Source organism: Conger conger, chromosome 10 (genome assembly GCF_963514075.1).
Source record: "Conger conger chromosome 10, fConCon1.1, whole genome shotgun sequence".
In the NCBI taxonomy this organism is placed as follows: Eukaryota; Metazoa; Chordata; class Actinopteri; order Anguilliformes; family Congridae; genus Conger; species Conger conger.
Genome location: NC_083769.1, coordinates 25,595,955 through 25,668,043, shown reverse-complemented (window position 1 = coordinate 25,668,043; position 72,089 = coordinate 25,595,955). Strand labels below are relative to the sequence as shown.

Sequence of the window (72,089 nt, the reverse complement as noted above, 5' to 3'; positions counted from 1 at the left end):
TGTAATAGTAGTAATAGTAATAGAAGAAGTAGTAATAGTAATAGTAGTTGTGGTAGTACTAGTAATAGCTGTAGTAGTAAGTAGTAGTAGTAGCTGTAATAGTAGTAATAGTAATAGAAGTAGTAATAGTAGTTGTAGTAGTAATAGTAATAGCTGTAGTAGTAAGTAGTAGTAGCTGCAGTAGTAATAGTTGTAGTAGTAACAGCAGTAGTAGTAGTAGTAGTAGTAGTAGTTGTACTTGTAGTAGTAACAGTAATAGTAGTTGTAGTAGTAGTGGTAGTAGTAAGAAGTCGTAGTAGTACCAGTAGTAATAGCAATAGTAATAGTCTGATAGGTAAGTAGTAGTAGTAGTAGTAGTATTTTATCTTTAATATACAGTATTTTCAGGCTTCCCCTTTCCCCTAGTCTTACTAGGGCTATGGCCACACTGGGGTATGAGACACACTGACAGCCCACAGAGGCCTGAGGCCAAAGCGTTGGGTGAAGATTGAAGAGAGCAGTCAAACAGCCATCAGCTCATCACATTGTGCAGAACAGTCAATACCAATTATAAGTCAAAGTTACACCAATCTCTCCATCAGCCATCGTAAATATTAGCACATGGCTGAGTATTCATTTCTGCAAATAGCTGGATATACTCCAATATGATCGGTAATCTTATTCTAATTGCCTACTAAGCCATTAATGTCTCTCTTTAGCACATTTCTTGAGAACAAGCTCTGTCCCCATGTTTTTGTCATTTAAAAAAATCTATTAGTCAATCATTCAAAAGACCTGTTAGCAATCCTGGCTGAAGCAAGCCGTCGATAAACCCGATACACAGGTTTGTAAAGTGGGAAATAATTTTCCAGAAATGCATCCCAAGACACACTTCAAATCAAATGAACAATATGTCATCATGTGCACATTAACATGATGAAAAATGTGTACTTTGCACTTGACATTGTCAATTTGGATATGATTTGGAATAATTTCACATTGAAAACTTTGAAGACAACTGAACAAAGCAGCCACACATTAGAATAAATTGTACTTTTTACCGTATCACATTAGTCATAAGGATGACATTGAATATAGCACTAGCAATTTTTTTAAAGTGTTAAACAAAATTAATTTTAAAAAATCTATAGACATAAAATATGGTGAGAAACTTTGCAAACACAGGCTTAGTTAGAAATGTATGTGTGAAAGAAACAAGTTATTTTTACACAGTAATGAGCCATGAGACTCCATTCCAGACTCTCTGTGCTGGTGGGGGACTGATGCTGCTGGAGTGGATGGTGGGTCCCTCTCTTATGGCTTGACCAGTTGTTTTTCGAATTTCTGAACATGACAAGTGTCCTCAAACTGTTTATTTTAGTAAGTTCATTCTCTTCTTGTCATGCCAATACTTGTTTACTTTGTATTAAATAAAATACTTGCTATGACGACAAACTCTGTAACATTTGGGTGGTCTTTGCATGATGCATCTTTGGTTTTGATTTATTATAAAAAGGCTAACCGGATAGTGTGAGACATAACATTCACCAACTCTGCTTACAGTAAAGTGATAAAAATGTCCTTCATGAATTCTTCAAGACTGCTGATATCAATAGTAGTACAGTAGGCCTATTGAGTAGCTATGGGACACACGCGCGCACACACACACACACACACACACACACACACACACACACACAGTTCAAGCTCGATGGTCAGAAGCCTCCTGCCTGTCTGCTGACCTCTGCTCCCTTTCAACGTTGTCTCACTGGAGCAGTTGTCGAGTTAGGAGCAGTTCCTAGCTTTGCTTCAGATGCTTGTATCCTTTCACTTTGTGGTCAATAATTCAGTCTGTCTGAGACTCAAGACTTTTTTTTACACAGATTGGCGACATTCTTTATGATAATAAATAAAGGTTTGGCCTTGCGATTGTGTGCTGTAGAAAGGTTATGTTACATCTGATTTCAAAGCCGACATAGAAAAAGCTTTATGAAGAAAATAAAATGCTACGCTTTTTTACAAGATTATGCTTAGAGCTTTTGAGCTTTAGAGAGAATTTTCTAACCTCAGATGTTAGTAGGAGGGTTTTTCGCAATGTGTCATACATCCTACCAGAATCTGACTTCAGGAGAAACCATCAGGAACATTCTGCAAATGAGTTCTGAGGGTAAGGAAACGCTCCAAAAAGCTCAGTGTATCGCCAGAATTCATTCATTAAAACAGCAATGAACAACAACCTAACACTTACAGTATCATTAAGAACACAGTCATCAAAAGAGAACATAATGAACCATATGCCCCCATGCACGACTCCAACTTTTCATAAATGCTGATAGGACAGGAAAAGACATGAAAAAGCACTCTGTGATTAACAAATGATTGCACTGTCTAAGGAATAAAAATGGCAATATGGAATATTATACAAAAACATTACAGGAGGTAACCAAATGCAAAACCTCAAGTGTGCCTATAGGTACAGTAAGCCTACAGGCTATCATTTAGCACTTGAATTGAGAGAGCAATACAATGTTGTAGTTTTAGAATGCTGACTACCGGCTGACCTCAAAACCTATTCATCAGTGAATTTGAGGCCAATTTTAATTTATGAAATTAATTTGTTAGAAATTAGGGAAGGCTTAGCCTCCCCACGCCTGTTACATATGCCGCCTATGGGTGTTGCGCTACCAAGTGCTGTAAGAGCTGCTCAAATCTACCACTGTGTAGGATCAACTGTACCAGCCCCTGGAATTCTGCAGCACAGACCTGTTTTCTAAGGGGATGAGTGTACCCAGACCATGACCAGAAAATGCATTGCACATGTAATATCTCTGCACTGCACTGTAGTCTATTGCCTGTGCTCTTTGTAATCCTGTATTTACAAACGTGTATTACCAGGTACATTACAATGAGCAGTTTATAACTGCACCCCAACTACGGCATCCTCCTCTGTAGAATTCCTGACAGACCGTACAAGATGAAAGTGACTGCTCTCGTGACAGGTTTACATTTGGAGTCATTTGATTCTGAGTTGTTCATCTGTTTGCATTGCACCTCAAAATAATGCACAGAAACCACAGTCCAGGAGTAAGCAGTTCGTACTTCAGCATATCTATGCTGATTATATCTTTCCCTCAGAGTTATATGCAGACCTCACCTTGGATACAACAGAAAATAAACCTGTTCAGCTATTTTCTTCACTGAAACTCGTGCCAGATATTCCCCAACAATCGCCCTCTTAAAAATACTTTAAGTCTTGTCTTTTAGGCAGGCTAGCCATAATTCTAGAGAACTGAGCCTGTCCAGTGTTTTTTTTTTTATACAACCTAGAGCGTGCTCAGATGTAATCTGAAGTATCTTACTGTAAGTGACTCATGAACACCTGTACAGAAGCACCAGCATTGAGTATATTAATATATTTTGTGTACCTCATTTACCAAAGTGCTTAAATATTTTTGGCCACTAGTTTACAGCTCTTTAAATTATATGTGCAATATTTTACCCAATGTTGCCATTATGTTCAATCACATGTTAATATGAGGTTAGGCTGAGAATGTATGCTTATCTTGTATTAGGTTGAGAATGTATTGTATGTTGATCTTCTGTTTGCATGGGTACTAGTATATTACCCTAAAGAGTAGCCAGGATACAGGTATTTCATTGCATTGAAATGCACTGCCTTTTTTAATACATATGACAATAAAATTTACTTCTACACTATGTTTATGTACTGTATATTCATACACGCATACATGAAGACACTGAAAGAAAATAAATGGTGGAACAAACATGGATAGATTGCCCATCGAGCTATAATTCTATACCTGAGGGGCAAACGGAGATGAGAGAACCCTTCTTTTCTTATTTCACCTTCTCATCCCTGTGGTAACACCTATCCCCGGTAGAATACCAGAACTTCTGCTTCCTCAGCTGACTAAAAATAAAAAGCACTTTGAAAATATTTGTTTTCACCCAAACCCCTGTGATGCACATTTCTTGTATTTTAATTAATTTATCATTCCTTTGAATAGGGAAAGGGGGTTGAATCATGTGTTGTGTTTGCCTGCTATTTGATGCGGTCACTTTGCTGCTTTTCAAAAACTTCCTAGAAGTGGCAAAAAAGCTGGTGCTGGACTATTTAATTCCCCAGAGCACCATGGCTGCTGGGTGGACCAGTGGAGGGAAACGGCCCTCCGGTTTTGCACAAAACAGTACCACTGTCTCCAAATCCTTCTCATTCAACTTATCTCCACTAATCTTTTGCTCTCATTTCCTCACAAAACAGGACTGAAAACAAAGAATCTGTTCACTTGGAATTGATTTTGATGAATGTGTTGCCCTTGTCTCAAAAGTTGACTGAGTTGGACTTTTGACTGCTGTGCATAAATTATGCATATGTGCTGTGTATGTGATGCTGATTAGCATTTAAACCTGTTTATGGTAACATCTGTGAGACTTCATTCACACCTCAAAATAAAAAGCAAAAATCCTTTAAAGTCACTTTGAAGCGTATATAAAAGGAGTATCTTCAAACAATAGAAAGTTCTGTCAGGAAACACACAGCACATCTGACAACAATGCATGAAAATCTAATTTTGCCTAAGAGAAACACTCTAAATACAGTGTTACAAATACATTGCAAACAAAAATTAACCTCAGAGCAATGAACCTTTCCCCACACCACATACATTTTTTAATTGTGCCTCATTTATGTTCCATAGCTCAAAAATAAAGATGAAATACTTTAAATTGAGTGCATTGTTTTTCCACAAAGAAAGCTGTGAAATTGGGAATTTCACAGGAAGTGTGACAAACCACATTATACATCATTCTATCACATGCTAATTTTGAGTGCCAACTCATGAGTTCTGGATAGTTTTTAAATTACAACACCCTTCAGGAGACTGAATCTGTCCTTGTGTGCTTGCATTGAGAAGTCAACAGTCATAGCAGACAAACTGATTACAGAGAAACAGCATAGCATAGTAGTGAAACGTAGAATCAGAAAATATGATGGAGTATATGCAGGACAGCAATATGCAAAGCATGTTCATCCACTTACAGAAATCTCTTTGCGTGGTCAACCAGTAATTACAACAGCACCTGGCTTTTGTCAACAAAATAACAAAAATATATCCATTAATATGAATATGATCTTAAAGATCAACAGAGCCACAGAGTCCGCTGGTTTCTGTATTCACCATAAAGGGCATACTATGCAGGATTTCTTTCCTTGATTTGTTTTTGGGTTTACCATCAGAAAAATTCCTCCTGCATTCCCAACCCTGTCTATACCCCCAAGATGAGGAAGCTCACTCATCAATGAAACAACTAGATGTTTTGCTCTTGGTAGCTTTGAAACTCCAGGGCACAAGTACCCATTGTTCTATGACTTAGCTCATATGGGAATCTTGAGACTGAATAACTATCTTCACAAATCAAGGAGGGCTACCCTCAATAGTGAGCCCTTTTCAGGCTGAAAGGACTGGATAAACCAAAGAGCCAGAACCACTCCCAGAACTTGGTTCAAGGCTCCAAGTTGTCCTCTGGAAGTTGTCTTGAAGGAAAAAGTCATGTTTTTTGGCCTCACATACAAATTTAAGGTGGTATTACCTTAATAGAGATGTGAGCTGCTCATGCTACAATTTATTACAAAGAAATCACTATCTGAATTTTTTTTTACTTTTGACCATTTGTGTTGGTTCTTGTACTTTTTTAGGGTTACTTACTGTAAATAAACACCTGCCATCCCACCATATTTTTGGGCTCCGTGTGACACAGCCCAACCATGCTTGTGTTCTCACAGGTATACTTTTTTGCAGTTCTAAAACAAAATGTTCACTGGGGGTGTTAAAGAAACTCTGACTTTAAGGAATGTAACATAATGAGCATTTTTTTTAATCCTCCAGAACTACCCATTTTTCTGTATTCAGTTGGGCAGTGTCATGTGGTGGCTGTGTGAATTTAACAACAGAACATGAGATTAATGAAGAAAATGTTAAAAAATAGAAATTGAGATTGCCTTTCCCCAAACAGAAGAAGCAGAGGTGCTAACCATGACACTAAATCAGAGGAGTGGCTAGGCCTGTCTCTCGAGCAAACCAGCCTCTTCTACCGTCAATTCAAGTTTAAGCTTCTCTTTGGCACCCCGAGTGGACATTTTATTTCAAAAGTGAAGTTGTGAGAATGTAACTGTGCTTTTGCAAATAAGTGTTCAGAGGTAAGTATATCCCAGAAGACTGGGTAGTTTAATTGCCTAAATAAATGCTGAATAAGAACAAAATCCAGAAGGCTCTGCAAGTACAGTATATTAACTTTTGACTTAATAAATTCCACCCATGTCATGTTGCACTAGGACTGTGACTTAATTTAACCTGCCATGAGGTCACTAAAGGACGTTCCGAAAACAACTAAGAAATCAGCACTTTGAGGTACCTTATTAATTTAATTACTACAGGGGTGTCCAATCTTATCTAAGAAGGCCTGGTGTGGCTACAAGCTTTTGTTCTATCCCAGCACTATAAAACCTGATTAAACTAATGAAATAATCATGATATTCAATCAAGACCTTGATTGTTAGTTCAATCAGGAGTTTTTGTACTAGGCTGGAACAAGGATACTCCTGGTTTAATGACTTTCATCGCTGTGCCAGGACCATTTTCCTTAACCCCTTCCCGCAAGCCCGCTAGTGGCCATGGCGCTGGCACCATGAGACTGCTTAACTTTGACATTCAGCGCTCCTGCAACCAAACTGTGAGAGGAAGCAACAATGTCTGCATCCCAGTTTCATTAGCAAGCAAAACATTACAAATTAATAGAGTTTCAGAGGGCCATCATTGTCGCATAGTTCGCCCAGTCAACCCCCTGGCCAGACTCATCTGCAACTAGAGTTACATGTTGGACAATAGCGTCTATCTGGGAGCATGAATTCAATTCATATGAACATTTCACCACCAAAAATCATATAACAGCAAAAATAGCCCAAAGGTTATTTTAAACATATGGGCAAACTATATAATATACTCCATATTATAAATATGAATTTTGTTTTTTTCAATTTAGTAATAGGTAATATGGTAGAGTAAACTGCATAATTGGAATTGCTATTTTAATTCACAGATTATTTATTGTAACTGTAGTGCCTACACTAGAGGCCTAAAGGATAAAGATTGAACTCCAGGTTATAGGATTCCTGGGTCAAATGTTCTGCAAAAACTCATGACTCTGCTCATAAGGAGGAGTTAACACTTCCTTCGACTCACTTAGCCTTCTCGAGCCAATTTTCTAACCTCGGTGCCACTGCCTAAGGGAGAGGAGGCTGGTGAAACAGCAAAGGCACAAAGCGTTTTTTCCAGAAGGAGGTGTAAAGAAGGTGAACTATGTGACCTTAATAAGCGTCAAACATCGCTGGAGGTGACCCTGCGATAACCCAGGGGATCAGCATGGATCCCCAGCATCCAGCCAAAGCTCTCCCTCATAGCTGCGGCTGCTCCCTCTGGGAGCCTCGGCTCAATGGCTCACACACAAACCCCCTCTAGGTTATTACACTGTAAAGCTGTGTGAATTGGCTTATACCCCAGAGCCTGATTATATGATCAAATGCAAGATTGCATAAAACTCGCTTATATATAAACATAGAGGTGGCCATAATCCTCTGTGTATCCTGCGGCAAATCGAATTGTAGCACCGCACAGATGCAGGCAACTCGCTCCCAAATTTGGTTGAGGTCCACAGTGGATGGGAGTCGATGTGATGTGATATTGTTAGAAGAGGGTTCTTTATTCGTTTATTTTCTGCAATTTTGAGGTAGTCCTTTTATTCAGTGAAGAGTCACGGATCCCAAGGAACATGTGAAAATGGACAGACCTTTCTGATTATACAGCGTGTGATTATTGACACCCGCACACAAGCGCACTCCCACAGATTTTTTTTGTGTGAGCAAGACAACGGAAAGGGAGAGGAAAACAGCTTGAAAGACACACAAACAACTCAGCTCAATCTAACAGTTGACATTATTCACCTTACAGTGAAAAAATAAGGATCAGGGAGAAATAGTCTCTGCACAACTCGAGACAGCGTCTGTGTGTGGATGAGGGTACACTAATTTGATTTCACGGCATGACGTTGAGAAGCATTAATCTTTCCCAGACCATCGCACACCCCTGAGCAGCCAGAGAGCAAGCGAGAGGGAGACAGGAGGGAGGGGGGGCTGTTCAAGGAGACGTGCCTTCAATACTAATAACATTGCCCCAGCAACATCCCAGCATCCCTCTAGGCTGACCGTGTAAACATAGCACAGCATCGCTAAATCACATTCACACCCCGGCCACTTCTGCAGCACTCCAGCGGCGAGGGAAAAGCTCTGAAAAATTCTGCTTAATTCTGAGACGTTTGTGCTGTTCCGTTGTGTGCGAAAGCCTTGCTTTTTCCCCTCCATTTTAATGATCTCCCTTGTGGGGGATTTTTTTTGTTTGTTTTTCCTTTAGTTTTCTCGTCGAATGACGCGTATATTATTTCCCCACTTATGTCAGTTACTATGATGAACACACTTGCTCAGAGGCCTGTCCGCTCTCCTCCCTCCAGTCGTCTTTCACAGGCCTGAGGGATGTGTCAGGATCCGGAGGGCTGGGATTTCAGACCCATTCAGAGCCATTTTCATGGACTTTTCCTGAAAATACCTTTTTTCTCTCGCTTTAATTTAAATTTCACACCCTTCATCACGCAATCTAATTGGGAGTTGTTAATATATTCACATTGTCATGATTATGCATATTAATGTAATTCACAAGATATGGTGATTAGACAAATAAAAAATGTCACATAAGTTCTTTATCACCAAATGATTTGATTCCCCATATTATGCCTAAATTTAATTTCAGTATTAAAAATGACTTCATCAGCATTAATGTTGTTAGTTTTTGGGCAGAAATGGTTTGGTGATAAATAATCCATTACCACATGTCAAACATCGCAAAACAGATTTCTGTCAAAATTTGTCATCCATAAGTATACACTCAGAGAGCACTTTCATGTGTTTATTAGGCTTATTGGTCTTCTGCTGCTGTAGCCTATCCACTTAAGAGGTTTGATGAGCTGTGTGTTCAGAGGTGCTCTTCTGCATACCACTGTTGTAATGTGTTTTTTGTAATGGTTATTTGCATTACTGTCACCTTCCTGTCAGCTTTGACCAGTCTGGTCCTTCTCCACAGGACCTTGCTCATTAACAAGGTGTTTTTGCCCACCGAACTGCAGCTCACTGGATGTTTTTTTGTTTTTTGCACCATTCTGTGCAAGCTCCAGAGACTGAGCATGAAAATCCCAGGAGATCAGCAGTTTCTGAGATATTCAAACTACCCTCTCCGGCACCAACAATCATTCCACGGTCAAAGTGACTTAGATTACATTTCTTCCCCAGTTATTTTGGTCTGATAAATAACTGGGGACCATGTCTGCATGTTTTTATGCATTTAGTTGCTGCCACAAGATAGGCTGATTAAACATATAGTGCACATTTGATTTAAATTTAAACAATGAATATGAGGTTAAAATACAGGCAATCTGTAATTTAAGGTTATTTACCTCCATATTGGGCAAATGTGGGAATTGCATCCCCTTTTATGTAGGTACCCCATTTTAGGGGACCAAAAGTAATTGGACAGTTGCCTTTTCAGTTGTTTATTGGACAGCTGTGCGCAATTGCGTCATTACTTCATGCACAAGAAAGGTGACAAAAGAGCTACAGCTAATTCTAGGGGTGGCAAAAATGTGTCAGGCAACCCAAATCAAAAAACCTGAAATCATAATAAAGACCTGGAAGCAGTAGCTGATGAGTTAATATTTACATTTTACATTTTAATCATTTGGCAGACGCTTTTAATCCAAAGCGATTTACAAGTGCATAGGTTCTTCCACAAGTTAAAGCAACACATCCAGAACTCGTAAAATACAGATGAAGTGCTGCTCTAAACATACTGTCATCAGAAGTGCAATTTTAGTTTTTTGTTTTTTTGGGGGGTTAGAGAAGAGGGATAGGGATATCAGAAGGGGGGGGGCGGGAATCAGGAGGTAGGACTAAGGTACAGATTGAAAAGGTGTGTTTTTAGTCTGCGTCGAAATAGGGGGAGGGATTCTGCTGTCCTGACAGTGGTAGGCAAGTCATTCCACCACAGAGGAACCAGAACGGAAAACAGGCGTGAATGTACAGCTTGACCGCCAGGTGCTCGTAGTGAGGGAACCATAAGGCGACCAGAGTTGGCAGACCGGAGTGGCCTAGCTGGGGAGTAGGGAGTGATTAAGGATTGGATGTAAGGTGAGGCAGTCCCCTTAGCAGCCTGAAATTCCAACACTAGGGGTTTGAAGCAGATGCGTGCGGCAATAGGAAGCCAGTGGAGGCCAATGAGGAGTGGGGTGACATGAGCGACCTGGGCTGACTGGTGATCAGGCGGGCTGCAGCATTCTGGACCAGCTGGAGGGGCTTGATGGCACAAGCTGGGAGACTGGCTAGGAAGGAGTTGCAGTAATCCAGGTGGGAAATGACGACCACCAGGACTTGGAGCTGGGTGGCTTTCTCCATCATGAGATGACGGATGCAGCGTATATTGTAAAGGAAGAACCTGCAGGTTCTGGCAGTGGAGGACACTTGTGGAGCCAGGGTGAGGCTGTTATCAAGAGTCACCCCAAGATTCTTTGCCGTATGGGAGGAATGCCGTATTTTGTATTTATTACCAAAAAATACAATTATCTTAACAATTTTGCCCAAAAAGTTGTCCTTTCCCTTCAGGGCTTCTGTAGTTTGGTACATTGTTAAGAAACAAGAATGCACTGGTGAGCTAACAATCTGACAGACCATGGAAGAACCCTGTAGAGGATGACCAAAGAATACTTGCAATTGTGAAGAAAACCCCCTTTTGAACTATGGAAAAGATCAAGAACACTCTGCAGGATGTAGTCATAGATGTGCCAAAAACTACTATAAAGAGAAGGCTACACCAGCATAAAAACAGAGGGTTTACTGTAGGATGCAAACCACTGGTAAGCCTCAACAACAGAACGGCCAGGTTTGATTTAGCAAAAACAAGTATTAGAAGTATTAGCCTGTATGCAAGTGAGAAGAGGGAGAAAGACGCTGCTCAAGCATAACACCTTATCTGTGAAAGAGCTCGGGCATGGATGGGTGAAACTGGCTCACTTGTCTTCACTGAAGACGGCGTTTTGCCAAAGCGGATAGAAACAGCTCTTATCTGCTCAAGTCCGAACATTTGCCTCATAACCCATTGGTTGGCACTTACCTTACAACAGGACAAAGACCCCAAAGTTTTTCTGGGCCAAAAAGTGGACTGAATTTCACTGGCCATGTCAATCACCCGAACTGAATTCCACTGAACAGATGTCACTTGCTGAAGATAAGACTAAAAAGGCAAAGAGCCCCCAAAAGAAACAGGAACTGAGGCTGGCTAGACTACAGGCCTGGCAGAGCATCACCAGGGAAGATACCCGCCATCTGGAGATGTCTATGGGTCATAGTCTTTTGCAACCAAGCACTAAATATTTTGACTTTATTTATTATTATGCTCATTTGTGCAATTACCTTTGGTCCCCAAAAATGGAGGAACTAAAGACTGTAATTCCTACATAGTCTGTTTGATGAGCTGGAGTAGAGAGCCAAAACAACACAATTTGTGTCTCTTTCCAAATAATTAAGTATCGCACTGTATTGTGTGCGTGTGTGTCTGTGTGTATGTGTGTGTGTGTGTGTGTGTGTGTGTGTGTGTGTATGTGTGTGCATGCATGCGTGTTGGGTATGTGTGCATGCAAGCACGTGCGCACGTGTGCATGCAAGCGTGCATGTGTGCGTGTCTGTGTTTGCGAGCATGCACGGCTATATATAATGTAAGCCTTAAAAGATTCCCACTTCCACTGGAGCCGGGCCATCAAAGGAATCTGCAGAGATTAAGCAGTGTTGAAAACAGGAGAGGTCCTGAGTGAGAGTGGCAGTCCTGACAATTACAAAGTGCATGTGTGTTGTTATATTTGCAGTTGTGCAGAAAAGTGAAGATGGGGTAATCAGTCTTGGCTAAGCCTGAAGCGGAAGACCACGCGGCAGGCCTAACAAAGACAGATTAGGGCCTGCACGACAGTCCGATAACCAGAGGATCCTGGGAGATATACCCTGGGACCCAGAGAATGTGGCTTTGCATGGATCACAGCTGATACGAGGAAACTCATCCACTACACAACTACATTTGTATGCGGGATGTATCTAGCACGTGTGTTGCATCCTCCACCTCAAAAATGTAGTTGCTAAGAAACCAGTGCTGGGTTAACGCACAATGAACATCTCCCTCCTGTCCCTTATTCCACACATATTAACATCATCACCGATTAGACCTTAATATACGTAGGGAATTGAAATTGTCATCTCTGCTTAAATACATTGTAAGATATACTTGAGACATACTTGAACAGTACTGTTTGTAAAAATACGAAAAATAATATTCAAATACAGCATGACATAATTTGGATGTTCTAGTATATTGCCATCTGTGTTTTAGAGTGACACAATATGAACTCAATATATTGCTATTTTGGAGCATGATGCACCACTTTTCAAAATAGACTACAGTGCATGCCCCATATATGGCTGTTTAATTAGAGTAGTACACAAAGTACATAGTATGGGATAGTACAGATAAACACTGTATACTGAAAATGCATTGGCATGATACAGATCAAGTAAAGGGGTGATAATATTTTTAGCTACACTTAATCACTTAAAAATGGTGCATTGTTTTAAATTAACATGTGTGAAATGAATGTGTAAAAGTAACTGTGTATTGTATAACTAATGCAAATTCAGAAATGGAATGAGAAAAATGTTGGCAACAATTTGAACAAACTGTGCAATTTTGTTGCACTTCTTGTATTCAAATATTAGGAGTAGTTCACTTTCTGGAGTTTAGTTTTTTTTATGTTTTGATGACAATAACAAACAAAGATATTAAGTTACCAAACATTGTTTAATTGGCCTGATCCACAGTGTGATGATTCTCTCTAAAACATTTATTGTGGATAAAATTGCCTGAACTGTAGAGTTAACAGAATTCTAGAGCCTTCCCAGCATACCCTTCTTTTAAAGGTGAGTTCCTACTTGAGATGCAGGACATGCCTATTTGGACGTCTGCACACATCCTCTCTTTACCCTATCGACTGGGGATGTGCTTGTCACAGGATCCGGATTAAAGTCTTAAGACTATCTATAAAAAAGGAGGGTGACTTGTCAAAGATTTGTTGACTGGCAAAGGCCTCTCCCTCCTGGTGGAAGGTATGGCCCTTGCTTCAATGTCACCTACAGATCTTCGGCAGACAGATAATACAGAGAGACCTTAATTAATCATCAGCGCCATATCGAAGTGTCAATAAGTGACGTGCCTTTGAGCATAATCAGCCCTCTTCCAATCTGTAAACCCCAGAATTCCAATTTAGTTTCCACATCCCCCCCAAGGCCTGCTGGATCACAGCGCTTGCAATTTACACACAACACCAGCCTGCCTCCCCCTCCTGTTAAAAAGTAGTGTTTTTTGTTTTTTTTTGATTGGAGAAAACCTGCACTGAAGACTGTATAACACTGCAGATTTGAGCATTAACACAATTTCCCCTTAGATTCCCCTCATAACCAGCTACAATTACTATAATTATTTGGCATAAGTGTCTCCTGTTTTTAAAGAGGGTGATTTTTGTTCTATCAATCAAATGTAGCATTTCTTTAGCAATTAGATTTGTGTGTGTGCATGTGTGCACACGCGTGTGTGTTTGTGCATATGCATGTATGTATGTATGTATGTGTGTGTGTCACAGTCGTTGTGAACAGAGTGTAACCCCTTGTTTATGTTAATGAACACGCACGGCCAAAACACGGACACCCCTGCAGCAGCGTGAACTCTTTTTCTGTGTACCCGCATTGAGTCCCTCCGGAGTTTAATCTGCTTTAAAGTCTATTATAAATGAGATTTCCTCTGTTTACTCTGATGAGAGATCAAACGTTACTCACATCATTGTGCACACAAAATGCTAATACTGCACCCCAAATGAATGCATATCAAGAGGGGCTAAACATGCCTCTGGAACCCCATGCAGATTACCTACCCTAAGACCTGTGCATAATTATTATTCATGTTTACACACTTTCATCTCGGGCAAAAAAATGGGCTTCAGAACCGGCCATATAACTCATTTTCTGGAGAGAACCCGCTCTGGTGTGAAGCCAAGCGTGCGATTATTCATGTGGCCCACACCAAAAAAAATGAAGCCATCCTCACATTAATACCCCCCTCTCCATCCCCCGAGCCTAAAGCAGATATTTATGAAGACGTTGGTTCATCCGCGTCGCCACATGGTAATAACATTACCATGCAGAGCAGTCTCTACCCGCAACACGACTGCATTCATTTTTCTCTACGTCATGTCCCAGGCATACTCTCACAGGTGAGGAACAGAACAATGGCACATCCTCTCATTCCCGGTGGATCTCCCAAAAACACACTTGCAGCATCACGTCTTGCGACCCTCCATCTTATCGAGAGCTTTCCCTCGGCTGAAATGGGAGACCAGCTGGCCGACTCCCAGCTATTGTGCACAGAGCTTGAGAAAAAGAAATAAAATGTACGGAAATAAGAAAGAAACAAACCCAGAGGACTGAAGCTCAAGAAGCAAACTGCTAGCGTTCCTCCGGCCGCGGGAATGAGCGGAATCCCTCTGTATGCTATTGATCAAGAGCGTTTGGGCCCTGGGGCGCAGTGCATGCGCCAGGTCAGATAAAATTTCCTGTAAGCCAACTTCAAGGGCTATGATTCATGTGATTCCAGGCCATCCAAAGGTTTGAAAGGTGGCACAGCTCATATTTCATGTTACATTTGCATTATACTGTATTGCATTAAATTAGCAAGTGCTCATATCCAGAAAGACTTGCAATATAGGAATAAGGAATGTGCAAGTCACATTTACGTAGGCTGGATTCAGTAAATCCACAAATATTCTTTAAATGCAGCCAATTACTGTTATGCCAAAGGGAAAGAAGAGCCTTTGTTTGTGTGTTTGTTTGCTAATCTTTTCTATTTTGTGTATGTGATTTATTTGATTTTAATTCAATGCCTGCCAGTTTCACAAAAAAATACATTCATTATCACCAGCTGTCATGTCTTGATGAAGTTCTGATATGCTAGAAAACTGAATTGTCAGACTGGGACCCATGCATCAGTGAGTAAGTTAGCAGTCTATGAAAGACATGATGCCTTGATGCCAGTTGGCACTGCACAGCATGTTCTTGGAAAACCTTTCTCTTCATCTGAACAGAAACAATCATTGAGTTTTTTTCCATAATGGGGAAAACAGAAAGCCTTTACAAATGAAGTCCCAGAATGTTGAATGCATGAGCCATGTATTTACTGTGGCTCTGATTGGCTGGGAAAAGGAGCTAGAGGCTTGCGAGTACCCTGGGATGTTGATAAGCCAAAAACAAAATGAAGACAGAAGGACAGACAGACAGACAGACAGAGACACAAAACTCAATCAACTGAAACCTTTTATTAATAATCAAGTAATTTTTGCAGGAAAATATTATTGTAGTTTTTTTACATAATTTTCCCCCAGTCAATATGAGCTGCTACTTCAGAGCACCTATAAATAACTGAAGCTTATTTTTGTAGCAACACTGACATTAGTAAGAACATACCATTACATGACCAGGGTTTAGATGCTTCCTGAAAAATAAGGTTTACATTTGCATATACAGCAGAGCATAAACAGAATGGAAAGCAGTCTGACTGGTCTGGGGTGCACAGATCCGCAATTTTGAATCAAGACTCTCAATCCTACACAAAGGGAAAAGGCACTATACATTGTATGCACAGACATGTTCATAGTTGATCACTTAAGGCCAAGGGCAAAGAACCGAATAAAGCACAGAAACCTTTATTTTTCCTTGTTGGTTAGGTTTCTGGTTCATTCCTTGGCCACTTTCATCCAAACCCCTACACCCTGACCACTGCGGATCGAACGCGCTGCAGATTTGGTCCGGCACCGACCCCCCTCACCCCGCAGGAGATTAAGAGCCCGACGCCTCAGAAATCAAGATATGGCCGGAAACAGATCTGCCCTCTGCCCCGGTCCGAGCTGTGACTGCCAGCCTCAGGGGGAGGAATCAATTCCAGCTGACCTTCCAACTTAATCACCGCTCCCTCCAATGCCACCCGGGTGGGACCACAGGACACAGAGAGATGACATGGAGGCTTCTGGTCAGCCGGGAGCCTCCCCTCCACACACCCACAGCTCTGGCCGTCACAACCAAGAACCCTGACAAGCCAATATGAGCGTAGGCCAGAGGGGGTTAAGGGAACGGGTCAGAACGTTTCCGTTAACACTCACACAAAGATGCGCTGATGATTATGCAGAATGGTGGACTGGTCATCTGGAGTACTGGTAGTTTTCCTGATGGGCCACTTGACAATTGGACCGATGCAACAGAAAATATCGGTTACTTTTAATGGGAAACAAAATCTCAAAATAACTGGTTGCTGTGAGTCGGGCAGGGGGGATGGACGCTCAAAGAAGAATAGAGCTCTGGCTTAGTACTGGAAGGTGAGCAGTTACCACCCTTTTGGTTGAATCTCCCAGCTTACAGCCTGTTTGGACCAGACCATGGTAGTCCTGAGGAACACCAGTCCCTGCCTGGGATGACTACATACTGCACTTTGAGCCACCTGTTACAGTTCTCCACAAGCCCTGGAACGGGATGTAGCCCTGTTGTGGATGCATTGAAGTGTCTCCCAGCAGACAGAGTTGAGTTTTGGGAGCACTTCAGACCGACACTCATAAGGTAGAGACAGACGGTCGCAATTAGAGACTCAGCACAACCTCCGGCCCAGTTTCCTGAGTATCACGCTTGCCAGCCAATGAGCTGCTCCCAATCGCTGGAGTCGCGCCAACTGCACAGGTGACCGAATCACATCTGCGTGATGAGTTCTCATCCTTTATTTCTTCTTCTCTCGTTGGCTTGACTCTCTCAGCCCCTCTCTCTCCCACCCCCCCCTACCAACTTTGACAAAACTAACAAGCAAAACTGGCAAAATGCACAGAAAAAAGGAATCCATCTCCCGAGCAGGCCATTAAAATCTATTTAACTTCCCTGTCGCAGTCAAGTTTTAAAAAATGGAGGAAATAAAGCTAGCTGTGGGAGACAGCTGATGCTGACACAGGAATCAACAACAGATGTCTGCTCGGGGGGTGCAGCGCCATGCTTCCTCATCCAACGGCTCTGCTTCCTTTATCACCCCGGCACAGGACCGTCTCTGCACAGCTGCGGGGGGACATTAGCATCCTCGCGCCGGGAGAAGCCAGAACCAGAGAGTCACCCCCGAAGAAACGCTACCCACCACCGCCATCTCGTCTGCCACTGTGAACTGCTGGGGCTATTCTAGTCGTGGGCACCAGACCCAAGCACCCGAGCACAGACGAGCCCTGAGACGCCACGGGAAGAGCAAAGCAGCGTGTTCCCTCTAGAAACTTCCGGAAACTTCTAGTTCTTGTTTTTCACTTAAGTCAGCACATACATATTATACTTATAACCGTAACTGAAGCATTATTATACGCATTATAGAAAAGTGGACAGAAATACTATTCAAAGTTTGTCAACTGTACTATGTAGTTAAACATTGCTAATAGAAAATAATATATAATTATCATAAATGGTAGTGCTTTCTTAGGAATGTCAGGTTATCTATAATTTGTTTAGATTTTAATGTCAACTGCATCTGCACAGAAACCAGCAGCCTTGCCGATGTAGTTCCACATTGGCATTTCTGTAAAAAGTGCCTTCTCTTAATATAAATATTTAGTCCAATAAAAATGCACAGTAGTTGTATATAATATAATATTTGTCAAAGAACCAACCACCTACAGTTCAGATGAAATGACACAAACTATGTGGGATGATGATATATTTCTGATGTTCACATAACTGTGCTGGATAAGCATGCTCCTCTGGGAGAAGACAGGGTCCCTGTGCGGAGGCCACTCCTGCCCTTCAGGAAAGGTTAGGAAAAAACGGCTCTTGTCACAGCCGCAGATATGCACACACGCAGGGCCTCCAGGGAGAGCGAGCCGCACTGCAATAAGGACAGCGGTCTGTTCCTCAGAAGGTCAGTGACGGAGGGTGGGATTGGGCGTGAGCGCCAGGCAGGTGGGGAGGAGATCCATCTGACAAGGACACTGCTGTCTACCTACCGCTGGGTGTCAGGGGCTCCAGGCTGAACAACTAAGAAAAAACACACACTTAGCTCTTCTGATAATGGCCCTGGGCACATGACAGAAAAGCTCTGGTTATATACATTATATATTATATATTATATCATATGATATTATATTATATTGTATATAGTAAATATTATATATTATGTATTCAATTATAAATTATAATATAATATAATTGCCTCTTAGATCACCAAATACCAAAACATGAAATTGCTTGGGCTAGATAATTTCCTGGATCGTTTACAAGAAATGCTGCTGCAGTCCTCTAGGGGGCAGTACATTCATTTTTTATAGGTTCTTATTTTTTTTGTAGTTCTATAGGGAGGCCAACTCTAATTACATAAATGTTATGACATTCCCCCCCACCACCCAATCAGCTCCACTAGAAGAAAAAAAATTAACCACCGAAAACCATAGAAGCAAAATAGCTTCATTCCTCCATGCCATCTGTACTAATGGCTAGAAAAGTGTTATGAGGTCCAGCATCATTGTAGAACCTCTTATAACACAAGACACTGCTGTCTCAGTGGTAATAAAGATCATCTATCCAGAGCGACATCACCACACCTTCACTCTTCCCCCTTCTTAATTTATTCCCTGCAGTGCAATGACTGATTCTCCCTCTTCTTTTCTTTATATTAAATATGCCATGCTATTAGCTCTCAATAATCATTTTCTGTAGCCTAGGACACATTGATTTCCCTTGACACATAACATAGCAATAACGTCAACTCGGTTTCAGAACTAATATTACCATCATTCGTTTTTATGTCTCCCTCCCGTAGAAAATTGCGTTGCGGCGGGTGTAGCTTTATAAAGGATGCCAGGAGCACACAGTATGGCACCGCAGTGCAAACATTCAGCATTTGTACCACTCAGGAGCCACAGGAAATCCAATTTTCTCTGGCGGTTCCCCCAAACCCCATCCTTTATTCTAAGTGGTGAACAGGACACACATCCCGTCTTCCCCCACCTAACAGAAGCACAGAAAAAGGTTGTTCATTTTTCTTGTTCCTTCCAAGAAATGCACAAAAAACATGCCACAACTCCAAACCCCCAATCTTCATCTCCTGCTGCAGGCGATAATGGCCAAGACACAGCATGTACTTTTCAGACAGATGTGGCCTTAACTAGGATTACTACATCTTTAAATCAGAGCAGCCTAACAACGCAAAGTAGTTAAGGGTTTCCCGGAAGAGTGTGAGTTATCCCTGTGCCCAGTTGGGATTTACTTGTGGGGGGAACTTGTGCCTCTGGTGCCTGGCTTTGCGTCTGCACAATAGCTTCCCCTTGACATTGGCTTCGTGGGGAAGCTGACCCAGAGCATTCTGACAAATGAGCCTCATCCTTCAAGCACAGCGGCCCACTGTAGCATTTTACAGCAGAGCCTTTAATGGCCACACATCGTATAAATAATAAATACAGGCAGAGCCACACCTCCCAACTCCGCCTTCACCCCCAACCCCCCTGTCCCTAATGTCCATGGCTATTGTTTTTGTTGTTTTGACATTTGGGTTAAGATTAATCATTTTTTCAAAAGTTCTCAAAAATGATATTAGGGTGAGGGCTAGTGGCACTGATTGATGTGACAGAGACTGTACAGTTAATAAACTTTTGAGTGAAATCTGACCCTCAGGACAAAGAAAACATACTGTATGGTTCCTAATGCATATGGCTTTGAAACGCCCCCACAAATGTGCCGGGATTGGCCTTGACACAAAGAGTGATTTGCGTATCCAAGTAGAAAATTCATGATGTGCATGCTTATGGTAAGGCTTTATGCTAAAGGGGATAATTTGGGGTATGTTTTCTTAGGGGTGAAATCATGTGAAAGATGTCCACTCTTGTAATAAAAAGCTGCAGACTCTTCCTCTTCGATTTATTGGAATGTGATTGGACACAAAGATTGCTCCACCTCATCCTCTCTGTGGCACCTACCAAAAAGTATGGTCTACTTTAAAAAAAAGTATGCCCCTGAATAAACCCAGCGAAACTACAGAAATATGTATACCAACCAGAGCTTTTATGTACACCACATTGAGGGAAATGTTGCCTATTTAACAACTTTCTCATCCAGTGTGCTACATTTATATACTCAATAGTAGGCAAATTAGCCATCTTGGATATGGTCTGAAAAAAAACTATACGCACTAAACAGTAGACAGGAAATAGTACATATTTTGAGGACACAGTGGATAGGAGACTGTTTCAGAAACAGCTCCCCTGGTTTGTCAAAACTGATGCCAGATGAATTTGAATATTGAATGCATATTGTACATTTGTTCATTATTACAGTTAGAAGTTATCCATGTATCCATTGACCACTTGATTCTCTGAACATTCTCAAAAATTCAGTTAACATCAATTTGATCCTTTCACAATGGCCCTGTTTCCTAGCAACATCTGCTGCAGGTGCTGACAATGTTCGACTCATAAGAAGCAAGATTTGGTGAGATACTGTAGATTTTCTGGATGCAGCCAAGTTCAGTTTTTCTTGTCAAACTGCTTCACTGGCTTGATAAACATGCATTTCTAACGCTCAAAAAGAACAATGCGGTATTGCCTAAAAGCATAAAAGGGAAATTACTAAACTTAACTAAAAAAAGTACTGTAGAGAAATAATGAAATAAGAAAAAATGAATTAGAAAGATAAAATAAAGGAAATTAAAGTATGCAGGAATAAGTATGAGAAAAGTGGCATTACGAACAACATTTATTGACCTGAACGGCCATTTTATGTTTTAGACCCAAGTCATTTGGGATACTTTATGTGAGGGTGCCACTCACTGTCCCTCAGGCTGCAGCAGGCCCCACAGGACAGCTCTGCCACTGTTGTGCAGCTGGAGCCCTCTGTAAAGAGAAACCTGCAGGCTTTCAATGGCCTGCAACACTAAGGAATTCTATATTCGTCTACGTTTTAGTTATCTTTGCAAATGCTGTTGACTTCCATGTAATTCTCAGATTTTGAGTACAGGCCTGTCTCAGTTTCTTGTAGACTGCAGCGTGAGAACAGCCTGCCTTCCCTGAGTGCCCACTCAGGGGTGTCAGTCTGTCTCTATTGACAGGCTGTGATTACTGAGTCTCTATCTTGCCAGTATTCATCTTTGCTTATTACTTTTCACTGTCGACAGGTAATCTTCCACAATGTACCTTCTTTTTAGGCTCCACTGATCTGCAAGCACTCAAGTTTGCGTTTTGCTATTCTGTGTGTCCAAATGGGTTATTCATTTTTCTTTGTTGGAGAATAACTTGATTTACTTCAGGGATTTTGCTGTGGGTGTGAATGTAGTGAGCCTTGGGACCAGCTGGTTGAGGGTACTTCTTTGAGCACAGCTTTTTGGCAGTGTGGGCCCTTTTTCTAATAGGAGTGGGGGTGGTAGCTATTTTTAGTCAGATCCAGAATTTAGTTGCACTCCTTTTGATCTCAACTAATGGTTTTAAAAGATGTCTCTGCCACCTTGGGCATGCTGGGAAGTTTATTCTACCACTGCGGAGTGAGTACAGGCAGGTAGTGTGACACAGGCAGCAGAGAGCAAGTAGCCACAAGGATGCAGAATGGAGCTCTGGCTGGGGTATAGGGCTTGAAGTTTGACTGGAGGTGTGGGGCATGAAATAACCGATTCAATTTGCCCAAGCACAGTCTAATAGTCTCTTTTACAGGTTTTAGTGTACACAACTTAATATCTGTGGAAAAGTATATGGCTTTTTTTGGCATGACACTTCAATCTGTTGGTAATTATGGACACAACCACTGCAGGTGCATGAATATTCAGCTACTGAGTACCACAATAAGGCAGTATAGCAAAAGGAGATGGTTGTGTTTGGGTTTTTTAGTATGTATGACTGGGTGGGGCTAACCAGGCCATCTAACTGACAGGAACAGTAAAACTTCTATTTGAATTCAATACATATTAGCCTGCCCAGCTTCTGGCTATGGGCAGACATTTATATACTAATCTAATAGTGAAGAGTTAAGACGTAGGTATTTATTTTTTACATTTTGCTTTCCTGTGTCATTTATTAGCCTGGTTAATTTACTATTGTGGAACATGATCATGCTACCGTGAACACAAACATTCAGCAAACATGAAAATTATGCGTCTTGAACCTCAAACTTTCTCCCGTTTCAGACCAAGGCCTTATTTCCCTGTCTCGGGCCTTTTTCTATCAATACAGCTTTCTATATGTAACAGGTGAGAAATTGCCTGAGGCCGAGGTGGGATTTGAACCCCGGCCTCTCACTTGTCCAAATATTTGTTGAACGAACGCGTTACCAGTCAGCTAAAGACAAACTCGCCTCTAGCCAAGGGCAACAACGTTCTTTTGAATTTGAGGGTTACGTCATCGGGGAGTGTTGTTGCGATAACCTGCTACCAGCCTTCGCTTTCACTGCACTTCACCATGCTTACTAGCGAACTAGCTGAGCTAACCATGCTACATATACACAGTACTTGGAATGCACTCCAAGGCATTGAGTACCTCTTTTGGATGAAGTGTAAGCATTTTGCGCAATAATTGCAATAAATTGCACAATACACTTGCTTTTACAGCCTCAGCACAATGTCTTGTTCATTACGTTAATACTGTATAATATCAAAACTTCATTCAGATTTGTTTCTTCATCTTCTTTTATTATCCCCAAAAATGATTACATTCCCATCAAAATATTCAATGTTGAAAATCATAGGCCAGTTGTCAGCTCATAATGTGGCTCTTGTTCTTTCAGAAGCTATATTATTACACCAATCACTGCCTAGGATATGCTATTTAAATGTGATCTCGCTAATCATTACTTATATTCTATATTCTATATTTTGTTCTGTCAATTGCATTCATAGGGAGATATTCCTTTAATACCCACAGGCTGATATTGAGCCCTGCGCTCTACTTTATTCATACTGTATACAAAATATTTCAGTATTTTAACACCTTTATTGAGCATTTGTCTTAACATTGCACAGTAGGCTGCAACAGCTTCACTAAACAATAGTCTTTAATTGTTGATGATATCTCACACACTGCCTGTGTTATAAAACAGACCTCTCTGCCCATGCTGAAGCCATCTCACAGCTTCTTTCACATCCTTCTTCCAGATGTGTGCTCTTATATGCACACAGGAGTAATGCTACGTCTAATAGCTGGTCATTGCATTCAGAAATAAGAGCACAAACCTGGATAACAGAGCTCCGCCATCTCATTATCGGCCCCAGAATGAAGAAATCTTTCCGCACTCTCTCTGCATTTGACAGCAGTAATGATAATTTTGAAAAACGTGCTCAGTGTTGCACACGGTGTGAAATCACTGCGGCGCTCTAAATTGAGTTCACCCTCCATGTCCCATGCACCGATGTGTTAATTGTCGGGAGAACTTTGGAAGGCTGGGCCGGTGAGAGGTAAGAAAGAAATCAAATTATGTGTCAGTGGCACAGCAAATTGGGAGTTGATTGGAGAGAAAATAGTCGTTAATCTCTTCCAGTATGTTTGGAAGCTCACTGACCGCCTTCCTAAGGTAATAAGACGAGCGTCACACTGGGAGCATTTTCTCAAGCAGGGGAAGGTAAAGCCTGAAAAAGCATTTAACTTCAAAGCTGAATGGGCAGGCAGTACCTGCGCTTATCAGCTCTAACTGCACAGTGACAATGGTCGGAGTTTGATGGGAAATGTGTTCTACACTAGAGTTCAGAACGGCAGCGAGTAAGCCGACTCTTCAAAGTAGCACATTACCATAAACTCCGTCTCTACATTTTATTCACTACCAATTTAAGAGTCGCCCGAGAATAAGAACAAACTGCCTGCTCATCAATTTAACACACTCCCAGATTCAAGGAACTCTTGTCCTCAAGTTGAGAAGCTTACCGTATTACGTATTAGCTATGTGCTACCGTTTTTTCCACAAACATTCAACCATAAACAAACCAAATGAATGAAAAGCCAAAAGAAAGTATAACTTTAATCCTGGGAAATTGAAGGAAAATCATTGATAGAATCCAGGGAAAACTAAAAAAAAATGCGTTGACAATTCGACCACAAGTTTTGTCCAGTACATTCATACATTTTTAGCACATGGCAGCCTCCTGCAGATTTCTCTCTAGCATTCTCTCAGCCTGTGCAATAAAGCTGTTCGACACTCTGAAGACTCAGCATCTTCAGCACAAAAACCTGAAGAGAAATGTTAGCGCAGTGTCACCTTCTTGCTTGCCCTAGCTTGCACCTCACTGCAACACTTCCATAAGCACAAGCCACCTTCAGAAATTAATTAAAGCGCAAAGTTCATTGCCTGATCTGGAAATTTGAAAAAATATTTATCATACCACGGGCAGTCTCAAATGAGCAGTTCTGAACTTATTAATTACAAATGCTGGTCTTGAGTTTGCTAATAGTAAAGGAGTTTAAATATATCTACAGATCACTCAGTTACTGGTTCCGAGAACAACTCCTGTACTAATTACCAGAGACAATTAGCACATATGAAATTATTTGCTTCTCATTAAGTAGTCTACATTGTGTTTTTTTACATGAAGGGAAGACATTTTAACTCAGCTATAAAAAATAAATGTATTGCTTTAATATACAGACATTTTATCCTAGTGGGGAATGCAATTGCTTGCTCAGAGGATGTGTCATAATTATTGTCACCCATAATAAGTACTTAAAATAAAATCCAACTAATACAAGTTTGCAATGGCATAGCAGATTTTTTAAGTTTCTCAATCTTAGGGAGCTATGTTGTGGCCACCCATGTCTGCATTCATTCATTCATTCATTCATTCATTCACTGGGGTATAAAAATCCATGGCCATGTCCAAATTAGCACACTTGCCTACTATTGAGTATAGTATACAAGTTGCACTCAATAGTATGCATGACCGCTGACTGGCTCATGTGTCATCCACCACCTTTGGAATTGGCAAAGAAGTTATAAAAAAATCTAATATACCACTTAAATCTAATATACCACTGGAAGCCAATATTTGACTCCTGCAGATCCCAAGCATACCTCAAAATCAGCCAAATAACCACCAAATTATTGTTTGGCGATGGCCATCTCACTTTCCAGACTTTTGCGGTTGGAATTGAATAGAGCTGACCACAAGCACAGATCAAAAGACTTGAAGGATCTTCATATATTTTGTAAGGAGAACTGATTAAAGATTCTCGCCCAAATGTTGACCCACCTAATATAGTACTATTGAAGATGACAGGATAATATTTTCCTTGTCAGGGTGCATAAAAAGACAATGGTGTTTCCAACATTTATTCCAGGAATAAATCTATACAGTTTGAGAAAAGTGTTTTTCAGTTTGATTCCATTGAATCAAATCATTATCAAAGTAGATTTTCCAAGTTAAATTCTTAATATTCAAATATAGTTCAGTATCATGTCAGTTGTCATTCACTTATTTGAGGTAAGCCTATAATATCAATAACACAGACAATATCTCAGTTTGTCAAGTGCATACTGTACACACCCAGGTCTGTTCCAAGGGTCCCAGGAGTCCAGCCAAGAACTGTGCGTGTGTGTGTCTGCGTGCGTGTATGTGTGTGTGCGTGTGTGTCCTCTACTGCCGATAAACCAAACCAACATGCGTTAGGTGCTTTTATACACAAGAGCCTACAGTATCACATAAGTAATTAACCTTTTATGGCTTCATTCATTCATTAATTCATTGTTTTCTGAGTCTGTGGAGTATGTCTTAAGCAGATTGTGCCTATTAGTACACTATTAGAGAACAGAGGAGCGGAAAGGCGATGTACTGCACATATACGTAAATGAAAGACTGCTGGAGCTGAGGTCGTGACAGGGGTGGGTGTGCGGTTGCTTCTTGGCTGCATATCACAGTTGTGACAAGATTCTTCTGGTCTCCTCTGACCAGCTCTCTTTGACTGCACACTGGCCCCTAGTGGGCTATCAGTTCGTCCCACACATGCAACAACTGCAGTGCAAGAAGACCGGCAAGCTATACTGCAGCACGCAGTTCCACTCTGCTACCAGTAGATGGTGATAAATCAACTGCCAGCACGGACAGATGATTCGCTGAGCAGGTAAATTTGAAAACTTCAGATCCGTTAAGTTTTGTAATCTATCAAGGTTTTTCATCATCTCTGCTCTGATCATTGGGCTTCTGCCAGCTGTGGAGGTTTGTCATAATCTCTATATTGGCCTCTTCAGTATGATTGCACCATTTGTAAAAACAGGCACGTACTTATGTCTTCTGCCTTGGTAAAGCTCCTATTTTGGTGGAACATTCCATCATACCCACAGGTCTGCAACGGCTTTAAACCAGATTAGATCTCTTTAATCTGAGTGTCCCACAGACACATTCTTTCTTTACTCAAAAGGTGGCGGACCTTTGGTCTGTATTGTCCATCTTTTAGTCTACTCCATTAGCCCAATAAAGGAAGTTTGAGCTTCTGTATCCACTGATTCATTTGCGGTAGAGGAGAATATGTGGCGTAAGAAGCTACAGCCATTCATTTGAGCTCAAATTATAGAGCTGTATTATTTTTCTAGTTCCCACTGAGCCCACAGGGATATCAGGTGTCCTCCCTAAGTCTGGCCCGGTGACTCTGCCAGCTAAAATCACAGAACATCTTTCATCACGACAAAGGAACTGCCTTTAATGTCACCTCAAGTAAGCCTGCCTCTCGAAAAGTAACATTCCCTCATCCTTGCCATTTTAGCAATATGGTAAAGGGGTTGAAATGTTAAGAGTAATATGTATCTAACCACATGCATACATTAGTGAGTTCCTGCAATGAATGTATGCATACATGAGATTTCTGCATTAGCATATGTGACTGTTTGTGTTTTCCTTCCAACATGTGCAAGCTCTCACGTACGTACGCATGTCTGTATACTGTGCAATATATGATAGCGTGTCTAGCTGTTTTTGTATACGCGTGTGTTTCTATGTGTAATCACTGTTTGTGTACAGCGTGTGTTTTTAAGAGAATGCGCGCTTAAGCATGGGTCCACGCATGTTTTTCTCTCTTTATTGGTTTGTGTGTGGGTGCGCCTCAGTGTACGTGGGCATGCTGCGCCTTGCTGCAGGAGGTGCAGCTCTGTGTCAAGGCTGAACGCGTCTGTTCCAGGCGGTTTGGACGCGCCATGCCTGCGTGTCAGTCGGGGTGAAGCGGTAAGTGTTGAGACCTGCCTTTCCTGCACCCTCCGCTGCCAAGCCTTTCCGAGGGTCACCTCCTCTCAACTGCGCTTCCCTCTCCAGAAGTCATTCTTTCCGCGGCTGACCCGCCCGCCTGGCAGAGAAACAACGCTGAGGGTGAGAAGTGTGCGGATGCATTCCCACCTCATGAAACCTCCAACTGAGGAGAAAAGGGCACCGGGGATGTGAAATGTTAATGTGGAAGAACAGAGCAGGCCCCACAGCGGCAGGAAACGAAAACGTAACCAAAAATGAAATGAAAAAATACTGACTACTGTCTAAAATAAAACCTGTAATTGCATCACAAAGCAATTACCCTGCCTTTTTTTGTTTATTTAAACAACTAGTAATACTGTATTGGGCAATTTCCAATGAATTGTAAAAGAGTAGGGTGTAATGACGGTTATCCATCAAGCAAGACTTAATGAGTGATTCATTCATTGTGTACTGATTACCACAGCATTATAAGAGGGGAGTTCTTCAATTGCAGTAACTGAGGTTATATATATATAGGTCTTAATACCGGACAGTTTGCTGTGAAACAGAAAAAACATGTGCAAGCTCGCAAACATAGTCTCAACAGAGCAGAAAACCATGTGCAAGCTCGCAAACACAGTCTCAACAGAGCAGAAAACCATGTGCAAGCTCGCAAACACAGTCTCAACAGAGCAGAAAACCATGTGCAGGCTCGCAAACACAGTCTCAACAGAGCAGAAAACCATGGAAGTTTTTTTTCCCCAACAATGTTTTGCACAGCTTTTCATTTGCTTTAATCAATCTCAGCAATGGTCCACTATTTTGATAGGCAACAATACAAGCAATACAACAGGATTCAGAGAGCCACCGTTGTTACTGCAGTCATGTCAAGTGTCATGCGACACATTCCTCTGCATTTACACTTCAGGGGCAGGCTGGCTCCACAGACCAGATGTGTTTAACTCACTGAGGGCCTGGGGCCCCTAACGGCACCCTAACTAACAATGTTCCAGATTGTGTTCTAGAATTCCTTGGCACTGAGAGAGTTAAGGGCACCCCGTCGGCGATTTTGTTTCCCTGAATCGATGCACAGTATGTTTGTCTTGGAGGCATCAAGCATGGTCATCTAAAGGTCAGGGTGTATTGCCATACTGTCCTTTGGTCATGTCCATCAATTACCCGTCACTCAACCAGTACATCTTTCCCACAAATCATAGGCTATTAATTATAGACCCCCAGAAGACATATAACCACAGTGTGTTCACAAAAAGAGAGAAATTCTGAGAGACAAACAGCCATTTTGACTGGGAACCAATAAAACAAACGTTGAATTTCAAACTTAATTTTATTAGCATTGCACTATAGACAGTGAGACTGTGACTATGATGCTTTACTGGAAAAAGGAAAAACTGAAATTAGGAAAGCTTGAAGGTGAACATTCCCCTCTAAATAAAGAAAACAGTAAGGCAAACGAGAACAAATAGCAGCTCATACTTATTTGAAATATTTGTGTGTTGCAAGTAAAGAAATAAAGAAAAAAAAAAGTTAAAATACTTTTCCTTTCTCTTTGTTTTATGTGCATGTGTTGTCAGTTAGTCACATCTCCCCCAGGTTCAGTGGCTATAGAATGACCCCTTAGGATCTGCAGTGACTGAGCGAGCTGGATCCCAGCAGCACCCACCTTGATGGCAGGTAGCTTCCAGAACATGACCGGTCCTGTCGGCATTCCACAGCACTCTGCACAAATTATCTGACGGAAAATTCCATCCATAGGCAGCTACGAAAACAGGGTGAGAAAAGAGAGAAGGAAGTCTCAATAAAATCTGCAGGTGTTTGGAAGGGTGGGCCCTTCTGTATGCTCAAAATGGTTCATCTGAATAATTTGCAGATTCAATAATCTCTCAAGCAGGATGCAGCATTTAGGGCTGAAGCATCTAGAACAAAGATACAGACATTGTGTTGCTTTATGGCTTTTCATTCATTGCGTAGAATAAAGTACTCACTCATAAACTACTTTATGATGTTCAGCACAGTTAATCATTTTTAAAGTATTCATCCTCAATCATATACTGGATGAAACTATTTAAAGTAATGTTTTTGCCATTGCATAGACAAAATAACGTATGTACAATCTTACATGGACTTATAGGAGTGGCATTAATTTATTTAGCTTAATCACTGTATCAATGAGCCAGCAAGCAAGACAGAACTAAAATTGCCAATATTTCATTTTTGTTGCTAATCTGCTAATGCTTCCCCTTTTGCAAGCACAACATGGATTATTTTTCCCTAGAAAATTCACAATCATGAGACAATCAGTCTTCGGTGCGTGTTCCTGCTTCCATTGCAGATGAATTGCTGACATGTACAGAGTTTTCCTGTAATATCTGAGCCGTGCCTTGTCTTGGGCGTGTCTGGAACTGTCTCTCACACAGGCTTTGCCTCCTTATTGTGGCAACTAAAATAACAGATTTCACAGGGCATTTAAAAATAATTCAGCTGCAGTCTTGTCTCTTTCCCTTTAGAAAATGCATTCACCTGTCAAAGTGCTTCCATTGTAAGATTTCTTTGTTTCTATGACAGCCATTATAGCTACAGTCCATCTAGAACGTTAATCAATCATAGGTTTCCTCTTATGTGGCTGTGAAATGTTTTATATTAATGCATTTTATTTTAATTAATTATCCCTTTTATTTAAATCCATTAATCCTTTACCATAGTTTATTCATCAGTTAGACAACTATACAATATCTTTACTTTATCGTTTTGCACAAAAGTGATTTTCTGTGTCACAACATAACTGAATAGGGGCTGAACAATCTCTATTACAGTTGCAATAATAAAAATGAAAAACTGTTATGTACAAATCAGATATCATTAATGAATGATCACATCACCCAAATAAAAAATAGATATGCCATATGAATGTATAGATGGGTGTATGAAAAGATAAATCACAGAGCTTCCATTGCTCAAAAACTGAAGTCTGTCACTGCTAGTTATCAAATAGCAAATAGGAAAGCTGCCATCTCATTTTTTCATATTTGACTGTCATAAATGAGGCGCTTCGAAACCATACATCTACCTTCATTGTTGCTACCTTGCCTAGTTTGCACCATACATTAAATAAATGTGTTAATTATATATAGTATACTGTAGATCTCTTAGTTCCTTTAACTTTATCCATCCTCCATCATCAAATGAATGTGGAAAGCTAGGATCTGCACCTCCTAATTTCTAATAATTCTTCTAATAATGACCCACCTCATGTTTCATTGACATTAACAGAAATCTGGAAATGGCGGGTAATAATGCAAACAGTGAGATACTCCGGTGTTTAATAGAATACTCATTATTCATCACAGCCATTTTATATTTCCAGTATTCCTTGTGTATATACACATTTGTAATCAGTCTTGAACATTTCATGAGTAAATCAGCAGGGGACTGAGAGTAAGATTTCAGAGTTATGTGCAAAGTAAACGACCCCCTAGTGGTCATTGCAGCTCAGGAAGAGGGATCACACAGAGGACAAACAGAACAGCAGACTTTGCCAATTCATGCCTGCTGTTTATCAGGGACCCATACAAGAATTCACATCACACTGCCATGATTTTAAGAAATGTACAAATTATTAAGGAGGCTAGAGAAGAATGCATTCTGTGTCCTCACCTGCTTACGTTGATAAAGGATGTACACATCATTATGGGCGGCCTGTAGCGTAGTGGTTAAGGTAAATGACTGGGACAGGCAAGGTTGGGGATTTGAATCCCAGTGTAGCCACAATAAGATCCACACAGCCGTTGGGCCTTTGAGCAAGGCCCTTAACCCTGCATTGCTCCAGGGGAGGATTGTCTCCTGCTTAGACTGATCAACTGTACATCGCTCTGGATAAGAGCGTCTGCCAAATGCCAATAATGTAATGTAATGTAATTATGCTTTTAGCAATTTTACTGATGTGAGGACGCAGAATTACGTCTACACAGTGGTGGACAAATCCAATTCATCCATGAGGAAGTTGAGATGCAAGAGCATTGACAAGTGGAGCTTCTTGTGCCCTTTCCAGTTTATCCTGCTCTTCCCCTGCCTTGTCGTCTTGTGATTTGTTTGGGAAGAATCAAGAAAAAGAAGCAGGGTGAGAAGATCAGGAAAACTGATAGAGTTTGACACAGCCTGGGTAATTTACTCTAAGACTCTTATTTTCCCTCAGGCTGTTGCTGCTGACAGAAGCATCTGTTCCATTGAGACACTAACCATGGTGATGAATCCCCTAGCTTCCACACACAGCTCAGGTGCCCTTAATTGTTTTAACGTGTGACCTTGACACACGCAAAAGCCCACGACAGGGATGCTCCAACCAGAGATCTGCTGGATTAATTCTTCTCCTCTAATCACAAATGATTGAAGCCTGCTGGGACAGTAGATGAGCCTCTGGCCTATCAATGGCTATGGCCAATCAGTGGCATCAATCAATCAATTAACCATCAGAGAGAAAAGAAACCAAGTATTACTACTGGCCACGAGAGCCAGATTTGAGTATCCCTGGTCCAGAAAATGTCCAATATGGAAGAGGTGTGAAACTACATTCCTGGAGGGTCAGTGTATATCTAGATTTTTGGTTTTACAAATGACCTTGATTAAATTAGCTTATTAGCTAATGTCAGTTCATACACAGATTAGTCTACAGCAGCAATAATCAAATCTGGACCTCAAATCCAAATCCAGCCCTGATTATCTTTTCTCCCAGGTAATTATCTGAACAATTAGTGCTACTGATTGGCCAGACTATCTTCACACCTGACTCCCAGGTAAAAGGAGGGCAGTCAAGTAGGGTGATTTGATGATCCCTGATCTTCAGTAAAATGCTTCATATAAGGATGGCAAAAGTATTCAGCTGTCATTAATGAGCATATGAATAAATGTATCAGATGATGTAGATGAATAGGTAAAATTATGAGAACAGAAGTTTGTATGAAATACAAAAACAGATACATATACAGAAATAGATACACTTCACCAGTGTAGTGCCATCTATTTGAAAATAAATGCTTGGCCTTCCTTCATAATAACAATATTGCAACCAAACACAGCATCACAGTTTGTGTATTGGTGCAGTGACATAGCTCTATTTTGTTTCTGGCATATTGGTGTATTGGTTGCTTGTTCATTTTTGTATTCAATTTCTGTTGATTGTTGGCAGGTGATGTTCTGTTTATATTGGCTACTTTGGATGAAATTAAGAAGTACAGAGGAGAACCCTTATCCAAACGATCTGGTAAGATTAATAAAATTGTCTGTTGTTGATCAGAACGGCACACATGAATATATGAGCACCTTTTCCCACTGAAGAGTACTAGCCTTGACCTTCATTAGCTCCTTCACCATCTGCACTTCCGTCTGTGAAAAGACAGAAAATTAGCTCTTTGTTTTTTGTCAGTTGGTGAGCAGAAGCTGTGTGAGGTGCGAATGAACTGGCACTACACATGTCAAAATCGTGCAAGTGTGAATCCTGCTTTGGGCAGATCATTGGAGAAAGCTGTGGCTTTTGTGGTCTGATCCGGGATCAGCCACTCTTAAAAGCCTGCCGCAGAAAACTCCATCCCTCCACTAATGTACTTTTGCTGGAACAGCCCAGATAATCCCACAGTTCAGTCTGTACCAGACATCTACACTGTTCAAAAAGGCTTTTTGTTAAAGCATTCGGGTGCCTTGAATACCACACTATTTGTCAGAATTGTATACCTGAAATTGGAAAGGGAGCTATAAACAATCAAAGCAGTCTGTTCTGTGGAGGTTATAGAAAAGCACACCAAGGTAAATTTATTTGAGAGTGAGCTTTCATAAGTATGGTTTGTCGCTGTGTGTGTGTGTGTGTGTGTGTGTGTGTGTGTGTGTGTGTGTGCACATGCTTGTATGTTTGTGTGTGTGTATCTGTCACTGTATCTCTGCTCCAATCTTTCTCCAGTGGAAGCAATAACAGCTGTGGGTGGACTCCCAGTGTGTGACTCCATCCTTTAAACTCACACTGATCCACGGAGCGTCCCTGTAATCATGATTGAAGAGCTGGCAGAGGAGGGGCGGTGTGGGGGTGCCAGTGCAGTGTAGCTGATGTCTCTTTCTCAGCCGTGCGGTCTGATATTAATCAATGTGTGCTGATAATGATGTGATAGAAATGATGCAATGGCTTTCTGCCAGCCTGGGGCTCTTTACATTATGAAAGTTTTTATGAGCTTTGTCTTTTTTCCTCAATTCTTCAATATCAAGGCCAATTTCATTTTTCTGATGCAGTATCTTCTGCCTTCCACATCCCCTGCTGAAAACAAACAGTCTTCCCTCTGAAGCCAGGATGTGTCTAGCAGCATAGTCTCCAAGCAGCATTGTCTACAACTGGGACTGTTGCCTAAAGATTATTTTTGCCCAACCTAAAACAATATTTTCAATGTACATTAGAAAGTCCCTTTAATCCAGCATATGGCTGACAATGCTACATTGCAACCCCCAAATAACTGCACAGTTTTGAAGAGTTTTGAATTACGAATGGCAAACAATGCAAAATTTATATTGGCTAATATCATTTTAAAACAGATGCACCCTTATTTTCTGTCCTTGTGGTCTCTATTAAAATATTTACAAACATATCAACTGATCAGAGTACATGAAATCAGCACTTTTGAAAAATCATGAGTTATTTTATGCCCTATATCATTTTTACCAAAGCTATGATTGGCACCTATGTTTCCCTTATTTGTCCATTGAAAACCATGAATGGATCCATTTTAAATCCTTTTTGTTCCATTAGAACACCACTATGTGGAATGTGAACAACAGCACAGAAATATCAACTCATCTCTGTAAAAGCATTTTAAAATCATGAAGGAATGTAGCCAAAATACTATTGGAGCAGCTACATTACTGTTCTGAAGCAGCAACATGGGAGTTTTTCATTGGCTTTGGTCATATGAGAATACAGTTGATGCAATTCTGTTGAATTTCTTCTAATAGGTCAAATGTTCAATCTTTATCCTAAAGTCTAAATTAAATGATGTGCCTAAATTAATGTCTCCTAGAACCAACCAACATATGCCACGTTTATAAAGAAGTTCTGAAAAATGTTATGTCTGCAACTTTGAACAGTTACCAACAATGCCAATCTGTTAGTGATACAAGAAACACTCGCATCAAGACCTAATGCCCTATTCGCACTTGACTATAATTACCTGGGGACCTCATGTGATTTAGGAATTACCCCCTGCCCCCATGACTGTGTTGTATGGGAGAAACAAGTATTTCACTCTACTTTACTGATGAAAAATCAAGGATTATCTCCAGATCCAACTTTAACATAATGTCCCCTTTACTTAGGCCTATTGCTGGGAGATGTGAGGTGATCCAAAATAATTGCAAGCATTACCTTTGAATTATGATATGAGAAATGCTCATTGGAAAGTGTCTGGTCTCTAGGCATAGGCCTAACATTACTGTAGGCTACCATATAGGCCTAGTAATAATCCCAAGAAGGAGTTTTATTGAGACAGTTGAAATGTGGCCATACATGTCATCCATCGCTTCATCTTTCAAGATTGACTAATTATAGAATTGACTTTGCTCCTTCTCCAAATGGCTGTACATGTTGTGGTGTAGCAAGATGAACCTGCTGAATTTGCACCCAAAATGCTGTCAAAATTCACATTAATAATTTTCACCACAGCCTCCATTATTCTTGACCCGGAAAGATGCGCATAAAAGGCTCTTAAGAGAAACAAGGAATCCGTGCGGGGAAAAAATATGACCCCAAATTACTGAGATGCCAATTTACACAAGACTAATATTATCAGATGACCTGTGTGTTCAGCGAAATAAGATTTTTTACAAATTACAGACATGGCAGATTCGCATGCGATTAAGATCACAGACAACCTCAATTATTACAAATCACATGAGGACCGAACATATTATGCAAACGTATTATGAGAACATATTGTTTTTTTGGTGTCAAACTTGACCATCATTTCCTGAATTAGATAAATATCTGTTTATTCCATTAAAAAGCACATGCGTTTAGAACAATCACCAAAGTACAGCTCCGCTGCAGTCGTGAATTGTTTTGTCTTTGAATTGGCAGCCATTTTGTCTTACACATGTAATGAACGAGGGAAGCTTGCTGCTAGGTTTAGTGCTTTGATTCTCACACTTCATGCTCCCCAGAGAGGGAACAGAACTGACAGAATATCACTTTTTGTGTTTCCAGTAAGAAATTATTCCCTGCAAACTGGGAAATCTATGTGGATTTGTTCAGGGATATTGATTGATTTCCCTTTAAGGTTTCAGTTCATTAGTTCAGGATTGCAATGGGAATGACACAACACTTTGAGTTGTTTTACCAAACTCATTTACAAGGTTTTGCACACTGGTGTGCAATGTCTTATTAGAGCCAAAAGCATGAAAACGGGGTAATTGCCACAATAAATGATACAATTTGCAATTATGTCACGTTATCTTGTGAAAATTAATTTTCAGTTATGACTGTTTGCATCATTGGAATTGATTGAATAACACTGAAGGCTCATTTTGTTCTGCCTGATTTTTATGATCAGCAGATGCAGCTGTGCTGTAGTCTGTCAACAAGATCTGTTTCTGGTGATGTGCAGTATCATGTTTTTATTAATCAGTGGAACAGAGTTTTTCAAACACCAATAAAAACTTTGCATTCTAAAACACTGTACGTTGTGTAATCCAGCGAGACTCAGCAGAATAGATCGGGTGGCACGTGGTCTTGGAAAGTGAGCTCTCCGGTTTTTGTTACTGCTCAATCTCGGCAGTGTGAATTCACCCGCGAAGCTGTGACAACTGCACAAACTGGGAGCTGCTGAATTGGAAAGCGAGCAGCAATGTTTCACCAACACCTCATTCTCAACTTTCAGCTGCCGGCTCTGTAGACCAGCTTCTCAGTGTGATGGAGAGACAATCTAAACTAGACTCTGAACCCCCTCTCACACCACAATATTTTATACTGCGCTTGCGCATTCATTTGTGTATGTGTGTGTGCTTGTGTACAGGCACTTTGTGTGTGTGTGTGTGTGTGTGTGTGTGTGTGTGAGTGTGTGCCTGCATGTGTGTAGACACCTTCTGTATTATAACATCAGCCTCAAGCCTTGCTCCATCTCCCTGCTGAAACCGCTGCTGTTTTAGAATAACCTCAAGGACAAAGACTTGGGAGAAGTCTGATTAGGTCCTATAGTCTTTTGAGTATAGAAATGAGAAAGTTCACTGGTTACACTTTACAATACGGTTACATTAATTGGCATGAACAAATGTAGTTGTTATCTAACTAACTACTGAGAAGTTAATCTGTTCAGCTCTGTTAATGTATTTGCACACCATTAATTAAAATTCATATTGGAATGAAAAAGACACTTCATCTATTTGCTTATGGTTAACTAATTTTAAGTTCATCCTAAGGTTTGCTAATGTATACATTTTCATGTAACAAATATGTTAGCTATATGCATGATGTAAAATATGCATTTTTCAAATCATCTGCCAAAATGTCGAATGGTTTTTTTTCATTGGCCACAATGACACACAGTCTGTAACGATTTCTTAAATTATATCTGCATTTGATACCTAGAACCGTAGAAAACCAGAACTACTATTCAAAAGGATATCAGCACTCTATGACACCAGAACACCATTTTAGATTCTATATGCAATATAGAAAATACTTTGGGAACTTTGGCAGTGTTTGGTTTGTGCGTATCTTTGTGACACATTCCAGGCAGAGAGAGCCAGGCTGCAGCCCTTTCCTGTTCCCATCCAGCTCTCTCTGAGATGGCCTGGGGAAAACGGCACCTCCCTGGAAATCACTGCAAGCCCAAGCAGGTTGGAGGGTGTTTCAATGTGAACCTGAAAACACAGATACAATGCACAGAGGCACAACCACAGGGCTGTGCAATTCTCAGAACGCACACGAGCACGCAGGCACGCAGGCACGCACTCTCACACACACACACACACACACACACACACACACACACACACACACACACATGCGCACATACACACACACCAGCACACACACATACACACACACACATACACATGCGCACATACACACACACCAACACACATATACACACACCTCTTCTAAGGATGCAGCACTATCTGTTAATCATTATATGTATGTGATTAATTTATGATTAGATAAGAATAGACTATGGGCTGTGCTAAAGAGCTGTGGCTATAGAGCTCCAGTAGTTGACTTCACACAACCCCTCAATTTTTTGTCCTTTAAAACACTCAATGTTTTAGAAGTTAGAAGTATTTGAACAAAGAAGCAATGGGAAAATACCAAGGAGCTCTAAAATATCTAAACATCTTTTTGATACCTGTCACTCTGCAAGGGCAGTGAATCAAAAGGAGAATCTTGCAAGAGCGAACGGGATACATTTGATATGAGGTGCTCCACCAGAGCTCCACTTTGCTTCTGGGATAAAAAATAAATACACCCATGCGTTGAAAGGCTAAGTCATTTAGCAGATGAATCATTGTCTCTGGCTGTATCTTGCAGGTTTGAGGAGACAATGTGTGCTGTGCTCAAACAGCGGGCTGCTGCTGTTACACAATAGCAAGGGTGGGGTGGGGAGCTGAGTGCTGGCTGCACCACACTCTACAGCTCCTGCGCCTGCCATGGCTTGTCACACCGGCCCCATCCGATCCACGTCACAGGGCAGGATTTGGCAGCCTTCTCAGCAGCTGCCAGCCTTATCTGAGGACATTTTTAAACTGCGCCTCTTGGGCTGTTGGACCATTGCAGTGTTGTTATTCACCTTCCCTTCCCTTGTAGGAATCTAAAGGCCTCCAAGGCTCGGAAAGGTTTCCAGCTGTAGATTCCCCCTACAGCAAGGAGGGGCCGCAAAGGTCTCAAAGTAGAATACCACCCACCACTCCCACCCCTTCCCCAGCTCCCCTCACATTCCCCAGAACAGGACCTGTTAACCTGCAGAACATTCCAGACTCTTATAACCTAAACATCATGCCATCAGGACTTGGGACAAAAGTCGGAAGTCTATCTATATCCAGGTTGTAGTCAAAATAAAGCACTTATCTGTGTAACAGATTGTGCACCTTGTTGTTAGAGTCTGCCTCGGATATCAGAAGTCAGAGCTGTTGGGCGTTTGCCCTGTTTGGAGCATGAACCATCTCGTCTGACTGTAGGCAGGGCTCCATGGAGCCCGCCCGCGGCAGTCCAGCGAAGCCGAGTTTCCACAGACACCGTGACGACAGCTCCGTGAAACACAAGACTGCGCAGGACAAGCTCGGGCCTATGCAGCTCACCGAGGCCCAGCTCTCGCTGGGGGGAGCACGCTGCTTTTCATTCACACCCACACAAGTGCACACATGCAAATGGACTCAAACAGTCTCATATGAGAGTGCATACATTTCCGCACATACCGTTTCACGTACGTACACTCGCAGCTCTCAAGCCTTTTCAGTCCACAGCTCTGTCCAGCAAGACCAATCGCACGGATTGGAGTTTGACCAAAGGCTATGACTTTTATTTTTGCTCGCAACAAAACCTAAAGTGATTGCGGTCTACTTCTTTCCCAACCTGTGAAGCTCGTTTCGTGACCACTCCTTTTGCCAGGACTTTGTGTGGGACTCGCTAGAGAATTACTAATGTGCAGATTGGGCCGAAGTGGCTCGAACGGGGAAGCACGTTTTCATTACAGCCCACTGTGAATTCACCCCACCACTGCTATTACCGAGTGTTTAATTACAGGATACCTGTGAAAAAGCCAGAAAACACAGGTTCCCCAGCCTTTTCAGCAAGGCCCTGAATACATACAGAGCTCTTATAGAACGCAATGAGAGAGACGGGGCGAAACATGGTATCTCCCTGTATCTCCCTGCCATGGATTGAAACAATATTTCGTTTTTTGAATGACAAAATATTCATTTGTCAAGCAAAAAAGTATGCCTCAACAAATGTGTTATTCTTGTAATGAGACTTAAAGTCTTCTTTTTTTCTCTCCGGTTGAAGATATCAGTTTGTTCTAAGTTACTACTTTCTTCTTCAAATTGTCTCACATTACTGGCAATATGTTCTGCCATGTATACTGTAAAAGTAATAGAAATAAGATTTCAAATTAAAATGTATGAGTAAAATACGTATTATTTATTTTTCGGTTTTACTGTATTTCTTTTCTTCACAAATACACAGATCAGCAAACAAAATGATCTCCCCAACTTGTGTTTCTCAGCAGCAATGAGTCACAGCTAAAGATGTTGATTGGTTACAGCCGGTGCCCTTGCTCTACTATGAAAAAAATCCTGCAGTGAAACACAATAGTACTGTTATTTCCATTCTGTGAAGCCATGAAAAGTATACAGTGTACAGCTACTTGTAACACCAGGAAAAGCATGCCCAACAAACAAACTTTGGGGCGGTTACCTAGGAATTCTTACCACATAGCTAACAACATTTTGTTTTGTTTTTTAATATTGAAAGTGCCTATACCTGAGGGAAAGACGCTTCCTTATTAACCTCGCCAATCGTGAATAATGCAAACCGCAGGACAGTTAATCTCTCGCCGTCTCACCGTATCTCTCTTTAATTTTTCTTTATCATAATTCCCTTTTTTCCGACTGTATATTTTACAGTAATCTTCCGATTAGAATACGCTCGCAAAAACAACCTCTGACATGCTTACGCAAATTCATATTCAGTGTGAATGTACATCTCATATCCAATGGAAGAGCCAGCCCATTTGCATTCCGCCACTGACGTCTCTCAATCTGCATCCAAATGGGGAATGAAATATTTATGCTGTAAAATGATGGCACTCTTCATTGTCAATTTACTTGGACATGAAAGTGCATTAGCGCACCGCTGCATTCCTGCGTGGGCGAGTCAGGACAGGCTCAGGCAATGAGGCGTCACATTCCCATCAGCCCTACCAGAGCAGCCCAGGCGGGCGGCCCCGGCACTGAGAGTCGTGGTGAGGTGGGGGTGTTAGGTCAGTTCTATGGGTTGGAAAGAGGGGGACACTTTTTCCTCCCTCGAGTCTAGGCACTCCACACTCCTGAAAACAAAACAAAGAAACAGTATACTGATTCCTTATGGAATAGAAATGTGTTACAACTTGGATACGTTACACTGGGAATGAAGGGGGACTGGATTTTAGTGCTAATAAATCTCTCAGTAGGGCAGACGCCATGAATCATCGGTCAGGAGTGGATATGCTTTATGCTGACTGCACTGGGTTTGGGAGGTATATACGTTATACTTCCATGCAGTTGTTCAACCAAGCATGTGGTGAGAAGAGAAAGACTCATTATGGTAATTGCAAGTGGAAAGCTCATAATTAATGAGGAAAGAATAGTATCAAAGGCCATTAATCAGGAACACTGCACACTTTGCATTCCTTTTTGGTTCAGCTAAAGAGTCCTAGTCATTATTTTTAAGTGTTAATAAGGAATTGTAGTGAATAGCACATTTTGGTCTATTGACAGAATTTTAGATGTTAAATTATATAGCCATTGCTTGTTACTGAAAATAATTGTTAGCCGTGTAATTTAATACTTGATTCTTTGTGCATTAATTATTTAACAATACAGTCAACTCTCAAAATAAAAGAATGTATTTCATGCAGCTTGCAAAATATCCACAACAGCTGAAGCTACAGACATATATTTGTGATACGAAATACAGTCAGTGAGCACTTTATTAGCTTTTTTTTTTTTTACTTATTGGTCTTCTGCTGCTGTTGCCTATCCACAGGTTTGACGTGTTGTGTGTTCAGAGATGCTCTGCTGCATACCACTGTTATAATGTGTGGTTATTTGCCTTATTGTCACCTTCCTGCCAGCTTTGACTAGTCTGGCCTTTCTCCACTGACCTCTCTCATTAACAAGGCCTTTTTGCCCACAGAACGTTTTTTGTTTTTCGCACCATTCTCTGCAAACCCTAGAGATTGTTGTGCATGAAAATCCCAGGAGATCAGCAGTTTCTGAAATATTCAAACCACCCTGTCTTGCACCATCAATCGTTCCATAGTCAAAGTCACTTAGATCACATTTCTTCTCCATTCTAACATTTGGTCTGAAAGACAGCTGAACCTCTTGACCATGTCTGCATGCTTTTATGCATTTAGTTGCTGCCACATGATTGGCTGATTAAACATTTTCATTAACAAGCTCGTGTACAGGTTGACCTAATAAGTGCTCAGTGAGTGTATCACTTTGTTCAATTGCAATTCAAATCTAGTGCGTTTGCATATCAGCAGAGCTGTCCTGGCTCACTCAGGACTTTACATAAGCTGCTCTCCTCGTGTTCCCGTTCCTTTGGAGGAGAGCACATTCCTTTCCCTGACGTGTCAAGACAGAGCCTTCTCTACTCTTTGAGAGTGTTGAAATCCCACACTACCCAAATGTCCTCCCTTTGCAGGTCACTCAACCCACCCAGAGCAAATCTGTGCTTTAAAGTTTCTTTCTGTTTTGCCTAGTCAATGGTTCAAAATATAAAAGTAAACCTCAGCCACCCAGTGTTCTATTGCTTGCTTGCCGTTGGCCCTACTGTGCCATTTTGTTGGCAAGCTCCAAAAGTTTGGACGAACTTAATAACCTTGTGCTCCAGCCTCCTGAACTTCTTTTCAGGGCAAAAGCAATCCCCAGTTTGGCATTCATTATTTAAGTGAACCGTAAGCAATCGTAAACAAAATTTCAATCTGACATCTGAAGTACACAATCTCGAGCGAATACATGATGAGAATTTCCCCTCAGTGTCTCTCCAGGTAACTCATTGTGCTGTACCTCAGTGTCACTCCAGGTAACTCATTGTGCTGTACTTGTTAAAATTAGTGTATGTATGTATATTTGTGCACAGCAGTAGTGTACAGAAATGTAAAATTGCAGTGTAATATGGCTCATGGCCTGTGGTGGAATAATGAGGGCGGAGATCACAGAAGGTGCAGTGGGTAGCACTGCCGCCTCACAGCAAGGAGGTCCTGGGTTCGAATCTCCGTCGATCGGGGCCTCTCTGTGTGGAGTTTGCATGTTCTCCCCGTTTTTGCGTGGGTTTCCTCCGGGTACTCCGGTTTCCTCCCACAGTCCAAAGACATGCAGGTTAGGCTGATTGGAGAGTCTAAATTACCCGTAGGTATGAGTGTGTGAGTGAATGGTGTGTGTGCCCTGCGATGGACTGGCGACCTGTCCAGGGTGTATTCCTGCCTTTCGCCCAATGTATGCTGGGATAGGCTCCAGCCCCCCTGCGGCCCTGTTCAGGATAAGCGGGTTAGGATAATGAATGAATGAATGAGATCACAGAAGGGGTAGAGGACACTGTTTTCTGAGATGGTAAAAACCAAGGAAAACAGTGGCATGTGTTTCACTGTGTGCTGTCAATTCCTGGGATGTGACACCCCTGGATTAGGACGAAGAGTGTAAAAGAAAGCCTGATGATTTTAACCCGCGCTCTTTTGGGATAAACCTGTGACCTGTGATCCCTGGCGTGTCCTCAGCCAATGGCAGCCTGCTGGCAGTGTCATTTGAACAGAGACTAGCAGCTAGCTCCTTTGTTTTGCAGCTTCATATCTTCATATCTTGCACAAAAGCCTGGGCTCTCCTCAACAGACCTCCCCGTGGGAGCTGGGAGGACACAGCGCCTTGCAGGAGTTTTTCTTCTAAACTGTGAACAGATGCATCAAAGTGTTGTGTTCTGGAATAAGCGGTATGTGGGCAGCTTTTTTGCAAACCAGAGAGGTGAGAGACAGGATTCAACTCTGGTCACCCACAGAATCACTAACAAATCAGTGCAAAAGGTCCTGGTCTTCAGTATGTTACGGAACAGCTGTAGCAGCAGATTGCTGGTGTATGTTGGCGATGCCAAGCACCCATTAATTCCTGCATGTTTTATACTGTAATTGTGTCCATTTGTACAATGAATGAACACAAAAATGCAGTGTCGTCTGAGTTGGCAAGTAATTCAACTGCATTATTGTCTTTGGGATGAGTTGTAGCCCCCTGGTCATGCAGTTTAGCCTCCCAACCCTTCCCCCATCCTACAGATTTGTGTTTGTGATCAGTGCAGGGCTGCCTTATCTCACCTGGGATCACAGCTTTTCAGGTTAGCCAGCCCAGGGTTGACTGAGAATCAACTCACTCTTTTGACCTGTATACCTTATATCTTTCAATACACAACACTTAACTAAATAAATGGTCATCTGGTCATCTCCTGACCTGGAAATAGGATCTGCCATGGTGAATCATCGGTCTCTGTAGTGAGATCCTTTATAAGAGATTATAATGTCGGCATATTGGAAGAGGTGGCGCTTCCATTAGCCATACTACTGTGTCAAAGTGCTTTATATCATCAGAGTGGTCAGATTTCTGGGCAGAAAGGGAATGCACTGAACAGCTTTTGCAATATACGGTCGTTGCCCATTTTGTTATCTTGCTTTGTTGGAGCTTAGTTCTCCTTCATTTCAGTTCAATATAATCCACTGCCATTATCCAGAAATGTGCCTTGAGGAAAGATATCCCATCAAGGGGTGGGGAGAATGGGTGGGGTGGGGTGGGGGGTATGTGGAACTACATGGAGCCCCCCTGGGCATCCAACTCGTCTTTAACTGGAATGTCTTTCAACATTTTAAAGCACTTTTGGGGGGTTGGGTTGGCACCTTTTGGTTTTTAGGCCTATCCCAACATTCCTGAGAACTGTGTTCTCTACTTGCTGTGATAAAGTTCCTAACACATTACCACACCAAGGAAGGTTGCTAGAATGTTCTGCTCCCATCAGCTCTGTTTAGACAACATAGACAACACATAAAGTATAACATAAAAGATGTGACCGTACTGATATCACTGCACCATTATTACCTAATAACATAGTGTAGCTCAATTAAGTATTTTTCCCCAATAAAAAATAGAAAAGGGTTCTGAAACAGGCCAGAAAGGAAGACATCAATATTTGTCAATGAACATTTCACACTAATTACTTTAAAAATATGTCACATTCAAAAATAAGCAGAGAGAGTGCACCAGCAATGTGAGATAAACTAACATACTGAACTACTGAAGGGTACAAAGAGTTCAGTAATCAAAACTGTGAATGGATGACAAGAGAAGTCAGGATGAAGCCTTTTTTATCAGTTTATCAGGGACTCTAAATTCCAGACTCGTTTTTTTGGCCTAAATTTACCGTTTGGAGGGCTGAGATTCAGCTGCAAGGCAACTCGCCCTGAAGGGTGTGGATCCTCTTTATGGAAGGGGAAGGGTGGAGTTTGTCTCAGCTGCTGCAATTCTATTGGTTCATGCTGGCTTCTAAAATAGCATTACCTGAGCCAGGTACGTAGATAAAGTCAGACTGCGGAGGGGACGGCTGGAAGGACTGCTTGTCTTTTTCTCTTCTGGCTCTGCAATCCACAACCCTTCAGTCATTTTGTAGGGATTTGAAGATTTTTGTTCTACTTTTAACATTTTTGTGTGTTTTTCCAACCCTAAAACCTTTTCTGCTGCTGCATCTGTTTTTCTGCCAGATATAGTTAATCATTCAAGTTGCTACTTTATTTACCTTTTATTGTTGTTTTTATAATTTTTCGAGTTGTTTTATAGACTTGGATCTAACACAGGAAAAGAGGTAAGTCTTCTGTTTTGAGCAAGGTAAGACCTATGGGTGTGTATGACTGTAGATTAATGAAGTGTGTCTTAGTAGGGCTGTAGCTTCGTCTGAAAGGCTTCCACCAGGAAAGGTTATTAAGCATGCAAAAGGAAGATGAGTTTCTATCCACGTGGCTCCCATTCAATATGGAGCCTTTTCACTTCAGAAAAAGTGCAATGGGGGCACACATGCGCAAACGAATTGAATGAATCGTATGGAAAACCATTGAGAAATACGTTTCTAAAAAAAAAAATCCTACATTTTAAAATGATAAAAGAGAACTTTCCAGGGATATTATATATTCAACTAAATAAGTAGGCACATGTTATTTTAGAACCAATAACATTAGAGGCGATGCATCTAAGTGTAGAGCGTGTGTTTACGTGTAACGTAGGTGCGGCTATGGGTGTGTGTCTGTGGGTGTGGGAGTCAGGCGGCCTTTTAAGACTCAAACAGACAGGTGTGTTGGGTTTCGCGCTGTGAACTCAGGTAACAATGCTGCAGAGAGCAGCTGCTGCTGGTCTGTACTTGTCTGGCAGAGCTCAGATATTCAGATTGGGCAGCCCTGAAGGGAAAGAGAGCAGGTCTGGTCTCGCTCAGGGAGAAACCAGCGGACAATCCCTCCTACACACAGGCAGGCAAGTAAAGAAAGCATAAACTTTCTCACTTGCACCAAAATCACATCAGGACCTGAAACTATGCAGGGTACTTTGAAAAAATAAAAATAAAAAACTCCTCATTGGAAGGTGAAGTTGCAATTTTGAAACTGAAGGCTTTGCACATTTAAAAACAAGCAAAAGGTCTACTGCTGACTAAAAAATTCAATTAAAGAGAAACAGCTGCTGTTGTCTTTTTTACCCTCCCTTGTGAAGGCATATTTATGTGCATACATTATGCTTACCTGTAATGTTTCATCTCACTGCAAATGAGTTTCTGTGGCTTTTGCTTCTTCAGGAATCCCCCGGCCCAGCTGAAGGCGAGCTAGCCATTGGTCGTGTGCAATGCCAGTCAATCACAGGGCGGCAAGGGCCGCCCAGAACTGTCTATGCATTCTATCCTTCATTCCACCGGAGTCTGTGTCTTTAACCAATCAGATTTCAGTGGTGTGAAGTGTAAGAGGCATGGAGCTCTCAGCCGTTGAGGTGCATAGAGTCCCTCTCCCCACAGAGGGAGTGAGAATCGTCTGCAAGGCCGTCGCACAGACCCCCCCAACGGCCCCACCAGCACAGCTGCTGCAGTTCTCTATGGACTCGGCCAGCTCCAGACTTTGCCAATAAAGCAAAATTGGTTCAGATTAAATGCAATGATTTTACTGTATGTTATTTCAGTCTGTCAGAATGTCTCAAGCATACACTGTAAAAATGCACTTTCTGTTCATACCATAATGAGTTAATCTCATTTTCAATTACTTCAGCTCATCGCCTGAAAAACAAGCTCTCACATCATGATGCATGTGCCCCTGAAACACTTTATTTATTACACATCAGGGAAAAGTTATGTCCCCCCATAAACTTTAGCATTTTATTTGGTTTTATTGTGTACTCTGCAGTGAACACCCACACATAGATCACAGTTCATTTACAGTTCAACTTAATTATTCAACTTAATAATATGCATTTATTTTATGTATTTCACGCCTACCCTTGACCCAACTCACCCCTGTCAGCTTGCAGAACTAATTTAACTCAAGATGTGTCTACAATGGCTGAGCATAAAGTTTTATATCATTAAAATAGAGAAAAACAGAATGAAGCCATTCAATTATGCCTCTACTGAAGGTGACACTCATCCCCTTTTGTTTTCAGCTTGTTTGTTGTCTTGTAAGAAGTTGCAAATTAAAGTTCTTGCCAAGAGCTGAAGTGGAGCATTAATGTGTTTGCAAGCCCCCTTGTTCAGAGAATGAAACGGTTGTGTCCTCTCACAAAGTCAAAGCCATCTCCGGCAGGTTTTTCTCCAACAACCTGCTTTCAACAAGCGCTCCCCCCATCCCCCAGCCCCAGCCCCAGCCCAGCTCAAACATACACTCTGACAGCTCTAAGCACACGCTCCCTGTGAGAAAGCCAGCCCAGCTTTGTGCCTGCACACACTGTTGCTAGAACTATTTGTTTTGTTGCCTTCTCTTCAATCAGTTCCCCTGCAGACTGCCACAGATGCGAATTAGAAACAACAAAACACACAAGAAAAGCGAAAACAGCAGATTTTGGCCCGGGGTTATGCCTTCGGATCTCGCGGCATGAAACGCGATCGCACGCCCTTGCTCCGATTAGCATAAAACTGTTCTAAAATAAGCCCCGAAGACAGTGTGCGAATAACAACGCAATGACAGGCTTTCATGTGCAGTGTTACGGTATACAAAGATATTAATGCTATCCTGTCAGAAAACACTGGTGGGATAATGACACTGTGCGGGGAATGTAAGTGTTGCTAATGCATGGATATGACTCCTATTTGGATAAAGTAGGCTCCTGTCAGCAGACGGATCTGAGTGCGCTGGCTCCTGCCTCCCAACTCTGAGGGAGGCTATTAAAATGCATAATGGACACTTGAGCTGTAATCGGAAAGGCAAACAGACACACGGCTCTACCTCAAAACTTGAGAATCGGAAATGATAAGTCCTTTTTAAATATCAATTCAATTAAAATATTGCGCATCTTATGATCAAGCCAGAATGAAAGTAATCAGGGAAAGCGATTTAAAAGAGGTTCCTGAAACATAACTCAAGTACGCTAGGTTTTTTTAAGGTGTGCCACGGTTGCTAGCAGGTGTGATTTGTTGTTGACCCCTTGGCCTTGCAGGGGCCCTGGGGAAGTTATGAATGAGGCATAACACGTCCATTGGTTGAGGTGCTTGGCATTGCATGTCTGCTACACCAAGCTGACCAGGCCCTGATGTGGGAGAAATTGCCTGTGTAACTCAAGCAATTTACCATCTGACTGATCTAAGGTCACTCTCTCCCTAGCTCCTGGCTGCATGCACAGTCACCTGCAACTGATGGTTACCCCCTGGGTTTCCAGATAGTGCATACCTGTTCACAGCGATGCAGGCCATAAGTCAAACATCACCCCACACCTCACGCCTGATTTGCCCTAACCTATCCAATTGCATTACATCATCGTGGACCAATCAAATAAAGCAGACCCACTACCCAGTGCCCTTGCTACCTGGGGCAGTGAAATTGAAGTTGGCTTTTGAAGACCCGACTGCGTAGCGCAGCTCTGTATAAGGTGTTAGAGTTCCAAACTAGCAAACTGTAATGCAATACAAAGAGTCCATGTCTACTTCAAAAACATTTAACAAGGCAGCAATTGTAAACCTGAAACTGGCAAATGTTTAGCAGTCAGTTGTGTATGTTCTCCATGTTTCACTAAAGATACTTTCTCTAAACTGCATGAAGGAAGGTAAATCCTGTCTATGGAATTAATGTATGAAAAATTAGCTAAAACTAGCTCTTTGAAGTTGCTAACAAATATTTGTGTGAATTGCGCAGAACAGCACGCAGACAACATTTGAATTTGAATGAATGTCACTATATTCATCTGAAATGCATTGTACAAGTGAAAATTGGCAAAGGTTTGCTAACATATTTCAATATATTTCCTATGCTCACCACTCAAAGCTCTTTTAGAAGGAGATTTTTAGATTCATGCCCCTCTGTTTATATCCGTATTTCTCTGCTTGTCATTCACCAAATAATGCTGAAATGCTGTTGTTGGCTCGGCAAGAATCTTTGCTTTCAAACGCATTTTTCGGAAGGAAAACATTGAGAAATGTTTTTCTATAAAGTATGATCGGGAGGAGTGCTTTTTTTGCCCAGATCCGACCCTGGCAGCCTCAAAGGGTTAACTTAAAATCTGTCTTCTGACAATCAAACTACATTGACAAATGGGATGCTTTTGGTTTGGCACCGTCCAAACATGATAACATATGTTATAATTAAGGAGGGTTTTAACCTGAGCCCTGCTTTCCTGTCAATCTGCCAAGAGGTCAGAGGTTATTGTGGGAAAGAGACCAGTAGTAGCACAGTCCGTAGGGCAGCTGACTCTCAAGCTGAATATGGGTAGAAGAAAATGAAACAAATTTTACCTTTGGTTGCTGGTAATATGATGAGCTTCATTTTAAATTGTTTATGAAACAATTTTTCAACACAGAACTGAACTGAAAATAGCTTGTTATATTACAAGACAAGTCTGCAGGGACTCCACTTGTCATTAAAGACAAATGATGAACTCATAGTTTTTACTCATGATAAAGAAATTGATTCCATTGCCAGTAAGCACTTAATTTCTAATCTAATGAAATAATACCTGTGACCTTGCGGTCGCAGGACTAAACGCATGTGAAGAGCCAAGAAATCAAACCAGGAGACAGAAAATAAATAAGAAAACAAGCTTGTGACATGCATACGAGAAAGCGAAAGCTTTCAGCGCCAGGATGAAAATACTGTGTGATTATAAAATGGAGGACGTGAGAAAATGTAACTAAGAAGCTGAGGAGGAGAAACATGCATGCACAGTAATGACGATAGAGAGAGAGCCAGCACAGATGTAAACATATCGTATATCAGTTCTGCGCCCTTGTGGTTAGAGTGCACATTCTCCTCCTGGAAGGTCACGGGTTCAGTCCCTGGCTGCTTCATTCAGAGAAGATGCTTCCCACTGCTTCAGCTCAGCATCTCCATTAAAAGTGATGGATTGGGGGTGAGTGCCCTGCCATAGATAGCCATTCTGTCGAGGGGTTGTCCTTGTCCACCAAGCTGTTTAATGCCAAGGAAATCAGGGCAAACTGACCTATGCGTCATATTTAATGTGGGGTGTATTTACTCTTTGTTTGTAAATGCAATTGATAAAATAGAATAATTGTGTCATATTTATAATGGCTTTTAACTGGACAAGCTGGATTTAATCTGGGAAAGGAAAAAAAAGAAAAAAGCTATTACTTACTGTAAACAGTGTAACAATTCCAATGTGCATCTTATTGTGATTTTAGTAAATATGTTGCTAGGTTAGGGCTTCTTCACATGTGGTTAAATTCAAAATGCTTTATTATCAGAAAAATGTATTATTAAAAAAGTAAAGCATACAGCAACACATCCAAATGCAAACTTTGAATATTTTAAACTGAATATTTTAATTCAGATTAAATCAGATTAAATATTCTGAACACACATGGATGTAGTCCGGGGATCTGGGGGCAATTTCTGTCAACAACAGGCTCACATGAATAATTTATCAGCATGCTAACAGCATGCTAAGAAACACAAAAAAAAACCAAAAAAAAAAAACAACAATTAAATACATACATGAAAGAAATCTTTAATTCAGATGCTAATAAAAAAGCTTTGGGTCAGGATCACTCTCAGAAAACATTTTTTATTATATTAGTTTTGTTGAGTGCAAGAATGGGAACATTTTATAATACATATTTTATAATTCACTACTGAAGAAACAAAATGGATTGATGACATCTTAAATGACACAGAGCAGAGGGATAATCCTTGGAAATGTGATTACAATGATCATTTAACATGCATTTCTAATTTCTGCTGAAATTTCATTCTAATGTCTCTGAAAAAGTTGATAATAATTCGGAAAATGAGCAACAAAGAAAGTTTTGTCTGACTGAATCAAAGTGCTTCCCAAGGTTAATTAATTTGCTTGGTATGGCAAATCAAGTACTTTCCCTTGGATTAACTATACTGCACAGTGAAACGAATGGCCACCTAAGTGTAAATTAACAGCATGTTTATTAGAGACAGCATCCTGCAGAGAACATCAGAGCGCAACATGTTTTGAATCAACCACAGCTTAATGTTCCGGATTCCTGCATATTTTTGAAAATAAAGAGACTGCCAGAATACTTACCAACCGAAAAACTGACCACAGGCTGGCCACCATGCGAATCGTAGGACTGTTTGCTCTGCTCTTTCTTTTCCTCTCCCCAGGCCTGGGGGAGGACACTGGTAAGACAACAAGAGTACAGGGTGGAGGATGTGTCTTGAATTTTAATCAGTTACTCATGATTAACATTTACAATTACATTAACATTTTAAGATAATTATGAAAAATAAGATGTCTTCTCTTTTGACATGTTTTTTTATTTTCATCCCATACCTCTGGTGCTACAGTTCATGTGCAATTTGCTTTCTGCAGTTTCACAGGCCTTCAAATGTGTTCACAGTAGAATTGTGTTTTTAGCTTCATTATCATTTAAGTTAATAATTATTAATTATTATTACAATTATTTTCACAGATATTCAGATTTTTCTATTAGATGTATACATTCTTAGATTCTCTATTTTCTCAGAGAAAAATTTCCAGCACATTAGAGGAGCATTGCATTAGAGGAGCTGTCGTGCCTCGTGTGTGTGTGTGCGTGTGTGTGTGTCTGTGTGAAAATTAATAAATAGCACATACTGTACATACAACTACCTGCACTGTAGATAGAAAAAAATCCAGAAATCCATATACATATATATCTTTACATTACTATATAAAGTTATTTTAGTTTTTAAACATTTTGTATCTGTACTGCATATATGTGATACTATACTTATCAACTATACTATACGTATGTTGCACTCTCTCTGCCACCTTGTGTTTAAAAGAATATACAGCAATAGACAGAAACACACAAATCATAGGTCATCATCGTCCTATCCATCACCAAGCTTATCATCACCATGTTGGACATATCAATATCAGCCTATATCACCAGAAATATGGCAGGGAGTTAGCACTGGTATATCAGATCTTCAGCCCTGGTTTTTGCTGTTACCAGGCACATTGCTTATCCAAACAATTAAAGCAGTCCATTTCACAGTTAACTCACACCTGACTTCCTGGCCTAATAAAGTTGCAGGTTTTAAGATGAAAACATGAACCAGCATAGCCCGCTTATCTGCATTAGACATGTGACGTAGCAATGCTGACTGTCCCCATTGGGCGCAGTGGCAGAGGACCTCGGGGTACACCAGCTGGGCCGACTGGTGGAGCTGCTGACCCATCGAGAGTGTGAGAACCTTCTCGCCGCCCTGTCCCACCCGGAAGACAGCGTCTTCCATCAGCTGGAGAGACTCTCCCCGGAGAGCAACGACCTGGGCCTCCCACCGCGCGTCCGCAGGGACACGGGTATGAAAGTGACCTCACCCCAGCGCTCAGTCTAGAGTCTCATATCAAAGACTTTTCCTCCACCTTCTTCCTCTCTCCAGTTCTTTCATTGTTATATCAGATTGTACGTTGATGTATTCAATGTTGATGTATTCTTCAAGGGTTCAAATTGTATCTATATGGTCACGCTAGGACTTGGAACCGTACTTTCCTCTAGGGTCCTCATCGCGCTTGTCCCTGTGTTCGATTTGAACTTCATTATACATCGCTCTGGATAAGAACTGCTAAAGGCCTACAGTGTAATGTAATGTATTTTGTACTGGCTAAAGGACTGGCGTAAGTGCACAGGATGGATTGTAAAACTTCAGCTGAACATCACAGAGTGATGTGTGTGTGTGTGTGTGTGTGTGTGTGTGTGTGTGTGTGCGCGCGCATGTGTGTATATATACATATTACATATTATACTGGAAGTTCTGTAGTACTGTCTTGTATTTTTTGTTGGCTTTCTGTTAGCATCAGAATCGAAGGACTGTCCTTAACTACTTAATAGGCTGAACACTCAGTGCCTCATGTGTTGCTCTGCCCATCTGCTAATGTGTTTTAAGAGAAACTGGGGATTATTGTTAGAGACGGACTCCTCCTGGGAGTTTTGCACAGAAGTTATTGTCTTTGTGAGATGGCGGCACCACATACTATAATATAGGTGTACTATCCAAATACATATCATTGAAAGACCTATTTCTGAACTGTTCAAAGTCTTAACATTCCAACTTTATGCATCTCCTGAATATTCATCATGTGACTTGATCAAGGACAACAGTGGATGCAATCTTCTGTCCTTGAGCCCGCCTGTTCATGAATATTTACAGTAATATTCATGAACACAGGAATGTAGTACCAACAAGTCCTGTCACCAACTGGACCCTCCTTGAATAAAGAAACAGAGGACAAAACCCTGCAAGCAAGTTCCTTCTGGACGGCCATCATTGCCAGCTGTTGATAAAACAGCTTTTTGTAAATTAGCACTATATCCAGTAGCATTTACATTTACAGTAGTGTGCGAAAATAATTAACTCTGTACTGTGCTTCAGGTTTGCTTTCGATCACATATAGATAAATTGTAACAGACATTGAAAGTGGGGGTGCCCACATTTTGCGCCCCACTGTACAATACATTTGTTTTGCAGAAGTTCTTGTCCAGAATAACTAGATAGCAGAAACATGTGCCTATAACTGATTAATATGAGCAGCAGTGTTTGGCTAACAACATTCCTTGACAGGCGTCCTCTGCTAACAGCTGATCCTCATCTCGACTGCTTCTCCGCAACTGAAGGCTAGCAGACCGCCATTGTGCTGATTTGAAAAAACTGAACACTGCTGAAAACAGCTTTCCTGCTGACTGGCCGCTAGTGGACACTGTTTTCAGGCTCCATAGGAGAGAATCACAGTGACAGGAGCGGGGCTGCCTGGTGAATGTAATGCCCTGCGTTGTTTAGACAGGGAGACGCAGTGCAGGACAGCCCTGACAGGATGGCTGGTGAACCACGGACAGCAGATGTACTACGACAGACTCTCCCGTGCCCTACAGCGGATTGGCAGAACCGACATTGCAATAGGTCAGACTCAGCACCCTGTCAACGCAGTACTGTGTATGATTTGATTGATAATGTGTTAGTGTCAGATGCCTATATGGCACGCATGCAATAATTTTGTTACAACTTTAATGCCTAATGATAATACAATAGTTTGATTCCCCCAACCCCCCATCCGTACTCTAGACTTACAATATAGTGTGAATGGGGCCTTACCTGACTGAACCTGAATCCACAAAAACACAAGTGTATTACAGTACAAAAGACTGTGATTTTCACTTTCACACTTTTTACTTGCCCAGGACCTTTAAATACTGGTAAATATGAATGGTTTTTCAGATGTTGTTATCTATGTAACTATCGCTATTAGGAGGCTACCAAAAGATAATCCCATCACAGTTCTTTTTTATATTCAGAAAACAGAGGTAAAAAACATGTCCCAAAGGGTGACAATGAATAGGCTAGTGAATTTGAATAAAATTCCCGTTAATTAAATACAAGGTTAATTTTCATACCTACTTTTTTAACGTGACGGTGCTTTCCGTCGTGCGGTGGAGTCCATGCGTGAGACTGTGCAGTCGAACGGCTCAGCGGATATGGGGAGGTGTAAATGATCTGACAGCGGACTCAGCGAAGTCGACACCAAATTCATCAAGAACCATCTGCTCCTTTCATCATCTGAGCTGGAGAGAGGAATGCCGGAAAAGATGGGGGCAGCTCGAGTAGGTTTCCAGTCAGAGCAGTGCATGGCGGCAAATCAAAGACCACGGTCCAGTCCTCGTACTTTGAAGATATGAATATGTAACTAAACAAAATGACCGTCTGTCTGCCAGGCGTTAATTGCTTATGATTTGCAATGAAGTGGGTGCGGTTTGTTGTAGCCCTCGATTGAAGTATACAGTATATCTTTGCTTTTGTCATGCATCGTTTAGCGACCATTTGTTTCACAGACGCTGCTCGCTTATCTGAATTCAGAGGATGCACAAGTAGCCTACGGACACAGTTTGCTGCCTTATGCTGTAAAGAATGAAAAATGGTTCCCAATAAATCTTATTTAAAGCAGAATAAGTGTATGGGTGCTGCTCTCAACTCTCAACTCCCAGCCTTTTAGGGTTGAAGAAGCATTTGTTATGTAGTGCCTCACAGTCGTGGTGATGTCATCCCCCCAGAGGTAGGGAAGAATATTAACCAGGATAAGGCCCTGAGCTTGCAGAAGTATGTGGAGGACTACCACAGACGTGTGGAAGCCGTGGGGTCCTCTCTGGTCGAGCCCGACATGGAGCCACTTCAGCTTGCTAGCCGGCAATCAACGAGACAAGGTATGACAATTCAGACTCCGCCCTACTGTTGCTCTCCTTAAGTGTGCAAATCCCAATGCGCACTTGAAATGCGTTTCATGCAAAATGGGATTGCTTTTCAACAATAACGCACGGCAGAAAGTGAAGTGTGGAATGAACTTTCAACTCTAAACGTCTGCGCTTGGTCACGGCTGAATTCATACAAATTTTGTCGGAGAATGTTCTGAAAGTGAACATACGAGTGTCATCACCAAAAGTTGTAGTACCAACTCCGTATTCAGGATAGGCCTGGATTAAGTCAAGATTTGTCTTTTGCTTTGACTTTGAAAGAAATGTGCACACTCAATTTTTTCTTTAGAAACAGTTTGGTGAGTTTTTTCTGGTGGAAATGGGGATTCAGCTGTGTTTGTAAAAGTAACTCTTGCCTTTATTTTTCAAAGTCAATGTAAAGGACAAATGTTGACTGACAGTTGCTTTAGAGCCTGCATGATAATAGTTGGCTATCAAACCTTTTCCCCAGGATTTAAAATGCATGTCAGTCATCAACTGTGTCCATTCAATGATACTGGGCAGTGCACCTGTCTATATTTTAATCCCCTCCTTCCATGCAGTGCCGCAATCGGCTGATGATGAAGTTCAACCAAAGTGTAGATTTTTTTTTTAAAGTAATATGTTTACTTGTTTATTTGAAATAGGCATTTTCGGCATAAGATGAATTGTAGAATACACACATATACACGTTTCAGAAACAAAAAGACATCAAAGTTCCGCAGCCTAAGCTAATATATGAATGTAAGATGACATTTGAGCGGTTACAGTAGAATAAAGTTAAGAAGCATTTTCTTGGGCTGCTGAATAACTCATTCAGTAAAGGCACTGCTTTGATGCATGGATGAGCCTCAAAGTTTCTGATAAAGGATTTATCTCCATAGGGAAATATTCAATTGCCAACAGAGTTGCCAATGGGAGGGTTCAGTCGTGTAGGGTTCTATGTTCATCACTATCTAGTGACCCCTGCTGGTCGCCTGAGGACTGCATGTAAAACCCGCATTTGAAAGGTCTTCCTCCAACTCTACTTAGCTTGTAGTCTGCAGCATGAATAGATGACACCTCACGTTTGGGAGGGAAATCATGGACGTCTAGACTCTCCCAAATCAGCAGTGCATGAATACAGCTGCGATAAACATAATCCAACAGATTATGGTACTAATTAAAATTTTTTGCCATATAATTTGTCAGTACCAGTTCATTTTCCACAAAATCTAGCCAACACGGTGTGTCTGTATTTGTCTGGCAGGACTGTACAACCTTTATTTATCTAACGGTTAAGACTGTGATTCTGCTGTTTCTAGTTCTTGCTGTATTCCAGTGTGACACAATACTCATTGACAATATGCCCACTGGCCCACAGTGAGAGACCTGACCTGGAAGGACCTGGAGCTGGTGGTAGAGCGTGAGCAGCGCCCGCCCTATAGCCGGCGCTTAGCGGACGGGGTCCTGCCCCTGGTCTACGGCCTTGTGCTGGGGTTCACCGGCGCCCTGCTGGTGGGGGCACTCGTGCTCTTCTGCGCCCTTCACATATCCCAGGCCCACGGGTCCAGGCTGTTTCGGCTCTGCCGCAAGAACCGGGCCAAGCGCCGGCCCAGCCCAGCACACTTCTCCTGCGACCTGACATCATCAGAAAGCGACAGCGGCATGCCTCTCCGCCCCCGACGGCCTTCCCGAGACACCCGCGGATTCTTCCGGGGCTTTCTCCAGCGCATCTGGGGGCTGGGGAGACAAAAGCCAGGCCTACCGTAGTGTCAGGAGTGTTGGGCAGTACAGAATATGTACTGTACAGCCTTTCTGCCAGGGCATGTAATGCTGCAAAATGTACAATGTTCTTGAATAAATAAATCACATAAGTACTATTCTGTTTACCTCATTCCAGCTGTGCTTTTTATCTACATTCTCAGCATCTGATGGCTCTGATAGATCTTACGTGCATCTTATGCTGTGAGGGGCTTAGTCATCAAATTAGTTTTGTAAACAAATTTCACCCAGTCTCGTCTGGCTGTAAGTGGCGTCATCACATTTGCCTTCTCTGTTCATTTATTTTGCTTTCTAACCGCAGTGCATTCCAGTTGGTGGATGCTGCCCACGCTCACTGTGCGTTTTGACATTCCCTCGGGAGGAAAAGCGCTCCCCGCCGGGCTTGAAGGACATGCCAGGCGTTCCGTTGATTGCTCCTCCTCCAGGAGACCGGCTCTCCCACTGGACTGGGCGCGAGTGTACAATCCTCTGCAAGGTCAATTAGGAAACTTCATTAGAAAACCACATTAGGGATGCGGCATTTCACAGATTACTGGCAAAGCATTCATTTACAATCAGACCGCAAGGTGTTTGGAGTGGCTGGTGAAAGGACAGCATCTGTATACAGTAAGTTGCTCGTCTGTGGAAGAAAAATGTTCCACTTCAGAAAAGCAGGAAACTGTAATGGGCTAATGAGGCTAAAGCTGCCCTCCAAGCTCCTTCTGTAACAGCATAGCTGATAGAAAATCTCATCAGATACTGTACTGTATCGCTGCTTGCTCTGCACTTACAAACGGAAAGTACATGAAAACTCCAAAAAAGCCTTCCTAGGATATTAACCAATGGCAATTCATTTAGCTTGGGTCCAATACCATCCGAGGTCTTTGATTGGATCTGCACCGACAGCGAGGGAAAATGTGTTTCTGCAGCGGCCTCGGAATCAGGCCACCCGCGGTAATGCACTGGGTCTGATGATGAAGATAATGATAACAGCTCCAGCACCGTGAGCACGGCCCAGGTTATTGCACTGTTGATAGCCGGCGGGTGAGGGGGGAGAAGGCAGGTGCGCTCATGCGCGGCAGAAGCACCAGAAGTTGTGTTCGTGCCGCCGCGAGATTGTTGCCACTTCCAATTTTCCCGCAGCAAAGTGGAGGCAGCGTGCCTGCCTGGCGCTCCTGAAACAGCTAATTATCGGGCCTGGAACCGGCTCCCCTCCCCACCCCTCGGCTTTCCGGTAATTCAGCCCGCACTCCAAAGGCAATTCAAAAGGCTAATAACCATGACAATGTGAACAGACGAGGCCCCGTGTCCGGCTGCTACGGCAGCCGCCGGGGAAGGCCAAGAAATCCAGCAAACAGGGGAGCGCACCAATGATCCTCAGTGATGGCGCTACTCAGCAACCAGGCTCCTCAGTGATGGCGCTACTCAGCAACCAGGCTCCTCAGTGATGATGCTACTCAGCAACTGCGCTCCTCAGTGATGATGCTATTCAGCAACCACGCTCCTCAGTGATGGCGCTACTCAGTGCTCCTGTATGTGGTGAAGTTTATTTTAGCTGTCGCTCCCAAATTTGTTTGGCCACTTACAGTATATACTATATTCATATACATACAGTAGACTCAGTGACAACTTTATTAGGTACACATGTATACCAGCTCCATGCAAATATCTAATCAGCCAATCATGTGGCAGCAAAACATAAGCAAATGCATACAATATAAGCATGCAGACATGGTTCATCTTCAGTTGTTGTTCAGACCAAACATCAGAATGGGAAGAAGTGCAATGCTAATTTTCTTCAGCATTGCCAATGCTATAGCAAAAGACCTGAAGGAACTGATGCTTTGCTATCATATCTGCAGCTCAGTAGCATAGCCTCTGTAGAAATGTGTTTGAAGACCTCACAGCTAAGTGACTGAAATACACCCACTCCACTATTACCAAGGTTTGAATCTTCTTTCCAGAGATAAAATTACCCCCTGTGCACAGAAAGAAGCTGAGCATATTACCACAAAAAATATGAATTGTGCCAAAGCACACCCCTACCTCCCCCCTCCCCTCCCCGGCTCTACCCTCTCTCTGTACCCAAGGGCTCCCTCCTTTTTGCTTTTCTTTTCCTTCAATTCCTTCTTTCTATTCCTTCCATAATTGAACTAATTACTTCATTATACAAATCTCGCCTAATGTGCTTCAGGAACCAGACAGCTCGGATTAATAGTGGTGCTAAGCAGCAATTAGAGGCAATTAGTTCATAAATCAACATCTAAACAAATTATACTGCATAGTAAGAGGAGATCCTCGCTCAAAACAAGGAGAGGCCAAGAGGCCACGGACTGGAGCATATTGCAGATGTCATAAGAAAACAGCGCACACTTCCTGTGGCTTGCATTTTTACTGCAATGCTCACACATGGCCCAATGCACATACAGCACAGTACAATTTTACTGTATTACACAGCGCAGGATAAAGTGGATATATTATGAAAAAAATCAGTTACATCATATATTCATTATACTTGCCAGATAGATACCCAGCGTCTGCGATAATTGAAATCGCTTTACTTCTTGCTGAAACTACAGAAGATTCCATCTGGTGACATTTTATTTTTAAATTTCAGCGCATAATCATTATTTCCCCAGTGCTGTGCCTGCACTCATCATGCTCTTTATTGAGTTTTTGTAAGATGTACCAAATTGGAATGTTTTAACTTCACTGGTCTAAGGACACAAAACATGCAATGTTAACAATATGGTTAATTTAACAAATCTATCATTATAGTTGCCTGAACTTCCCTCAAAGAATGCAAAACAAGCTACATACAAAGTGCCAAACCATTTCACTGAAGAACGTCGTACCAGAGATGTAAAGAGCTACCATATGGACCGACAAGCAGGGATCCATTTGCACATTAGAATATCTGGAAAACTGGGCAAACAGCCAGGAGAGCACCACTGCTGACAAAGTATATTTCCTCCTGAGCCAAACATCCCCTTAAACCTCAACAGTGTCAGTCCCCTTAACCTGGAAATGATTGACAGTGAATTTCAACAATGGTGTAAAAGCCTACAAAACCTGCTCAGGTGTAGAAAGTATATTTTTGTCTATTTTTGTCTCAGGCACTCCCCATCTTTGTGTGCAAGGATTTATATATTGCTTTCTTTATTCACGGAGGCTTACACAGCATATATCTCTACATATTATTCATTTTCGCAGAAAAATATTTCCCTACAGAATTTCAGGTTAAAAACATTTCGCTTGCGTAGTAGCAATGGAGTGGTCCACCCAGAGAACCAAGAACCACCTGACAGAAAGGCCATGTTCTACTGAACAAACCTCTGCTCAATCAAGGCTGCCCAATGTATAACCACACATATTAGACAAACCAGATGGTCATGCATCCACCATTCATTTTCTCAGCTATAACCAGTTATGATCACGAACAGTTCTGGTGCTTCCAAACGTCCACTGAAATCTGATCACACCACTTAATTTTTAGAAGGTCTGTGAAAGCCACATTTTTTGTTTAGTGGTCATTGGACGGGAGAGTTGAATATCAGTGTAAATATTATCAGCGGTGTAATTACTGCAGACAGAATGGACTGCACAGTAAAAACAGCTGGCCAATTTTGGTCCAGGTGAGGGTTTTCTGCGTATGGCAGTCTCTTTGTTAACTCAGCCAAGAGACTGTCATCAGTACTCTGTCTCAACAGTCTTTTCTGCCCTCCCACACCTTCTTGGGCCTTTAATCTTTGACTAAGGGGAAGACCACAACACGCTGACTGTAAGTAGACCCCCTCTGTGGCCTGCTTGCGGCCTCTGTCCCGTCCTCTGGCTCTATAGCTGCTGGATTGTGGTAGAGGGAAGTTAAATGGCAGCTGGCTGTAGCACACACTTCAGGGCATGTACATGCTGGTGCTCTCCCCACAAGCTACAGAGACTACTGTGACGCAATGCTCATTGGAACTGCACTTGGAAATATCCCAAATTTTAAAAACCTATTACTTGGGAAAGGTAAGTGTTGAAAATATCATGAAAATTAATTGAAACATGTTGCCCAGTGAAAATATATTATGAAAACTTTAAATTAGACAAGGTATGCTCACATAAAAGCTGCAATTTCCCCCAGACACAGTGAAGCAGGGTCCACTTAAGACAGGAAAACTATAAATAGATGCACAAAAAACAGATACAGACTTCCAGTGTTTCAATACATCATGCTTTATGTTGCAGTGACCCCTTATCAGTTGCATGTGAAATGCTTCGGGTCTTGGATTCGTGATTCTTTTTTCCCGTTCTACTGTGAGGAAAGTCTGAGAGGCATTCTTTTTTTTATCCCGCATTTTCCCCAAAATCGTATTAGCTCGTCTCTGCAACACCCTCCTTCAGCTTGAGAGAGAGAGCAGACTAGCAGACCAGCCTCTTCTCATTGAGCTCCGCAGCCATTGTGCAGGATGAGAATGCTAGATGTGCCGGCAGGCTTTAGGTCGTCTGATAAACTAGGGCAGTCCAGCTGCCTGAAACCCTCCACCCAGCCGTGGTCCCAGTGGGAGTACAGGCCACAGTCAGCAGTCAGGATTCCTCAGCCGACTGCGGGTCAGGTCACACATTAAAATCCAGTCTTTTCACGAGACGAGCCACTGAACGACCCCCTAAATAAACACAGAGACGCTACGCCAAATTAAAATAAGTGCTGAAAAATAGCAGCGTTAAGACGAAGGATTCCTCTGGGCTTCATTCGTCACTTTTGACCAAGGACGCATTTGGGAGTCTTCGCATCATGGCACAGTTTGATGGCATAATCTCCTTCCTTCCCTCCTCCCCGAGCTCGCCGCGCGAGATGCTGCAGATGAAGTCTGCCGTGAGTTTAGCATTTGCATAGTCAGCTGGAGTCCAACGGATGAATGAGCTGACATGTGTATCAGTGAATAGGAGACCAAAAAAAAAATAACAGTTTGCTCAAGGCGCCTTGTCTTCAAGGCTGAATGACTCAGTGAATGACTATTCCTTTTCATTTTATGCTTATTTAACAGTCTACAGATAGATTTTTTGAAGAAGAACTCTGCACGGAGTTAGCATCCGTTTCTTGTGAACGGCTACGCAGCCCCATCTGTGGAGACCTGGGAGAGCCACCAGAAAGCAAGGTATGGTTTATATCAGTTGGATAGTTTTTTAGGAACATCACTAAATTTTAAGCTGCAAAGCCATTAGATGCCAGCCCCTGCCCAGCCATCAAGCAGCAGCACCCTCAATCCCCCATCTTTTTGACAAAAGGCCTATGCTGTTCTCGGAAACACTTATCTGGACAAAAATTCCATCAGCAGAATTTGAACATTCTCCACCACCAAGCTAGCAGGAGGGACATGTTTACTGTCTAGGTCTCAAGAGTGTGTTTAGAGTCATTAACAGCGTTAACGTCCCTCGTTTTCTCCATTTGGATCTGCACTCATTTGAAGCTGCCATTGGTTTTTTCCTCCCTGAACTTCTTTGAGTCCTATCTCAGTCGATACTTATGAAAGAGGGGATAAAGATCACATCTCTCACTTGATGAAGACATACTGTTTTTATCACCAAAGACTTCAGGCTTTTGTGCTCTCTGATGGTTTCCTTTGGGGGAAATGAGACACTTTCTCAAAGCATTTATTCCTGGGCAGAATACAGGGGCGAGGTTGATGGATAAAACCACAGTGCCCTCTGGTGGAGGGCCTTGGTAACTGCATAGGCCACAGGTGGTGCATCCCTAAGCGGAAATATAACAAATAAGAATGAGGTCCTTGTCTTTGGCCTCTCAAGGTTACATTGAATCTTGTAAGGTCATCCAGTGTTGCCATAGTCATTTTGTCCGGCAATTCAAGGTGGCTAGGTGGGTATAATCTTAGCAGGATACAATTTTTCAGCCACCTGAAAAAATGTCAGCTAATTAGTCTTTTTTTATAAACGGAGAGGGGAGAGCCTGTTCTTCGTTTATTCAGAGAGGGGGAAGCAGACACAGAGAGAGATAGGATCACAGTACAGAAGGAGCCTTGGCAGAGAACTGAACCGAGCCCAGGGAGCCAAACGGACTGCGCCTCATGGTTTCCCCAAAATGTCAGCTAATTAAAGAGCAAATTGAAAAACACAAGTGACACCACTGCAGTCAAAACTAAAGCCAGTGCCTAGAAATGAAGTTCATGAAATGTAAATTTTCATGGTCAATTTTCCACGGATTTCTTATATTCTCTCAGCATTTTGCACTGTGTCGCAGAAAATAAACCTGTGCTGTGTCAGATTGAGATAATATATTATCATTATCATCTTAATTTAGCATAGCATCTCATTACAATGCACCTGGTATGTAATACTCATTTTATCAGAGGCCTTGTACTCTTGAGCAGTACACTACCAAATTAATTTAATGTTCAAGTACACAGCGCAGATACTGATAATAAGCCGTTATGACCAAATGCACATAACTGTGGTCTGCATATGATTGGTTTAATGTTTCCCTTATTTCCACAACATTCATTGCACTGGTCTTTGAATCTTCACTCATGTTTCACCTGCCAGCTGCATTCTCATAGTGAACATGTCCATTGAAAGGAAAGTAATATGGGTATCTAATTTTCTAATTAATACTTTAAGTAAAAAAAAAAACCTATTAACCTGAGTTTGCACCGAAAGGTTTCACTTCAAGCAAAATAACAAAATAAATACAGCAGAAATAAGATCTTGCAGCAAGCATCGTCATGAAAGCAAGAAAAAAAGGCCCTATAAAAAGATATTGAATATGAATTTCCAGTTTTCTGACACTTTGGATTGAGGTGCCGTTTCATTCTGAGTGCATCTCCTCTTACACCGAGAAACACTGCAGATTATTTCACAGAATGATATGAGGAGGACAGAAACAACACCATCATATTGGAGGAAGATACAGACTCTAAAGCAAACTGCCTGGGCTCCCCAAATTCTCCAACGTACGTATATATTCTCTGTCCCCTCTCACTATTGGAACTGGATGGAACCAACACTTGTCTTCCCTGTCTGACTCACCATTGTTTTTCTGTATCCTCTTCACAATAACACTCTGCGCTTGCATCTAATTGCAAGTCAAAGACAAGGAGAGATGTTAATGTACGTGGTCAGCTGCAGTGCGTGACATCGGTGTGGCTTCAGTGTTCATTGTCGTGTGAAGTGAAGACATCGGGCGGCTTTCCAGCTGATTTTCCACCTTCACGTGAGCGCATAGCAGGAGAACTCATATCTTCCAGGACTCCAGCGACCATCCGCAATCTGTTCTGAACATTAGAGCTTTAGCGTTCACATAATCGCTAATCATTTCAATCAAAGAACATAATGAAAATGCTCAATTTTGAACATTGTGAAAGTTGCAGATTGTATCTGAGCGTTACAGTAAATTAAATTTTCAACAGTCATAAAATATCCCATCTCTCTTACACTAACACGAGTGAATAAAATATGTGTCAGGGAACTGAAAAAAGTGACGTTCTGTAGGGAAAAACCATTAACACAGATAAGAGGAAGCACAGAACTGCTTGTGCCCTGCTGTTTGTTCATGCAAAACAGTGCCAAGCCTGTGTTTTCACAATAAAGCTTTTATGTGTTTGTATGGCTTTTGAGAAATTAATGTATTTTGGGGCTATGGTACTAAAACAGGCCATGCTCAACTTTCTCTGAATAATAATGCAAACATTGAAATAAAGAACAAGAAAAAATCTGCCATGTTTATAGTTTATCATCATTTTCTTGCTCTAATAAGACCTACCACAATGACTATACTGGGTGGTGATAACTGCATGTTCTATACTGTACTTTAAGTAATAATACAGTACTATTTCAGCATCAATAGGTTTTTAAACTTTGGATTAGACACAGGTCAAATGCATATCTTAAAAACTAAAAAAATGCTGCTATAGCTTTAAATACTCCTGCATATCCCTAAGAATAAAGACATGTTGCTAAAAAAAATCAGGATAAGGAAGATTAGTAATGTAAATTGATTTCTCTTTAAAACTAATGAATGCCAGAAATCTGGTCAAAAAATGTCCGCTCCTAATTTGATCCAGGTGTGCTTGGGGCAAGCCCTTTGTGAGTCGGTCCTGTTGAGGAGGACATTCAGGTGTCTTTGCTCCACCTGTGGTTCCCGGGTAAGGGCAAAAAGGTGAGCCTGGCTTGCTGGGGTCAGATGGTCATGCCAAATAGTTCCTCCACACATGTGCGTCCTGGTGGTTAAGCAATTGGCTTTCATATAACACTTTTGATTTAATATAATGACTTACAAAAATAGCCGCAGCATTAAATATGAACTTAGCCACACAATGTTTCAGAAAGAGGTAGGAAAGCTGATCCTGAATCATCTGTTTTGTGGCAAGAGCAACCCAGAACTCAGAGCTGAAGCTGCCTCTCATATCTATGCAAATAGCATGTACTACAGCCTTTCAAAGCAAGTCAAAATAAAGGCATTTGCATAACAAATTGAATCAGCTTTGCTGCATCGTCCTGAAACAGACAGTGAAGATTACAATGAATCTTCCTTATGTAAAATGCAGCTAATATGTTGCATATGGTCAACAAAAAGGTCTATCTACAAGGGTCCTAGCAATGGTATCCTGAACTGTGGTCCAGTACTAATTTGTTTTAGGCAATGTTTGCTATTATTATTCATTTATCATCTTGATTTTTACAGCCTGAATGTTCAGTTGAATAATCTCAAAGGAGAGGGCTGATTCGAGTCGATATATGCAGATATTACGTCTATTGTTACAAATGTCAGTGCCAGTCATGCTACAGCACTTAATCCAATTTTCTCTGCAATAGAGAGGGAGCTCTCCTCACTTTTGAACAGAACTACTAGCTTATACAAATGCATCTGATTACAATGAAGTCCCACTGGATAACACCTCAGTGGTCATTATCATGTGGTTACCATGGAGACTTCTGCCGCCCCAACAACTGGAGATGGAGAGTGAGTTAAGAGCGATTCATCCAATTAAAATAAATAAAAAAAACAGTGAATAGGATGAATAAGACATAATTGATGTCTAATTATATTCCAGCTTCTTATATTATTATGTACTTATAGTGTATGATGTACGTTTTAGATAGACAGGTGTATCCAGATTGACTTGAGCGACAAGGCCACGGTAAGAACATGTGTCTATGTCACATCATGTGCAATAAAAACAAGCCTCAGGTACAGACTTAAGTAAAATATTAATGATTCATTTTCAAGCTGAACTACAGAGCTGAGGTATAAGTATGCAAACATACCTGTGTTTAGTGCTTAGAAACAATCACTGTGCTCATAAATGTAAAATTACCTTGTGCCATAACATAGAGTGCTCCACAATGAGCCAAAAGAACAACATAAACGTACATCAAATCATATGCATTTATAACTTAAACAAAAATAGTATGGCTACAATACCCTGGTTGTAGACTACCCTGGTGTAAAATCCAGCAGTGACCCACTTGAATTTACCAGCTACCAGTTGTTTCAAAACATAGCTTGAGCTAGTCAAACCATGTTGAATGTGGAGCCGGTCTGAACTAGTCAACCAGCTACCAGCTTGAGCTGTTTTTTTTCAGCGAGGTAGGGCCAGTATGCTTTTGTTTTCCAATGCCACTTGTGTTTTCAGCTCATATGATCCTAAGTTGCAGGAGACCAGGCGTAATGAAGTGGCTGCAGAGATAAAAGGTTGTGTGTCATTTTTAAGAACGAAAATACAGCAACCCCCAGGAAGAATCAGCTGAAGAATACTGTTGCACTGGTACTTCTGCTGAAAGAAAAAGAGTGACTGCCAAGCCACAAAACACAACTGGCATTAGCCAGAATCATGAATACATTTAATTATTTAACAACGTGCAAGATGGTTGTTCTGAATTTGTGGGTTGGATTGGCAGATGTCAGTGCTTTGAAGCGTAATCGCAAAAAAAATAAAACGCAAAGTTGAACACAGCAAACAGAGCGTGGAGCTTGTGGCAAGTTTCTCAGCCTTTGTGTGTTGACGCTGTTGTGGAGCCCAGCAGACTCTCTCCCTCTCAGACGTTGGTAAGCAGATAAGGCCCCTCCAGGCCTGAGTGCTGGGGGGGCTTTCTCCGGAGCTGGTGCTTGTTTCCAGACTCTTTCACCCTTTAATTATAATCCTTGACAGCAGATAAACCCTCCCGCTGGACCAACCATTATTAATGAACACATGACCTGAATGCCTGGTCGGACATTGCTGACAGGGAAATAGAAGTACGGGAGACTATTGCAATGCAGCGTGTAAACCTAATGCGCAAGGCTGCACATTGACTTAAGCAGGTTAAAAGAAAACATTGACTGTAGGGGCCATAATTTATCTCCTTTTCTGTGACAGCTCATATGTTTATACCCATTGGAAAACAAAAGCAAAGTCTTTGAATGTTTAATTCTTCTGAAAAATCGAGACTGAGAACCTTTCACAGATTAGCTTGAGTTAGCATAGGTTAAGAAGAAAACCCAAAACCTCTCTGATTATCAAGGTATGCTACAATGCACAATGCCACAGTTATACAATGCCTTAAACTTTTACCCCTCTTTTTTGTGTGTTTTCAAATGAAAATATATTATTCTTCAACTCCTATAACATAAGGTATCAAGTCTTACAGTGTAGCCTACAGTAAATATGGTCCCTACTGGACTAATACTGTACAGTATTGACTCTGTTTGTGAGTTAGTGAGTTTAATAACAGTGTATTCAGCATACAGTAAATTGGACCAGTTTCATTCCATTTTCATGAGAGCACACAAGGGTGAAATTTACCCAAGATTTAGACTTTAACCCTCACGTGAAACAACATGTTTTGCACACTAATGACCAACTGGGGTAAGATATAACCCCAATTTCAAACTAATGAAAAAGAAGCTACAATCAATGTAAAAAGTTTTCTTATTAGAATGTGATTAAATATGTTAAATACATTTATTAACTAAAGTATATAGCTGCATTACAATTAATGTCACCCACAGGCTTTAGATAAGGGAACAGTAAGCCCTAACACATGTAACCTGTGTGTGGTCAATATATAATGTTATTGACATCACTCTGATAAATTGCATACACTTGTTTTGAATGTGATACGACACTGTTCTCTGATATGTATTTGTGAACTCAATCAAGCTGTTCTACAGCTACTGCGCCACCCCTACTTCATACGTGCAGCCCAAGATGCAGCTCAAAATATTTTACAACATGCAAAAATAATAATACAACCAATGATTGTTGGTGTCAGTCATATTACCATACAGATTTGCAAGAGGTTTTAGTAAATCTGGCTCTACATATGTTGAAGAAAAACCACAACATTTAAGGAAATTTACCTTTTTTCCGACTTACCCAGACTTAGCCGAGATATAATTTTCATTTTTGTGCATTCACTCGCTCAATTTCCATGTTAGCATAACATGTTAACTTGGCATAAAGTTAACACGTTATATAGGAGTCAGTAGCCTACCTCCATCAAAGTGAAGAAATACACCTTACAGCAACTCTGAAGCTTTTAAAAGAGAGACATTTTCAGAGACTGATGTTGGTGTTTTCCTTCAACAAGGCACACTTATGTTGATTTCAAATCCAACTGTGTTCAATTGTTTAATTGCAGAATTACTATAATATACTAGTTAAACTGCTGCAATGACCAAGGGACAGCCTTATGAATTGTGAGAGGAAGCTAGAGAGGGAGGCTTGAACCTTTGTAGGAGCACTGTTATTTATATTGTAACAAAATGGAAAGAAAACAGACAGGCAAGATCAGGTAGTCCTACCAGACTGAGCAACTAGACAATAATTGTCAGAGAGGAGACCAAGAGGCCAGCTGCAACATTCATAGACAGAACTCTGGCAGAGCTCATGTGTGAGAAGGGAAACTGGATTTGGTCGCTTTTGGGGGATGGCTAGAAGGAAGCCACTTCTGTGAAAGGTCAACAGTCAGTCATGCCTGGAGTTTTCTAGAAGACACGGAACAGAATCTGAGGCCTTCTGGAAGAAGTTTTGATGTTTTGATGATACTTAAGTTGAGCTTTTTTGCCTGAAAGCAAAGTGCGATATTCAGTGCAAACCAAATGCAAACAAAGATTCTACAGAGGTTTTGCAGATAGATGTATCATGTTGTATGCCGCACATTGTGTCTGACCTCGCCTGTAATACGTTTAAAATTAGCCCAAAAACCGTGACTTTTTTTTTTTACGATTTGTTGTATTATTTTTGTATGCTCACAATTCTCAAATTTAGCCCAATTGGGTAGGAAAACTACAGACCTTGTAAAACTGAACAAGATGCCTGGGAGACAAACAAAGGCCTTACAAAAGAAAATGACAGACTCCAACTGAGAAACTGTACATCGTGAAAACATTTCAATAGGGCTTATTGTGTAATAACATTCCAACATAGGTTTTTTTTTTTTTTTTTTTTTTTTTTTTTATTGGTCTCAGAGGGCAATTAAAGCTGTAGCTGTAACATAAGTATCTTTGAAGTATTTTTGAACAGAAATATTTATTTTAATTACGTGAGCACTTCATATGCATCTAATCAGTCTGTTTTTTTTATCAATAAGCTAACTAGTACTTCATTTTTCAAGTGATGTTCACAGGGCATGAGAAGTTAAATCTAGTCTAAACTGAGTCAAATTTCTGAAGGAAAAATTAATAGCAAAAGGGAAAATTAATAATTAATGGCTAATACCTTCTCTAGCTTTCACCCAAATGGAAATAAATGAAACAGTACATTACATCAAGCATGGGCCTGTAGTTTAATTGGATGTTAAGTAATTAACCATCCTTTAACCAGAAGCAGCCTCCTCAATCCTATGCTTTAATTAATCACCAGGGTATTCTCAGAATGTTTAATTACTGAGGAACTATCGACAGCATTAATTAATATTAGCCTTTAGTGGACAGATATCCCGAAGCAAGTTCGTAAACAGAATGCATCCAGCCGACCCTTTCAGCTGCATCACCGGCACAATCAAGATTTATGACCTCCTCCTGGTAAAACTTGAGTGTGTGTGAAGTCGAGCACGATACATATCGCAAATATCCACGGCTCAACTCCTCCCTGAGCATATTCAAAAGATTAATTGGTCCTGTTGATCAATGTCAGGCTGCCATTTTTTATACCAAATACATTGAGTCATTTCGGGTGCTCTTTCATTCTCGGGCATGGAGAAATTGAGATGCTTCTCATCCCATTAAAACCAGACTCCTGCCCACGTCCAATTTGGGAATGGTAATGCAATATTGCCTTCGGCTCGTTATTTATTTAAGTGCCAGAAATTTGGAACCCGATTTTAATGAAAGGTCAAAGCGATGCATTTCACCGCACCGCGTGCATTTTATGGCAGAACGAGCGTGGATATATTTAGAGGTTCAATCCGTGGTAGAAATCTTTTAGTCAACAATTCAGCGCTCGCAATAATTCTAATGGCCCAGATGAGGGTTGAACTGCCGCCACAAATGGGATGTATGGTTCAGCTGCCACTTGATTTATACTGTGCTAAATAAATGTAATTATGCTGGTCTCTTAATGCGATTAATGTGCTGTCCTTATTTGATACCGTCATCCACCTCATTGTTAATGGGCCAGTGGCATCCACTGTCCCTGTGCAATTAGCATAGTTTCCCCTGAGCCTCGATGGGGCCCTGGGCATCTGCCTCTGTCCCAGTGGCCCTACGCATGTCATAGAATTCATTATAGTAAAAAAAGAGATGTTAAAAGCAGTTTGAGAAAAATCCCTATTCACGTTCTGTCACGCTGATTCATGTGTTTAACTTTACCCACAACACAAGCAGAAACCTTCATGTGGATCAACTATTATTAGGCAATTTACATGACTCGAAGTCCAATCTCAAGACAATAGGCTGTTGCCACTAATGCCTGTTTTTTTGTGGGGTTTTTTTACACAATACACGGTTATCTTTCATTACTGCAACATCTCTATGAATAGACCAGTCTGGTTGCATTGTTTGAATGCAATACCTACAAATCCACATTTTGTACTAAGGAACTCACAATGCCTCAAGATAAATGGCAGTAATAGAATGTAGATACATGCAGTGAAACATTTTACTTGGATGAGTACCCCGGCAACTCTAATGCTTGAATAATCCTTTTTGCATGTATGAAGCCATGTGTTGAGGCTACCGTTAACTGCTTTTTAATACCGGAATAATAACGCAGCTCCTGCTGATACTCTTGGCAGTTCCTCACAGCTTAAAAACTAAACCCTCCAAGTGAAATGGACTAAAATGCATGTTCTGTACAGACATGGATTTCATTTGCTCCAGCAAATATGTGGCTTTTAACAGACGGGGAGACTTTCTTTTTTTTTTCAGAAATGTTCTTTACAGATGAATTCAAGCCATCTGTTACAGAGAACATCTGACTATTCATTCGAGGGAGGAAAAACAGCTTCTAAAGTATTCAAAGAGCCTGGAAGAAAGTCTACAAAAGGTAAGATTAATCTGCCACTCCTCTGAGACTCTGCTAGCACCAAAGGCGTGTGGGAGAGGCACGCTAAGCAGGACTGGCAAATGAAACTATTAAGATGTTTCCAGGGAGAAATGAAATGCATAACAAAATGCATCAGAATGTGGTTGGCTCCCATAGCTCCCAATTAAAGCTGATGGCCACAGGAAGCCCTGTAATTACCCATGGTGCAGCATACTCCTGTGGGGCAGCGGGGGGTGGGGATAAGGACCAGGTGGGTAACTATGCGTCTCAGAAAGGCTGCTTAATAGTTTCATAAATCCAGGCATGCATAAGGAATGCCAATACCCTCACCCATTAGCACCTGCCTCAGAGAAATTCCTTATAGGCTTCACATTGTCAAGGTAGAGGTAGTATGAAAAGTCAAGTGTCTAATAATTGAATGCAATATGTTAAGACTGTGAATTCATGCGGTTCTGCTCTATAATTAGCTCTTGTATAGACATTTCTAAACTGGGCAGTTATTGAATGAGTGCAAAGTGTTTCTCACTATAGAAATGTCTTTAAAACACCAAATAGATATGAAAGATTCAAACTGCGGTCCTAGAACTATTAAATAACTGCTTCTCCAATGCAGAAAAGACATTCAAGGTTTAATTAAAGGCTTTAAAAGCACAGGTCTAATTACATCAAGCAGTTTTGTTTGAGGAACATGAGCAATGAACTATTCTTACATTTATGGCATTTAAATCGGATAATTAACCAATTAATAATTTATCTTTAATTTAA

General features: G+C 41.4%; 1 protein-coding gene and 2 long non-coding RNA genes across 3 annotated transcripts; 2 read left to right on the top strand and 1 right to left on the bottom strand.

Annotated features, from left to right (window-relative positions):
• Nucleotides 1-25,622: 25,622 nt before the first annotated feature.
• Nucleotides 25,623-31,793, bottom strand: LOC133139328 (uncharacterized). Its single transcript, XR_009709807.1, has 3 exons — nt 31,089-31,793; nt 29,098-29,193; nt 25,623-27,534 (listed from the first exon to the last, which is right to left on the bottom strand). It is a non-coding gene; the product is annotated as an uncharacterized LOC133139328 (long non-coding RNA).
• Nucleotides 31,794-32,232: 439 nt separating this feature from the next.
• LOC133138274 (uncharacterized) lies at nt 32,233-33,674 on the top strand. Its single transcript, XR_009709706.1, has 3 exons — nt 32,233-32,361; nt 32,617-32,691; nt 33,382-33,674. It is a non-coding gene; the product is annotated as an uncharacterized LOC133138274 (long non-coding RNA).
• A 6,670-nt stretch (nt 33,675-40,344) lies between these two features.
• LOC133139509 (transmembrane and death domain protein 1-like) lies at nt 40,345-56,868 on the top strand. Its single transcript, XM_061259086.1, has 6 exons — nt 40,345-40,432; nt 51,014-51,031; nt 52,008-52,199; nt 53,675-53,794; nt 54,940-55,089; nt 56,480-56,868. Exons 1-6 carry the CDS (start codon nt 40,345-40,347, stop codon nt 56,866-56,868), a joined length of 957 nt encoding a protein of 318 aa, XP_061115070.1.
• Nucleotides 56,869-72,089: the final 15,221 nt, after the last annotated feature.

What these genes read in the sequence shown, in the direction of transcription:
- LOC133139509 (XM_061259086.1), top strand. Translation starts at nt 40,345, where the DNA reads ATGAGGCGTCACATTCCCATCAGCCCTACCAGAGCAGCCCAGGCGGGC. An exon ending in CAGAACCGACATTGCAATAG is followed by an intron (nt 53,795 to 54,939) that starts GTCAGACTCAGC and finishes TCATCCCCCCAG; the next exon opens with AGGTAGGGAAGAATATTAAC. An exon ending in CCGGCAATCAACGAGACAAG is followed by an intron (nt 55,090 to 56,479) that starts GTATGACAATTC and finishes ACTGGCCCACAG; the next exon opens with TGAGAGACCTGACCTGGAAG.